The sequence below is a fragment of the Boleophthalmus pectinirostris genome, unplaced genomic scaffold (assembly GCF_026225935.1).
Source record: "Boleophthalmus pectinirostris isolate CB_2022bp ecotype Guang Dong unplaced genomic scaffold, ASM2622593v1 HiC_scaffold_21, whole genome shotgun sequence".
NCBI lineage: Eukaryota > Metazoa > Chordata > Actinopteri > Gobiiformes > Gobiidae > Boleophthalmus > Boleophthalmus pectinirostris.
The window spans coordinates 14,515,546-14,587,634 of NW_026571175.1; the positions used below are offsets into that span (position 1 = coordinate 14,515,546).

Here is a 72,089-nt window from a genome sequence, read left to right on the forward strand (position 1 = left end):
ATAAACTGTAACCACTCTAGAGCCACATCAATCCGTTTGACATTATTATGTGTTTAATGCAGTTTTGCGCAACTCTCACAGAAACAAAACTTAAAACCGCATTGCTAATTTTCATAAACTCAGCGTAGATAAAACTACAGCTCTTGTGCGCTGATGCAGTCAACTTCTGTTGGATTAAAAGACACGACTCAGTGGAATACAGGTTAGTGTGACCATATTTGCATTTGTCAAAACCAGAACACCGTACGGGGGTGAGAGGTGGGGACTCATCATCGACATTGCGCTACTCTCACCTGGCAAAGCTTTTTCCCACTGGACACTGAAACATATGTGCTGCTTTGTACACTGTGCACATGGACTCACACTTGTCCCGAACGCAACGGAAAACGTGGAATTTCTTGTACAAGTCATCGTTAAACACGCATTTGTGCTTCGGCACGTTGCAGGCTGACCAAATGTTTGTTTGCTCGCTCCTTCTGAGTGCAGAGAGCTACATGTACAGACCCCTGTTCGGTCACGCTACGCACAACAACCTACATTCGGTTTGTCGATTAAAATTAACGTAACCGATGAAATTCTTAATGATCAATTATTGATTAATCGATTATTCATGCCCATCCCTAATGTTGATATACTTTTTGAAATATTTCATCCAGTCCTTGTATTTGCAGAGGTCGCGGGTGCTAGGCTAGCGCATGTCAATGGCCATAGTTAGCCTGCCACTAAAAACAGTCTTACCTACTCCACAAAGCACCTGAAGCAAAACATTTATAATGCCAGACTATCGATGTAAATGTCTGTGTTGATAGAATAATGTTTAAAATAAAACTGACCTTGCATCGCATGAATCGTCGCATGTTGAGGGACTATTTTCTCATATATCAGTCCACCGCTGTCAAGCTTTCTATCAGGAAGTACAACTCACTGTTGCTGCTCAGATATAAATCCTTCAAATGCAAGGTTGGTTTTACTTCTAAAAATAATCTATCGACACAGACATTCACATCAACAGTCTGGCGTAATAAAAGATTTGCTTCAGGTGCTTTGTGGAGCGGTTAAGACTGTTTATAGTGACAGGCTAACTATGGCCTTTGACATACGCTAGCACCAGCGACCTCTGCACATACAAGGACTGGGTGGAATATTTTTTTTAAAAAGTGTCACCACATGTCTCCAACACTCTGGATAACTAGGAAATTAGGTCCTATGTCCAAAATTCCGAACTGTCCCTTTAATATGGCAAGTTCATGGAGCCATTTCCTTAACAAATAATGATAGGTTTAACATTTATAGATCATGATCTGGATCTTGCCAAAACAGTGAGTTATAAGTCACTGCCCTCCATCTGAAATTATGACATAATCATATTAAAAAATGTGAACCCAAACAATACAGTAATAATTTCTATTGTGGGAATTATATCTCAAAGATTAGCAATTAAAAATGAACATATTTTGTATGGCTATCACTGTCACTTGTTTTATCAGTGGCTCTTAATTTGTTCACAATTAAAGCTTAAATAGATAACAATCTGGTGTAATTGTGTAAAAGGCGATAGAGCGTCTTCACGGCGGACATTTTGGCTCATTACGGCACAAACACAGGTGCGGACTAATTGGTATAATGAATGGCGTAATGGCCTCGTCTCTTTAAGGTAAAGGAGAGGACCATCCGTTACACTGGTGCACACTGGGTCACCCTAATAGCCTCCAGGGGGCAATAAATAGAATGAAAGCAGAGTTAATGTTGGCAGTAACACCTGTGCTTTGTATACAAGACAAAATGTACACAAAAGAGTCATTTGAAGAGGCGTGCATCGCGTGGGTGATTTTTAATCTAAATGTGACCTGAGGGAATATATGATTGTTTTATACATACAGATGTTTGTGTCAACCTGCTATTTCATAAATCGGGTCAAAGTCTATACATGCACACAGAAAATTTTGATTGTGATTTCTGAAGATAGCTGAGAACAGTTACATCTGTGCGTAATCTCATTTCTTTCTGATTACTCACTTCTGCAGCTGGTGACAAGGAAAATTATGCAAAAAAGAACAAACTAATGAGAAAAAGACAAAATTAACTAATACAATGTTACTCAAATTAGTACTTAATAAAACTGATTCACTGACACGTGTCCGCAGGTGTTTTCGCTCAGATTTCTTTTGTGCATGTAAACACGTACCAAAGTCAGAGCTTGTTATTATCTATCCTTTCACTTTGGACAAAGAGGACACATTGTTTGCTAATTAAGATGACTATACATATTAATTAAAGCAAAGTCTTAAAGGTGTATTGTGTAACTTTTCTGGTGAAGGGTACGTCTACTGCTGTTCTCCATGGAGAGTTATTGCTTTATCTAAAATGTTTCATAGTATGGTATTAAACCTTTCTATTTTCATGGAGACCATACCAGATCAAGTTACAGGTCAGATCTGTGGAGAGGCAACCCTGTCTAAGAATTATTTTCTTTGATGTTAACGTTTCATTTTAATTTCAAATGTATTACTTGTTCATTCAAAATGTTCCTTGTTATGTTCTCTTTTGGTCACTGCCTCAATCAAGGTCCGGAAGAGGCGCTTCTGAACTCAGTAGCGTGTATCATTCCAGGAACCTGATCAATATTTCTGTGAATTATCCTGTAAAACAAGTTATCAATAAGTTAATATTTGACAGGATGTTAAGTATAAAGGCTGCCTACTCTGCTGTCATTTTAAGACGCTTGTGACTGTTTTCTGTAATCAACTCGAATCTAGTCCTGTACCTGCTTGAAATAAAGAGAACTAGTTGTGGACTTTTCCATCTCCTGGACTTCTTTCTTAGGACTCTTATAGGCTGCCTCCAAAAAAAACTGACACCTGCTTACTGTCAGAATGTTCATTTTTCCAAGTATTTTTGAGCTATAAAACTACCTGCAGTTTAATAAATGTAAGGTAGAGCTGTTTAATGTCATAGTGTGGAACTTTTCAGGCAGAGCAATGGCAAAGAAAAGCATGTGACAGACTCTCCACTACTCCAGCAGAAAACGTACATAGTGCATCTCTAGGTTTCATGAATTTAGATTTAATAATAATTAAATATATCTAACATTTATTTCACTGATAATAACAGTTGAATCATGTTATAGCCTACTCAAATCTACTTCAATTGCCAATTAGATTTTCTCTTGGCTACAAGTATAGAGTACCTACACACTCCTGCTGCGACTATATATCAAGTCTAGACACTTTACTTTGCCAACAATAGAGCCCACACATACAGGCACACACCCACACCACTATCGACAATCTGATAGTGGCATTATCGGAGCAGATCCACGAAGCGCACGGTAGGCGGCGTTTTAGTCCTCCCTATCTGAGCTCACTTCCGTCGGCGGGATTGTGCTGGCTGCTTTTCCAGTCTCTCACCGCTTTTGTTCTCCCACTTCCCTCCAGAGTGCGCAGCTGAACAGAGGAGCCCGACCGGTGCGGAGCGAGCGAGCAAACCAAGCAGAGAGCACAGAGCAGCGGACGCACCGTCGCACCACTGCCCGCTATCCACATGCAAAACGCCGCCTACAAAGAGGATACTCCGCGCTGCCTAGTTACATAACCGGACTACCTTTTTTAATTATTATTCTTGGGTTTTGTAAATCTTTTTTTGTTTTGTTGCAACGATCCATTTTAAAGTCAAAATGGAGAACGGCGACAAATACCTTCCCGAGCTGCTGGCAGAAAAGGACACTTTGGACATGTCGTTTACGCACTCCATGAAACTTTTAAATGCAGGTAAAGTGGGTTTGCGGGGTATTTGTTTTGTTTCTTTGCTTTGCGTCAGTGTAGCGTGGAGGTGCGTGGGGCTTTGCAGACCCACACCTCGCTCCAGCTCCATGTGTTTGCGGACGGGACGTGGGGTGTCCCATTAACCTCGTTGCTGGTGGTGTCGTGGAGGAGTGCGTTTGGTGCCAGCTCATTTGGATACTCCCTGCGCCAGGATGAGTAGAGAAGGGGCTGTAAGGTTTTGGCATTCTAGCACACAGCTCAAAGGTTTTCTGGGGGTCAAGTCACACTTCTCTGACATGTTAAACCAGCCAGAATTTGGCCCCCCATTCAAAAGGCTTCTGTTATTTAATTACGCACAGAGTCCCCTCTCTGCAACACCACTGTGGTTTCATGGGGTTACCAATTATGTGGCCAAGACGTTAGACGGTTAACAAAGAAAACGCGATCCCCTGTGTAAAGGTGACCAAATTCAGCAGTTGCTAAAGTTGCAAATAATTGGCCACATGTCCATGTAATTTGTATATTCAAACAAAATGAGAAGGTGACCAATATTGAGAGAAGATGGAATTATTTCAGTTGTGTGGATAATAAAACCTACCAGTTCCATTCTTTGCTCCTATAGATAATACACCATGGCTCCAATGGTTCCATCCTATTGTTTATTGGTCTTCTATGCAAATGTTTACAGTTTTATTTGCGTGAGACTTACAATGTCACCTGGGTACTAAAACCCAAATGGCAGCTATGGGGCTTTATAATCGTAGGCACTGGCCGTGAAGTGTCCTTGTTGTGAGTATAGCTCTGTTTTTAGCTTGTCCTAAAATTAATTGCTTTCTGTAACCATATCTTATGCTATCCTCCTCTTTGATTAGAGATTTTAGAAATGCAACCTCTCAAGCCAGATGGCAAATGACATGAAAATTTGTAGTCTATAAATTCAACTTTGACCATGCCTTTTTGTACCCAACTATGACCTTTTTAATGTTATCGTTTGAGTGAGTTTTCCTTGTGAAAAATAAATAATTTTTCATATATTCTTAACGGCGATAAGGTAAGGGTAATTATTCAAAAGAACCATGAAACCTGCAACTAGTATGGTACTTGTACAGTTCCCAGTGTTCCCTCCTCAGCTCTGCAGCTGGTGTATTGTGGGGTATCTGACATGTTTGCGCATCATCACACACACAGGAGTAGCCAAGGCCAGCTACTGACTGGATAGAGTTGTAGATGCTTTGTCACATGGGAAGGATCTCCTGCAAAAAAAAAAATAAAAAAATGCATTGCTGTTTTCTAAATTACAAGCTTAAACTAGGAATTTGTGGGTTTCTGCTTCCTTTTTCACATTTTTCATATATTTTGTTTTAAATAGTTTAAATCACCATGACAACGGTCCTAATTTTTCATCCTTCTGAAACCCATGGATAAATAAAAGAGGTTGTAAAGTAAGCAGCTCTCACAACATTATTGATTTATGTCAAGGTTATTTTATGCGTGTTTCTTTGTAATATGCCTGTGTTGAAGATGGACAAAGTTGGCAGTCAAGAAAAGGTGTATGCTTGTAATTTTTCTTTGTGCAGTTTTTACAACATCAGGTCTAAATTTTGAAATGATCTGTTATGGGTTATATCAAGATGCCCATCATTAACTCCTTTATTTCTTGTAAAGCAAATAAACACTCAATCCATCAGTCTAAATTGCATGTTCTTGTTCTCCTGCTGTTCTTGAACTTGGCACTGCAACATTGTAATTTCCCCATTGTGGGACAAATAAAGGATTATCTTATTGTAATAAATCCAACCTAATGATTCTGAAAAATGCTTAAGAAACATCTTTTATGATATCTTACATGTGCAGTTATCACTGAACAGAGGATTTTGGGTTGTGAAGAAATAGAAACCTCTGGGCTCATACTTGTTACATTGGTTTCACTAACTTGATTTTAGAACATTAGGACAGTCAAAATTGCCGATATATTCAATAACGAAACATACTTGTTTTTTTCCCAGGAATAATCATATGACCTTGTGTTTGTTTATCTGTTTTTAAAGGATGCAAAAACTCACATCCAAAATATCCATGTTTTAAATAATTTGCAAATTCACCACTTACTTTTCCAACATCCATGTAAAATATTTACCTTTTTTAAAAATCTTTTTGTGTCTAGAAATCGACAGAATCCAGAAAGGCGAGACCAAAAAGGACACAGAAACATACTTGGACCTCTTCACGACAAAAAACATCAAACTTAAAGAGCGTGTGCTCATACCGGTCAAACAGTACCCCAAGGTGAGTGGCCCCCCTCCCTCTTTCCTTCACTTTATATTCTGTACCTCCACTCCCCCCACCGTCGTAGTGAATCCCTCTTGATTTAATTTATCCTGCTGCTGAGTTTCAATTACACAAAGCCACAGGGTTACTTGGCAGTCTCAAATTACTCTTCAACATTGCACTGGTAATTACATCTAATATGGCAATGTTTTAAAATGTCACAAAGTGGATCAAAATGTTAATGTGGCAGTTCCAGTGATGGTTCCGTACATTTTTTTTTCCGAGTCGTTCAGGTTCATTTCCTTTATTTGCTTTGGCTAAATGGGGTTCTAACTGCCGGGGTGTTCTCCATATCGGTTAATCTATACCTGGCTCAGACATGTAGCTGTATTGATCGCGTACTCTGAAGTGGCAGCGGGTGCTAAACTAGTCACGTTGTATTTAAAGTTTAATGGTAGTTCTTATATAGGCTGTAATAACTAAAATGTGTTTCAACCTGCTGTCATTTGTCAACCGCTGGATTTGAGGCCATAAACGAGTATTTGCTGTAAAAACTGTAGAATTCAGTTCAGTTCAGAGTTTAGATTTCAATTCTCGAAATCTTATTGTATTTAATCACCACAGTATTAAACGCTACAGTGTTCTTAAAATTGTGTGTATGATCCTTGTACAAAATGTTGAACTCATTCTCTATAGAAGCCTGGTAAAACCTAAATGTGTTAAATTCTCTTATCACTTCTGCTTTTTTATTTGCTGCAGTAACATTTTGTACTGTACATTTTACATTTTAGGTCTTCATTTACAATAGTTAAAAATTATTCCCTCACGATTCCAACACACGTGATAGCTGAACTATTGCACATGTTATTGGCCGACTATTCTTTAAGAAACAAATTCATTTTAACAAGAGTGTCTTAGTGTACATGCACTTCAAAATCTGATTATAATCTGATGATCTGATTTCCAGACCTTTTTAAAATGATTTAAATGACACGCAAACTGCAAAATCTGATGTGAGTAATCAGAGAGATTATGATTAGAAGGAAATCAGATCATTTTGCTGTTAAATTTGCATGTAATTTTAATAGTCTTAAAAGTCCAAAAATCTGATCACATTTTGAGTGTGCATGTAACTGCAGCCAGTATTTCTTTGTTCACTGACTGTACAAACCTTTTGTGAGTAAATATGTCAGATGTATTGTATTTTCTTTCCTTTCTCTAAATGAGCTGACAGAAACTCATTTTGTAAAATATACCACAAAATACAAAATAACTTCAAAACAGCGGCCCACAGTATCAATACTGTATCAGCAAATTTAGTATTGCTATTCAGATATTTTCTCATACTCCTAATAAAAATGTATAAAATAACCAGTATCAATACCAGTAACTTCCAGTATTGCATTGATGTCAGCATTGTTGCATCTCATTTTCCTACCTGTTGTGAGTTGCTGCAGGTGCTCTGAGAATGTTTGGAGAATCTGCAGGAAATCACAAAGAACATGTAAAAGTAAAAGTAAAAGCTAGATAAAAATAGTTGGAGCTAGAAGCAAAATTTGAAGAACATTTGGCAAAAAGTCTAACACAATTACGTTATTAAAATTGGCAAGCTGTGAAACACAATTTATTAGACTTTGCGTGCGACAGAGGCAAAGCATGCTGTCTGCCTGCTGGATTCAGTTGTTTAGTTTGTAATCAGATTGCCCTCCCCAAATGACAAGTTTAATGAGTGTTGTTTAGATTCTAATATAAATTCTTCAGGGTTGTTCCATTCTGAATGACTGTGATAGAGTCATGTAATGTACCAAACCTCATCTGTGGAATAATTGCATTGTTATTAGTTTGGGAAAAGGGAGTTGCTTTTAGCTCTAATGAATGAACTAGTGGTCTCATTTTCTCAAAGTATGCAATCGCAGATATACAGAGATGAGATGTTACCTTTTACAGCCACTGTCAGTGAATTATGTGTAAAAAAAAATTGCCTTGTGCTATACAAATGCAATATGTGAATATCTATTTTAGATTTCTTAAGCTCCAGCTGACTCCCCTACACAAAATGTATCAATTTGAATGATGTGGTGATTCCTGGGGCTAGGCGATATGGCAGTTGTAATGTGATTTCTACCATGATTCAGTGCTTCTGTTTAATGCTGCTCACTGACACATTTCACTACCAACTTCTCCTCTGATTCAGTCTTTGTCCTGCTCAGATTGACTGACAAGTGGATGTAACTACACACTGGCAACTGTGATCTAAGCTAAGAAAATTGTCATATAGCCAGCCCCCAACTATAATTATTGTGGCTGTGACAAACTGCTCATAGAAAAACATACCTTATTTAGACCTAGGATTAAGCTGTCATTTGGATATCTATGTTATCTTAAAAAAAAACAAACATACAACTTTAGCATATATTTTATGAGTTTATTTTCTGCTTCTCTGTTTTCAGTTCAATTTTGTGGGCAAGATTCTGGGACCTCAGGGCAACACTATCAAACGGCTGCAGGAGGAGACTGGGGCGAAGATCTCGGTGCTGGGGAAAGGCTCGATGAGAGACAAAGCCAAGGTGTGTGCACCTGCTCAGAGGAGGCTGCAGTCACAGATCTGGCCCACCTCACAGGGATGGCAGCTCTGAGACCAGATGGTGGGGGCCCGCAGGATAGACATCAGCTTTAAGCCAAGGGCATCGGTGCACTGCACATCTGTTACAGGCACTTCTTTGAGGAGACACTGCTAAATGTATTATTGACGCATGCTAATGCCATTACAAAGCTATAAAAGCACAAAGTATCATTAGTCCCACCATAGAGAGAGTTAAACATTCGATAGGTCTATATATTTTTTGCAGCTGAGATAGGGATACTGCTGCATGAAAGTTGTAAGCTTTCTGTAGCCAAACAAAATTACCACCAACACTGTACAACAGAAGAAAGCATATTGAAGGAAAGGTTCTCTCAATATTTTGGAATATATTTAGTTTCAAACCAGTATTTATCCCATTCAAGTTCTTTTCTCTAGCAGTTCTTTGCTCTAGCAGTTATTGGCAAAATCACTGAGTCAAGAAAAGGGAAAAATTATTGCATTTTTGGCTTCTGCAAATATTGAACCGCACATCTTTTCACTCCTGTTTTTTTAAATCATCAGGAGGAAGACTTGAGAAATGGCGGAGAGCCCAAGTACGCCCACCTGTCTATGGAGCTGCATGTTTTTATCGAGGTCTTCGCCCCGGTACCAGATGCCTACCTGCGGATGGCACATGCAATGGAAGAAGTCAAGAAGTTCCTGTTCCCAGTAAGATCCCTACCTCATTGTATACTTTTGTCTTTTTGTAATGTTTATGTTTACTTTCTGAGTATTCTTTTAGAGTAAACACATTTGGCTTTCATCATGTTATTGGAGAGAAGTCGTTTGCATTCATATTAAAGGTTGTATGGAGTTTTTTTTGTTTTGTTTCTGTTTCAAATTGTTAATGAAAGTTCAAACATTATTAGCGTTATACAGATGCAGCAGCTTTATAATGATGACAAAAAAAAAAAAAAAAGAATGAAAATCTATCAACCGTGGATATGGTGCGGCCAGCTAAACATTAGTCAATAGATAGTGAGGCTACCTCATTATCTATTGGCTGTTACGTTGTCAATCAAACTCCTGATGTTTCTATCATAACTGATTTGGTATGCTGGGATTACCGTATGCCTCCACGCATTCCACATATGCAAGATGCTGTTTATTCAACCAACGTGGCAGTTCTTAGCGGCTTTTTCGAACTGTAGCTTCCTCGCAATTTGCACAAAGTTTGTTGCAATGGCAGACAAAAATTCACTATCAGTTAGCCACAAAAGAAAGTCAGGTTTTGAGGTTGCTGAAAAAAGAAGAGATGGGGAAAAGGAGCAAAGCCAAACATAGGTAATTCTTGGAGATTACTTGCAGCAATGGCGTGCACTGAAGTAGACGAAGGGTCTAAAGATGCGTTGGTCGCTAAATTACATCTGGACAGGAAACTTCAAAGGCAATTCAATCAGCAATTCTGAATGTGCACTGGCTGTAAACAAGCATGATTTCTGGAGTAAGGAGGAGGCGGGAGGAGGCTTTTCTAGTTAGCGAGGGCTGTGGAGGAGGGGGGGTGGTGTCACGCATGTGCAACATTTGAAAAAGGACAAACAGTCTCTGTATTTCTCTTTCCTTGGAAAATACTCTATACAACCTTTAAGTGAGTTTATCTCTGGTATTACTCAGTAGTCTTATTAAGGACTTACTGTACATTGGTTGTCAAAGACCTTGGGAGTTTTATATATATATATATATATATATATATATATATATATATATATATATATATATATATATATATATATATATATATATATATATATATATATATATATATATATATATAAGCATATGGCACTCCTCAGCACTGCATGATCACCTTCTAACATTCATCAATCAATTCTCTTAAGAAAATTTTATACATTTAATTGTATTTTGGACAGACATAAAGTTGGAAATTCAATCCAAGATATGAGCATTGCAAACATTCATACTGCACATGTCTTTGAGCAAGACACTTCATTTGGCTTGAGAAAGCACTACATAATCCAGACACTCCACTATAAGTGTATTTAAAAGACCTTTATTTACATGGCCAAGCCATGTTATGCTTCAACCAACAAAGGCTTTCATTGGAGCTTACATAAAATTGCTCTCATTTGGCTTCCCTGTCTAAATATATGAATATATTAGGAATATATTCTCATGATAGGTGTTGTTAACATAATTTAAAGAGAAAATAGTTTGGTGAAGACTAAGAGGTTTACACATATTTTAATATAGGTTGATAACGACTGGGATCAGCCAGTGGGTTTGGCAGATGTAGTCATAACTGAAAGTAAAGTGTAATAGGATTTCACTTCATGTTGGTGTTGTCTTACTATTAATTATTATGGTCAAAACAATCATTGCAATACATCCTAGACAACATAGCACAGTCTATATTTTAAGTCTATACATAACTTTTAGCTTTACCCTTTTGGCTGCTCTCATTGGTGACATCTGAACCCTCATCTCCATTTCTATCCACCTGACTCGGTACTAGTCCAAACAGTCGTGACCCTTTGCCCTTGTCTCCTCTTAAGCATATACAGTAGTGAGAGTATAGTAAGTGTTAACACAGCTGGAGGACATGCAGTGTGTATTTACCTTTCACACACAGTCCCTCTCAGTCTGAGCACGTACCGCAATCGGCTTAAGAGCAGAAATTGGGTCGCTTTCACTGTGTCAGCGCCATTCCACCTTGATCCCCCTGCCTCCCTGTCTGTCCATCACCGCCTCTTTACCTCCGAATCATCATTCACAGAGAGACAACAAGACGTATGGCTCCTCCCAGACAGATATGTGCAGAAATTCAGCCCACGCTTGCTGCTTTATTGGTTTTATGCTGAAGGATTCTTGATGGCTGGCCAGCTCTGTCTGCTGTCAGGTTTGTAGTGCACTAACAAAGGCTCAGGATAACACAGACTTAGGTGAGATTCTATACATTTTTAATTGGTGTGTAAGATTACTGTAGCGAAAGGGCTGGATCAGAGGTGACGTGAAGAGTGTGAGGCATACATGTAGAATTGTTACTCTGGGGCTGTGAAGAATTATACGAATTATTTTCAAGGTGTAGTCTTATGGTTTATGAAGACAGTAGCTATGTACAGTTTGTTAATGAAAATGGAAAGCTACATAAATAGTAACATGTTTTTGTGGAACATTAAATTTATCTCATTGATGAAGTTTAATAGGTATAAGCATTGTTTTTTTTGTTTTTTTTTAAATCTCAGAATAGTCATTATAAATTAATTGTGAATGGTAGTTCTTGCTGATATTGGAGTAACATGGTGGTGTGCTGGTGCGGTGGTTAGTGCTTCAGACTCGCAGCAAGAAGGTCCCAGGTTTGTTACCTGGACAGGATGGGGACTGTATTTATGGAGTTTATGTGTCTTGTGTAGGTTTCTGCTAGGTGCTCCCACTAAGTTTAATAAATAGACTTCCATTTTCCAAATTTCCATTTGTGAAATTCTTTAAATACGTATGATTTAAAGTTTTACGTTTAGTAAACACACAATGACAACATAAGTCTCTGGCGAGTTAAAACTAACTCTGCAGTGTAACAGTAAATAAAGCACCAGTGAATCTGTGCACCTGTTGGGCTGGTTCCATCTAAACCTAGATAAGCCAGCAGAACCAGCCAACTGATGAAGACCTTATGCCTAATACATAATCATAACAATCATCATGGGCGATACAGATGTTGTTTATTCTCTTGTCTTCGCTGTCATCAGACCATTATAAATTAACTTTACTGCTTCTTTATATGTGAATCCCACTATGGAAAAGCCCTGACCGGATTGCCCCTGAGACGTCCTCCTGTTCTTAATAACTCCAACCTGTCTTCCCTTTGGAGGCACATCATTTGTCAGCAAGCAGTCATTTGCAATAGACCCAATGTGTATTTCACCAACACAGAAATATGATTATTTCTAATGACTGCGTTTTATTTATCTTAAATATTCTGACACCTTTTGTTCTTCCCTTTATTCCTCTTATTTAATAACTCCAAATCCGACTGGATGATTAATCCACGCACCTTGACGACTAAAGACGTGTCAGATGTGCTTGTTAAATCGCACGCTGGTCCTGTGACACATCTGCCTTCCCCTGCGCGCATTCCTAATCAGTCAAATGGCTTGTGTTTGCCAGCCTTCGCTGCAGATAAATTGAAAGCTCTGGCTGCATATTCTAGTATCTAGCCATTTTCCTACCCACCATCATTAAAACTCTAGCCACCCCCCCACCCATATCCACGGAGCAGATTTATGAAAAAGGATTGATTGGGTCACGGAGCGGCAGAGGAAAGGCAGTACGATATGTGCCGTGGGGATTTGTGCTGCTCAGACTGCCAGCTCCTCCTAATCCAGCCCAACTTATTGTTTTTTGCGGATAAAATGAGGCACGCGCTGATGCGGTGGCACACGGACTTGTCAGGCAGAGTGGGGGGGAGCTCATTAACATTTGCAGTGTGTAAGAAGGCACAGGAAAAGACAGCCTCCCCCTACACATCCACTCCTCTGCTTTCTCTCAGTCGAGTAGAGTTTTTCTTACTCACTTATCGTGAAAGAGTTATATCTGATTTTTACTGTCTATATATATAACTAGGTAACTGAAAGGGCTCATATTCTGCTATTTTCTGATCTATGTTATAATGATGTCTTCTAAAACATTCCTGGAGTTGTGTTTTGTTTCATTCACACATGTTTAATGCACAAGCCCTGTATATTTATACTTAGTTGACTGATAGAAAATGCTCTGGTCCACCTTGTGAAGTCATGTGGTAATACAGGAAGTGCTCCACTGTGGTATTACACCTTGATTAGAATCATTTTCATAATTTCAGCCCTAGAATTTCCGATCTCTGATGAAGAAAAGGTAAAAAGTAGCTGTTAACCTGAAAAAAGTAGCTGTTATCTTGGGGGAAAAAAAAAAAAAAAAAAAGCTGTTAACTTGAATTTTGAGTATTTTGACACTACTTTGGAAGTGTAGATAGACTAATACTAGACGTATAATGCATAATGATTACTCAAACATGTGTGATTGAAACAAAACATAACATAATAACAAGGCTTAAAGCTCACAAGAATCTATATTACGTTGAAAATACAAAAACAGACAAACAAAAAAAAAACAAAAAAAAACTGGCATGCCTTTGGTGAACTTCATGTTTAGGGCAGACAGCAGAAATTGGTCTTGATTTCACCCTAAAAGCTGCATTTATAATATATCTGTGTTGGGGTAAAACAGATTTTATCAGAGCACTGTTAAAGTCATATCATAGCATCACAAAGGCAAAGAGGCAAAGGAGAAATTCAATTTGTCAACAGGACAAAACTACACAAAGGAAAAGAGCTCTGCCACTATCAGATACGTATACTTGAGTTATTTTGTATAGCCCTTTCCTTATACAGTAATAATATTTTTGCTATTGGCATTGTGTTGTTTCTGTTGTATCCCAAGTGACCAACTAGAACTATGAAGTATTTACCTTTTTAGCATCATTTTGACAATAGCCTTGCTGCTAATTTGTCATTAAAAATGCCTCTTTCCCAGTGTTGCCAGAAGAGAGCGTCAACTAATCCTAACATTCGAAAGGGAATTCAAGTAGAAAGTGCTTCATATATAAATGCATAAAAGAAGGCTTTAAAAGACAATTTTACAACTCTAACTGTCCAAAAGTCTTTTAAAGCTAGAATTAAGCATAGTGTTCCGAAGGTTGAAGGTAATATCCATAGCACCGGTGCTAACTACGGTAAAACTACCATCCCGAGTTGCACTTCAGAATGTCTTTGAAGACGCCAATATCCAATATATGAATGTATTAGGCCCTATCAATATCAGTTCTAAGTAAAAGCATGGTACTAGCAGTACTTTTCAACCCAATACTCACAACCTCTTCTCTCACCTCCGCTGCCCTCACGTCCTCATGTCATTTTTTTCTTAAACCTGTTCCCTGGCCATTAGGAGCCAGCTGGAGTTGGGAGCTGCTTGGTAATTGTGTCCCCTTCTTCTTTTCTCCTTTCTAGGTTCTCACTTTTTCTGTTATATACTGTGCTTTCTCACTCCACCCCCATGTCTTCACACACTGTCTTACTGTATGTGCGCAGGACATGATGGATGAAATCTGTCAGGAGCAGTTCATGGAGATGAGTTATCTGAACGGAGGCCAGGAGCACGGGGCCCGGGGCCGCGGGGGCATGCCAGTTAGGGGCCGTGGAGTGCCCCCTGGAGCAGCACACAGGTGAGCACGACTGACAGTCCAAGTGTGGATTTACTTCTGTTAATACAACTTATAGTGCAATGCATTTGCTTGAAAAAACAGTTGAGGAAAGTAAAATCAAAATGCAGTTATCAGATGAGAGAATCTTATTTTTATGCTACTGCATCAACCTAACATTTTGTTTAGTGTTCAGGTTTGCATTTAAGCTGAATATTCAATATTCAATCAATGAAAGTAATGGAAATATGGTTGAATAGAAAAACTGAGTGTACCAAGGACACCTCTAGCACTCTATTTGTGGTATCTGTGTGTGTTGTGTTGTGTGTTGTCATCTGTGACCAGCATCATCTTAGTGTGACTGAATTTGTCCTTCACTATTCAAAACAGTTTTCCAAGTTTCTCTTATCAAATATGGCCAAAACATATTTGATCAGATAAACTAGCATTGTAAACATCCAGTGTCTCTCTATTACAACACTGACTGTCAATAATAACTACATTTGAGACTGTCAGACTACATTGTCAGAAAGCACAAAGAAGAATTGGTGATTATTTATACTATAAAAAATGCTTGATTGGCTTTTTGTTGCTTTTTCATTTTTACAGTCGTAAATGACATTACAAGTTGCAGATGTTGAAGCATCATTTGAACGTTCTGTTCCAGGGGTCGGGGGATGCCTCCGCGGGGAGCAGCCAGAGGAGGAGTGAGCCGCGGTGGCCCCACCAGGGGAGGGGCAGGGCGAGGAGCACCTGCAGGGCGAGGGGGGCCTACCGCTGCACCTGCTAGAGGAGCAGCCGCACCCAGGGCCAGACCCCCCACCGCCGGACCCCCTCAAAGGATGGCACCTCCCCCTCACCAGCACACCACTGCAGCCGCCACTGACAGCTACGAGGATTATGTGAGTACTGCAGCGTAGAGCTTCAAGTGGAACTAAACACTAAATCCACTTTTTCCCTACTTAAACTTGTATACAGTTTTTTTAATAGCATTATCTCCTGTTCCAAGCCATTTTTGGTAACTTTAAGACAGACTATGTAAATTTGCAGTTTTCTAGTCACAAACGCCTAAATCAAAGTTTGTCCTTCCTCTAGTGGCCTGTGCAATTTCTAGCTGTTGGTAACATCACGAAAGACTGCCCTAATTGTAACCTGGAAAAGGACTTTGAAGTGTGGAGACCTATTAGACCAGAGGTGTCAAACTCATTTTGGTCCGGGGGCCGTATCCAACCGACTTTGATCCCAAAGGGGCTGGATCAAAAAACTCATGTCATATAAACCCCAAAAATAACAATAAGTTCAAATATTTGTGCAGAGAAACACAAATCTGTTACAGAAATCTTTTTTAATTGATGAACTCTTTCTTTTACAAAATATTATAATATTATGAACAACCTGAAACTTTAAGAAAAATAAAATTTCAACACAATGTTTTAACATGAACTTGTTTAATATTAACTTGTATAAATAGGAATAAGTAAATTTTTCTTGGAAAATCCTGCACTCAGCTCCACTTTTCTCATTTTGGACATTTTGTTGATGAGGGTGTCACGGCCAACAGTCAAAACGATCGTCCTTTAAGAGCGTTTGGAAAGAGACAAGTCTTCATTTGTGCTGCTCTGGTGGGAGGGGCCACGTACAGAGACGCTGAAGACGCTGCTGTGATAAACACCACAGAAAATTTACAATATTTTAATAGAAAATATAATTAAAATATTTTAGTAGAAAATCAGCCGAGGGCCACATTAAAGGTCTTGGAGGGCCAGATCTGGCCCCCGGGCCGCATGTTTGACACCTGTGTATTAGACCTTTTAGTTGGTGTTCTTTATACCCCTACACCCTTGCCCCTACTCCTCCCTCACTCACTCCTTCAATCCTCAAGGTACTTCCCAGTTTAGTATCTCTGTTTCAAATGTGCTTGTGAGTGGAGTTTAGGCATTAACCCACACAAAGGAGGTGGTATTATTCTAAATCTACTTTTTTGAGCTTTCTACCATGTTACAATGTTGTGTGGTGTGAAGTGGTTTTCTGAATCATTTGTGCATCATTTGATTTCGTGGGCTCTCTCCGCTCCCCATGCTCACACCACATGACCCCTTCCTACTCAGCACTCCCCTTGGAGAACAGCTAGCGGCAGAAAGACAGATTGTCAAAAAACTAAACTGAAACCAATTTAACACTGTTGTTTTTTGCCAAGTGTAACATTTTCAAACCAACAAAAGATAATGATGGTGATATGTAGAGATTGAGTGGTGTATTTTTTTTTTGTGGTCATGATGGTATGTATGTATTCGCGTTTAAGAAGATTGGTCTATCTAGAAGTGTAATACCCCGTCTTGTTGGTATAAAGTAGATTAGGCAAAATCATGCAAACTCTTTTTAAAGATCAGGTCTTTGCAGAACTGTTGTGATACGATGCATTTTGCTGTGAGCCCAACAACAAGTGGCTTTGGAGAATGACATGCATCAAATAGCCGTCAACACAGAATAAAGATTTTTCCTGCAGAAGACTTGTGGAAGTGTCTGCTTCAGCACAGCAGTAGTACTTTGGGGACACGGTAGCATTCATGATTCATGTCGACTCTCTCTCTAATCTCTGTTCCTGTGTTTGCCTCTCTCTCTTTCTTTCTCTCTGGCTTTCTCTCTCTCTCTTTTTCTTCCTCTCTCTCTGCAGGGCTATGATGAGAGCTACACAGAGACGGGCTACGAGTCATACGACAGCTATTACAGCCAGCCGCAGGCGTGAGTGATGCACCCACTTCACCTGCTCCACACAAGCTGCACGCATTACGTCTCTGCCGCTCCCAACTCGAAAATAGGATTTGAAATATGAAAGACTTATAGTGAGCTGTGGAGGAATGCAGAGCAGATAGACTCCTCCATGCTTTGAGGCTTGTGTTATTTAGCAGTAGCGTCAGGGACTGGGTGGGGGGGAGTCAGGCTTAGATCTCATTCATGCAGGCCAATTATCCTCCCCGCAGATATCACTGCACTGTTTCTGAAGATGAAAAGTGATGTATCTGATCATCTCTCCTCTTGTTTTTGACCAACAGAGATCCAGAGTACTACGACTACAGCCACGGCGAAACCACAGAGTCTTATGATTCTTATGGTAAGTGTAGTTCATATAGACCCTTTAAAGTGAAATAGCATTACACATTTTCATCATCAGATTGTCATCAGATCAAAATGCTAATAGATTTATTTAAAGTCGTTATATTAAAAAAAGAGTAACATTTTAGAATTTTCAGGGTAGAAATGTCAGTAAGATTTCTTTTCTAGAACAAAGGAAGGGGAAAAAATGTTTTGCTAGCCTCAAAATTGTATTGAGCTTCACAAAAATAATTAATTGTAGTTTAGATAAGAAAAACTATTGTGGGTGGTATTTGCCAAATCCCCCTTGGTTTTTCACTTTTTCTGATATTTTGAGACTAATCCCAAATTCTTCACACTATGTCCCACTTCTCTTTGATTTTGGAATCTAGAAAGTTTGTGTTTAAAAACATTTAAAATTACTATTCATCCCAAGACCCCAAAGAAAGTAGATTAAAAATGTATCAAAATATCTGGAATATTTCATTTCTGACTCTTTCATGTTTCTCTTGTGTGTCTCCAGGTCAGGATGGCTGGAACGGCACCCAGAGGACCACCCCGGGAAAGGCCCCTCCCCCTTCCAGAGGAGCCAAGGCACCCTACAGGGAGCACCCGTATCGGCAGTACTGAGGACCAGACCAGAATGCGTCACCCACTCCGGCTGTCTACACGGCAGCGCTCGCTTTAAGCAGCTCGACAAAAGTAATTGTCAGTTTTGTCTTTGGTTTGGTCTTTTCCTACTTTTGGACTTTTGAGAGCGAGACTATTGGGAACTCAACACTGGAACTGTTTTTTCTGAGATCTGACATTTGACCCCTCCCTGTACTCCATCGCTCCCCCTCCCACACCCATGAACCAACCAAAGCGGCTTCAAATGGGTAGAGGACCAGCTGGTGTCCTTTTCGTTAGTTACTAATTTGATTTTATTTTAATTTTTGCTGTTCTTACCTTTTCCCTTTTTAACCCTTTCCTCTGGCTTTTTTGCATTGTTGATCGTTCTTTTCTAACTGTTGGGAGTCATAATTTCTAGTGGAAGTAGATCTTGTAAAATGAAACAATTTAAAATGTTCTAATGTTAATACTAAGAAAATGTTGAGGGTCAGTTGCAGATTCCCACTTAGGCTACATTTCAAAATTCTGTTAATATAGCGTCTAATAAAATAACTATTAAACTTTAACTGTAAAATAAAACAAAACAAACCTTTAAATTGCATAAAGTATAACGGTTAATGTACATTCTTTATTGACAATGGCTTTCTTTAAATAGTTCTAAAACTAATTGATTTAGTTGTAGTCATCAATATTTGTTACTGTCTGTAGAGTTTTGAAATATAGCCCTAATAGACACTGTTGAGATGGACTGTCCTCATATCCTCAATTTGTTTCACCTGTAAAATATGTCAATCTTAACACAAATGTTTGTTAAAAGCACATTGCTCTGTCCTGCTAAACCTGATCAGGTCTTATTGGGATCTGATGATAAACTGCATGCACCAAACTCCACAAAGGATTGGGACAAAAATCTCCACATGGGTCTTCTCTTTCCACAGAGAAGGGATCCTGCAGCTCAGTCCAACTCTGTACATATTTAAAACATCCTAATTGTAATGATTCTGCCACTAGTATGTGTGCCCTCTCCATAAAATGCATTATGCTACATGTGTAAGCTTGCCTAAATAGGTGACTAAATCTGTCCAAAAATGTTTTGCAGCAGTTTGTCAATAAAGCTTAGTTTGTTTTTTATGAAACTTAACTTGCCTTATTTGTTTCATGTCCTAGTCAAACCTGAAAATCAACACTCAGATGTAGATGTTTTCCTTTGTTTCTCATTTAAAACCATTTTAAATCTAAATGAATGTATTGACGACTTTAAGCTTAAATGTCTTGAATGATCAAAAAACACAACTTATTCTTTCTGTCTCTTTCTATACTTTTAAAAAGGACGCAGAGGTAAGACCTCTAAAATAACCTGGATAGCTTCCTAATGTGTATAGCGTTCTAAATGCTGGGTATGTATAAGACTTTTTCAATCCTCTTACCTGTGGTCGTAATCGTAATGATAATTGCTTTTATAGCATCTGAAACTTAACTGAATTCAAACCACCATTCAGGTCTAGCCCTCATTGTCATGAATGACGCTGGCGATGGCTACTTTAGTACAGACTAATGGCAGTGCAATGGAGAGGATGGTTAGAACCTAGACAACTCCACTGTAAAGGTAACCTAACCCTAAATGTTTAATTTCGTAGTGTGTTGATCCATTGACATAAACTTATTGGTAAATGCAATCAATTTATTAAAATATTTTATCACAGTTATTACAATAAAACAACTCAAAAGTAAGACCAATGTAACTTCAATATCATAGTGAATTTTATGTACCAAAATAAATGTTTACTAACATAATATCCTAATAGAATAGTGTTAATGCAACTCTAGCTAAAATGTTCAAATCAACATTAATCTCTGCCGTACAGTTGAGCTGCTATTACTTTTAATTTGCCATCTCTGTGTAAAAGTTGCTTATAGTAATATTTCAAAAGGTTCTGCCTGGTCAGAGTTATCCAAAAGACAGCTTGAGTTGCATGAGCATATCTTCTCCTGTAGACTTTGCATGATTCCTGTCTCACATTTCTCTGGTGTGCACTGGTCAAGTATTGATTTGGTCTTTGTCCTCCTTTAGGCACAGTCTTGGTCCCTGCACTGGGAGACTGACAGTCTGCTGGACGGAGGAGGCTCTGACCACAGGTTGGTGTGTGTGTGTGTGTGCGCGCGTGTGTGTTTGTGTGCTTTCTCCTCTCTTCCTCCTGATTTGTGCCTGTTATGGCCCATTAGGTACAAAGTGTATATTGTTTCATTATGGCAACTCACTTTCCACTTCACAGAGCAGGCCTTCACCTCCAGGCACACATTAGTGGTTGTGTTAGACTTGCATATACTGTACATTTCTATCACAGAATGACTTCTTTTTTTTTACACACCAAAGCAAAGAAACTGAATAATAAAAAAAAAAAAGTTTTATTGCCATTGTCTGTGAACAACATTCACAAACTGAGAATATACTTTAGCTATATGGTCTAAAATAAACCTATGAATATAATGGTATAATATAAAATATGATTATTATTAGTATAAGGCATGCATATAACTAGACAGCACTTTTTCAGCGCTGCCACTGAAGATTATATCTAGGGTGGATGTCAAAGGTCTTTGATGTATCGTAAAAAATAAACCAAAGATGTACATGGTGTTTTTCACCAAAAAGCAGAAGCTGAGGTCCTATCTCTCTGTCATCTTGATTATTTGGACTAAGCCTAAGGGACATTGGCCAGTGAGCTCATCCACTGTACAAAGCATGCATCACTGCAGATAAATGGATATGATGGCTGATGCGAGTTATTAGTTGTAAAGTGAACTAGGCCCATATTGAGCTTCTTGGTCTTGTAGTGTAAGCCTAGCATTAGGGCATCTGTTTAAAGGAACTGTGTGTAGCCTGCAATTTTACTGTTTCTAAAATGTACTACAGTCATAACTGTACCTGGGAAGGGTTGCCAGCCCTAAACCTGCAGATAGAGGACACATACACATTTTTCTACGTGTATGGATTGACCATGCCTCATGTGAAAACTCAGAACCTCCAGAATTCACTCACTGACACGCACTATCACCAATTCATGATGAGGTGCTCAGCACTGAAACTGGCCACCCAGATGAGAAATTTGGTTGAAGCCCAAATTACCAAATTACAACATATATAAATGGCATTAAATAGTTATCAGAAAAATATCTATTTGATTTGAGCATGTTTCTCTTCTATCAAAGGACACATTTCAAATCAAAATCTTACTTTGGAGTACTGAGAAAGGTACTGTATGTTCTTTGTGCTTTTAAAATTTGGTTGTACTTTACTTTGATGCCAAGAAAGTAAAAGGATTTTAAACTCAGTATTTGAATGATTTAGACAGTTTTTTCTGATATTATGTTGCACATTGTTAGCTGTGCAGGGTTCAGTGCTTGTGCCTGTAAGTCTTTCTTTATTAATGACTTCAGGAGTCTCTAGCACCTGAGAATTAAATCTGCCTGCAAGAGAAAATCCCTTTTGATTAAAATTGACAAGAGGCAGCTAACAAAGTGTATTGGCGAGATTTATCCAATAACATGGCTTCCGTGCTCTGCTAAATGAACAAATAAACATGCTTGTACAGACTTTCAACTAGTTCTGTGTTTTAACAATGATGCTATTTTTAGACTTGAATCTACATTACTCTAAAATCTATCAGTTACTATTTCCCCCATATATTTTAAAAGAGGCAATTGGGAGATGTCTTATATAGCAAAATCATGAAGTTTTGGCTTGCCAGGCAACAGAAAACACACTTTGTATTTGGTGTACTAATAGTACTATATTATATATAATATTGGTCTTGCATTACATTTTTATTGTGATACGGCAATATCAGAATAAAAATCTTCTGTAACGCGTCTTTCAGTATCCTGAAAAGCACTATATGCATAAAATGCATAATTTAAAAAAATCTAATTGTGAATTTAGCCTGTGACAATATGTCATTTTGATGAGTTTTCAAATAGAAACTTTCCCTACTCACTCTTCTTCATTTATTTCATTTTAGAGACCACTTAACCAGAATAGTCCCACTGAGATTAGGTGGGGAGCCTATTGTAAATGTTTTTAGTGGTTGTAAAACCAGAACACCTGTGCAGGTACAGGGAGAAAATGCAAAATCCACACACAAAGGCCCAGCACTGTCCCAGAATCGAACCTAGGACCTTGCTGTGAGACGAGAGCTCTCACTGCTGCATCACTGTGCTGCCCTATTTAACCAGTGTGAACTCTCAAACAGTAGATGGCTTTAGTTTCCTCTTAGTGGCAAATAAAGATACAAACTGCATAAATCATAATAAAATTGAAGTTGTGATCTCAGACCAGGAAAATGTTTTATGCCATTTTATTGCATTTCGCCCACCTCTACCTTCAACCACTGTCAGTACTACTGAATCTTAGTAGATTAGAGCGAGTGTGAGCAGTGCAGAGTCCTAATATAAAATTCAGCTGCAGTGAACATTATCCCACTTCTAACCTGTCATTTGATTTCATTGATGGATATTTCTGTGAGATGCAAAATTTCTGCGTCAAGAGTAATTAACAGCCGTATGTGCTTATTCACCAAGACCACTGTGAACGTGTTAAAATGAAGCTTTTAAATAATTGTCGGGGTACAGTGGGATTAGTGGTGGATATTACAAAGCGTTGCCTGGCTTCTGTCCTGTCGTTGTGCTTTGACAGGCTGTGAATTGGTGTGTGGCTGCGCCTTGAGCAGCTCTCAAAACACTGTGTCAGTATGCTCCCAGGGAAAGTGACTAATAAGGATCCATAGCTCAGGGCCCGTGACAGCGGGAACAGCGCACACAGGCTTGGAATGGACCCAGCACAAGAGGTGTACGGGGATTTCTCATGTGGCGGCCATATCTTAAAGGCACCAGAGAGGCCTGTGAAAGTAATGGAGTGTCCGGAGGTAGAGGGGCATGAAGGGAAGAGAGGTGATGTGGGATAACTGTGGATATTGTAGTAGGATATTGAACCAAATTAGAATATGGCTCTGTTAAGTTTGATTCTCTGAGGAAATCTTATCCATGATTAGGACTCTACAACATCACAATCGAATCATCAAAATCACAATTTGAGTTGGCTATGCCAAATTGCAAAGACTGCATTTAGAATGTCTTTGGCAGAGAACTAAATACCCTTTGTTTTTATAGGAAAATCTTGTGCCTGTTTGGACTTCAGATGTTTTCCGAAATGCCTGGGGTTCTTATATTGATTTATTAGGTCATATTTCTGTCTTTTATCAAATGTTAATGCTCCTGGGGTTGTTTGCAAAATGCACTCTGAACAGAATCCTTCGTAATTACTTTTTTTTTTTTTTTTTAAACCAAATCAGGCTGTCCTATCCCCCCAAAAAAAAGATTTACGTTGGTTTGAAATACAACATTGCAGCCGTAGGTTAAATCTGACTGGATTCATCCACTTTATACAGTATAATGCATTACAATTACCAATCACAACATTGACAGTGCACTCTCTGAAATGGTGATAATCCAAAAAAATATAATTACATTTCTTTATAATGGGGAAAGCGAACCAAAAGTGATACAAGAATGCGCATTCAAAGAAAATTTTAATTGCTTGTTTTTTTGTTTTTTTGTTTAGTTGTTCACAAGCTCAAGAAAGGAGAATAACCAAATGATGATACCAAATATTATCACATAGACATACATTTATTGTTTATGTAGAAAGAACAATTAACTATTAGTGGCAGCAATTCATTCATAAACTAGAGTAGTAAGCAGGTTGTTTTTGGAAATGTGTAAATCCCTTTGTTTATCTTTCTAAACACTTCTATATTCAGTTGTGTGTTGACTGACAGCACTAAGGGTTCTGTCATCTCAAACTAAAGAAGGCACTCCTTGAGGGGGGCCACATGGAGTTAAATATTTAAGTGCTTTTGACAGCCAAGTCGTAGGGGTTTCTCCAGACTAAGATGTCAGTTATTACTTATTTTCTTTTATTTTGTTTCATACTCTATGCCTTACTGTGTGCCAGGAAACATGACTGGTTTAGTTTTCATTTATAATTGTTTCAATAATACTGTCAAATAATAATAATAAAACAGAAATACTGTGGACCTTGTGTACGTGAAACTACTGAATAATATTTTAGCTGTGAGGTCTAAAGCTTAATCCAGATGTCTGTGTATTAATTGCAGTTCACTTTTGAACTTCTAGAAAATGTAATTACACTTCAAATTGATTTACAAATGATGTTCTGAAGAATTAATTAAAACTGCTGTTGTCCAGCAGCCTCCTTCACACTTCATCCTGTTATGCATGGTTTGCCTAACACAGTAGCAAATGGAATTTATTATGAAGGACTAATCAGCAACCAAATTTCAATAAATGGTCATTTAAAAGTTTTGTATCGTTTGTTTAAAGTCATTACCAGCTTTATACTTCTTCATTACTCTGGTCTGAGCTAGACTGCTGGGATTCTGTGTCCAGCATCTCCATCAGATGCACTCATATTCACACAACCAATTTGTACTTTGGCCAAGTATTGAACTCTCAACCCTGCAGTTAGTGGGAAAACGTCTCTAGCCACTGCACTACTCCCCACCCTTTGATATCTAGATTTAAAGATGCACTATGTAACTTTTCTGGTGGATGGCCGGACCGCTACTTGGAGAGGTTTTTGCGTTGCCTGGAATGTTCCACAATTTGCCATCCAACTTATCATCATGGTGACAATCACGTGGCACCACAAGGCCAAGTTAACATCAGATCTGTGAAGTAGCAACCCTTCTCAGAGTAAGAATGCACATTTGTGAGTAAAAGAATAGACAGATGACGATGTATCTCTAATGGTCTAATGTTTAGGAGTTACCATGGTGACACAATGCACACATTAGTTTAATTTATTTATTTATTGAGACAGGGATAGTGCACAATATACATTAACCTTAACAGGAGAGATGCATTTGACCAGGATATAACACCAGTGCAGCAAATATAGCACCAAATACAGTCAAAAAAAGTTTTAAGATTGTCTGAAAACACAAGAAAAAACACAAAAAGCATCCAGGGTTATGTAGTTCCAGCTAAGTCAGTTCTTTCTTTGGTCAGATTGTGTTAAAACAAAGCTCAGATCAAAGGCCAACAAATCCTCAGTCAGAGCCGAGCCTACAGTTAGCATCACAACCCCCGGGAATGTGGATGATGACTGCAAAGTATCAACAGATGTGCACGCAGCCAACTTCCCACCAGAGAAGCTACACAGTGCACCTTTCTCCTAGGCTATTTGTTGAAACAGACACCCACTGTAATGTATTTGTTTTGTCTAGGATGAAGCCCTGAGAGGAGGACATGGTCAGACGGTGCTCCCAGCCTTGCATTCATCCAGACAGAACTGCCCAGGCCTGGCTGTGAGGGGGAGGATGGAGCTGAGCGGTAGGCCCTTTGCCATGTGCCACAGCTGACCAAGCCTGGGGAGATGAACTGGAGCTCTCTCTAACTCTCTCTCTCTCTGTGCCTCCTTTTGGACCACGGCAAAGACTGCAGCTGGTCACCAAAACCTCAAAATGAGACTCGTGCATTTCCTGGACTATTTTTCTACAATTTCTCCTCCTTTGTCAATATTGAATTACGCTGTTTTTATCCCTGTAATTATTTCCGAATGCCTCAGACACCCTCTTGAAGTTGTCGTTGATTGCACAGTGCTGTACAGTTTCCGAGAGAGTCCCTGCTCCAACAGATGTAATTGTCCTAGCCTAATTTGGCATAAAATGAGCACTCCTGTTATAGTAAGCTGTGAAATTGGTTTTAATTTGGTTTAACCCTTGAATTACAGCTTTGATTCTGCAACAAAACCTAATTGGAAGAGGTGGCGTTTCTGTTTACATTTATAGCATAGGCAAGTATTCTTTACCCTGTCTTTCTCCAAATTCATACAGCTCAAAATTGAATTCTTTTGTCCGAGGCTCCCTGCCAAAACTGCACTCCTGTTTAGTTGTTTTTTCCCCAATTGAGTCAGCTTCTTCCTAATGAGAAGTCATGGTTAACCTGATTTGTTTTGGGTGCTAAAAATAAATGATGCTTCCCGACTACACAGGCAGTAATAAAATGTTTATAGATGTCAGCAAAAATACATGCAATATTACTTGTCAAGGTTTAAAAATCTCTGAACAAATTATAATAGATCTACGAATTAGCTTACAGGGGCAATATGTATGTTTTTTTTGGTCCAAAACCTTCTATTCTCCATGGAGATGTTGTACAGGAATGTTCCACGCATGGCATAAAATCTAGCAATCTCCATGGAAAGTAATTGAACACTTGTAAATAAGGTAAGGTACATTTATACCAATCTTATAACATTCAAGGCAAAACAAAAAACTTGAGAAAGGCTGGTGATGGATATTCTAAACTGACCATTCCAGATGCACAGAGAAATCATTGAAGATCGGGCATCAGGTGTAAAAACATAAATAAATTGGCTTGTCTCTTAACTTTTGTCTTGAACAGAATTACATTTTTCCAAAATCATGAGCTCTCAGAATTCAAATCCAACCAAATCATTGCTGCCATGCAGGTAGAAATTTGACCAGAAATTTGAAATATTCTTTGACATTTTGAATATCTATCTACCTCCTCACCACAAACCAACGCATTACCCAACCCCCCTCCCTGCTCTGAATGGCCTCGGTGCCCCTGAGGACACGGGATGCTAATGCTATGAGCTGTTTGCATGATCTACTATGTCCCCTCACTACCAATGTGTCTCACCTTCATAACCACATAACCAGAGCTGGCCCCTCCACTGCTTGTATTGTAATTGAATCCGAGAGACACATACACCAGGAAAACCGGATAACTGGCATAATCCAATTTAACCAGATTTTTCAAAATGCGTGTAAACCCAGGAACTACGATTGAGGTGTTTTGAAACTAATCTCAAAGATCCCAAATGACTCATCTGGAGAAGCCATCTGGAGATACCTGCTGCACGTAACCGCGCAGTCCAATTCAGTTTTCACTTGACATCTACAGGTGAAAAAAAATCAAATAAACTTACCAATGGTAGATTTGAAGTGAAAATTACTCTGTATTGTACTGTGGAGTGCAAATAACATAAATGAGATGTCGCTTATCTATTTCTTTTTAAATTTAGTTGTTAATTTACTCGGATTTCACTCTGCATGTAAACATAGTCACAGTGAAAAAGCTACTGAGGCTGAAGGACATTATGTGCCAACTCTCATCCATCTATCCATCCATTTTGTCAGTGTTTATTCGATTCCCGTCCATGCCACTCTGTGCCATTACCACTGATTTCATTACAAGTTACATTTGGAGGTCAAAACTCCACTTTCGCGTATTAAAAACAAATTTCCTTGCTCCGATCCGCTGGTCAAAAGCTGCATTAGCTAAGTTGAAACCCCCATTTAGCTTATTGGAAAAGCCAGGAAGGACATTAGATATTAGGATAGCCACCATCATTTCCGAGGGAAGTGTCAACAGGGTATAACCAAAACACACCATTTTTCAGTCTTTATGTGCCATTATGTCGTGGATAATGATTTTTGGTGTCTTGGATAATCTAATGAAAGACAAGTGAAGGCGTGGAGGCCATCTCTTTTGTGTGAATCAATGGAGGTGTCTGGAGAAGAAGGCTAGAGGAGAAAGTAAATGTTGCTGTGAAATGATCAATAAAAGCAAAGTTGACTATGAGCAAAGCTGCCCATCGCTCATCTCTGTGTTTTTCCACCCAGACACTTTTGGTTGCTTTGTAGTTTTTCACTGAAGTTAAAGAGAATATTGAATAAAAAATAGACTTTGAAACCCCAAGATTAAGGGTGAAGAAAGTATATTTTATACATGAATAGGACAGCTTGTAGGCTATGTTGTTTTGTATTGTTTTTCGTGGTATTCAATTTGAATGGTATATGGTCACATTTTTGTATAGCGCTTTCCACCTTCGAGGCCCTCAAAGCGCTTTACATCAAGGAACCACTCACCTAAAAACACATGTTCCGTGTGCCAGTGTACGCAGATACTGGAGGTGGGTTAAGCGTCTTGCCACAATGACAGTATTCATCTGTGGGAGCTGGAATGGATCTGGATCAGATCCACTGGCCCACAGTTGAGAGAGCAGGATTCGAACCACCTCCCTTCGGATAAGTGGACAAACACTCCAATTAAGTTACTGTCACCAATTTCAACAGCTATAATAAAATATAAGCTATGCTGTAGATAATTTTAATATCATACTGTGGAACATTTAAAGCAAAGCCATAAATCCCCATATACACAGTGCTTGGAAGTTCTGTTGTTATGTCCTGATTCAAGACACACTACATACCTGTTAGTGGCGGTCAGAGGGGTTAATGGGGAGAAGATTGGCAGCCTCACTTCTGTCAGTCTGCCCCAGGTCAGCTGTAGCTACATTAGTATCTTACCGTCACTGAGTGTGGAGTGAATGAATAATACACTGCTTTGAGTGTCTTAAAAGCTGCTATATAAATCTAATGCATTATTATTTCAGCTTAAGAAACCTCATATTCACGATGCCAACTTGAAGACCCTGGTTTTAGCATATTGCATTCACATCACATTTACAGGAGAATAGAAGATGAGTTCCTGGCAGTGGTGAGAGGTGGGGGCTCTTGACGCCTGGATAAGAGTGGTGGATGTGTTAAAATGCTGTAGGTGGAGAGGCAGTGGGCAGACACGCAGAGCAGGACAGCTGCGCTGAGTCCTGTGATCCTGACAGTTTCGCACATCAGAGGAACATGTCGCGCCCCAACCTGCGAAGAGGACGGCGACAATCAGCCGCCCACTCACCCAGCTGCTGTGCTGGGGGGGAAGGACTGCGCTGGAGGGGGAGGGGCTGCGTTGGAGGGGGAGGGGCTGCGTTGGAGGGGGAGGGACTGTTCGCGAGGTCACTGCTGATGGATGACCTCCCAGACTGTCCTTGAGCACTCTGAAAGCTTTGTATATTGTTAGTATAAACATCATGAAATAAAATCTGGCTAAGGTATAATAATATCATAAAGTACATGGCAATATATGGTACAATGAGGCCAGGGCAATATTATTGGAGCATAAAGATATGAAAACACATTAGAGAGTAGTGACACTTTGTGGGGAGTCAAATCGCTCATGGGACCTACCTCCCCAATGGGGTCAAAAATCAGGACCATGATGTAAATCAATGAATTAAAGTTCAGATATGGGTTAAGATTAGGTCAAGATTAGGGTTTAGGAAGGTTAGGTTTTAATGAGATAAGAAACAGTCTTCACCAGGAAGTTAAATTAAGTTCATGTATGCTGTATAATGCATTATGTAATGTCCATGTAAGACATGTAAAACTAGTGTGTTTCAGATTTACTGTATACAGGTAGCAGTACAGCAGATGGTTGAAAAGTTTGCCATTGCCAGCTAACCAATAGGTTTGTAGTTTGATTGTTGCTTGAATGCACGTGTTTATCCTGGCAGAGACAGACAGCGGCCCAAACACTGGCGCCATCTAATATGTAACACACTCTCACTGATGGAACTGTGTTTTCCATTCTGTGCCTCCCTAACCACTTATAGTATTATGTAAGCACAGTAATGCAGACAAACTCTACTCTTCTACTATTCAACAGCTTTCATTCAAACTAAAGTTCTTCCTGGTTTAAAGGTGTTAAGGTTCTGTCTTTTCAAACAATATACTATTTGAATTGATAATCAATGTGGCCACAGTTTTCTTCACTCTAAAACCCACGGATAGGAGGAGACAATACATAAGTTAAACTTGTTCAAATCAGATGCACCTTTTACTGAAAACAATTGTTATGCTGATTTATTGCAAAAGCAGTGGACATGATGGCCAAGTTTGTTTATGTTTCAATATGGTGTTTGGTTCCTGTACCTGCAGTCAATCATTAATCAGTGCTACTACAGCCACGGCAACTCAGTGACTGTCTTCTTCCACATGAGGCATGGCCTGTCCATATACTGTGAATATCATAAAATGCCTGTATGTGTCCTCTGTCTGCAGGTTTACACCACATTTAATGTAATAAAGCCATTGATAGAAAAGAATAGAGCTCCAGCCAATCACATCAAGTAATGGCAATTGTTCAAATACTCATTAGCTTTACAGCACGCAACTTATGGAGTTTATTTTATTTTACGTTCCAGATTGATGCCAGTGCAATTTATATAAAAGTTAAAACAAGAGGACAATTTTGTTGACAGGGACAGTCAAATTGCCTTTTTAATTAACTTACATTTGGCACAATCTGCAAACATTGATTAAACAATCCATAGAGTATTTAAGTAGAAAACTGCATTGGCACAAAGTTGTATTGTCATTACAATCACTATTTGCCAGGAACTGCATCCTCAAAACATCCCATCCCAAAAGTGTACCCTATTAAATAATTTACTTTTATCAGTAACAACAACCACATTAGGTCAAAGTCCTCTGTACTGTCAAACATACACGTGAACAGAGCACAGGGAGACCTTGAAAACCCAGTGTTGGTATCCAGTATCCTTTTAACAATGTTTAGTTAATGAAGCAATGACAATAAAGTTTTGTTTGATCTGTTTTGGAAAATATCTCCCGGTAAGAGTTTTTGGAGTGTTGAAAAGGAGATGGAGAGGCTGAGGAGGCTGGTGGTTGTGCTGTGGAGATATGACGATAGGGGGAAGAAAGTGATAACTGATTAACAGCTTTGATTGATTTATAATTGGTTGAAAGCTGAACGCTGGCTGACAGTGGTGTAACTGATTCTTATTTGGACAGAGGACATAAAAATATCATGATTTTCTTGGAACCAGATAACAATTTTTCCACGATTCTGAACAGTTTGAGTTTTTTCTTCCTGTGATCGGTCATATCCACCTGTCACTCACTCATAGAGGCAGACGACTTTATTTATAGATAAAACAAAAAAGTTGTGGAAGCGTGCGGGAGAAAAGTGTCTGGCAGCTGTATTCAATAGACAAATAGTCAATAGTGAACCACAAACTGACCAAAATAGCAAAGATGAGATCACGATTACATTTTTATGACCATATCAAAACTACATACTCTCCAAAAAACAAACTAACTTATTAAACAGACTTCACTTAGACAGACTTGGAATCAAACCACAGCCTTTTTGCTGACACTGCTCACCACTCTGCCACCCCTGAATAGAATGCATGGAATTACAATGAACAATCCATGTCTGTAATCCTTTATGTAACAATGACACAAACATTTTTCACCACAGAATTATAACTACTCCCACAAGTACACCCATGTCATCTGTACAACTCGGCAGCTAATTTCCTTCAAACATTAATATCTGTACATAGATTGTTATTTTGGGTGTTCTATATGGTCTGGGGCCTGAACTAGCATTAATCATGATGAAGGCTGGATAAATTTAGCACTCACTGGGGATAAAAATAATTCAGCCGAGCTAAATCAAAGCTAGGCTGACACGTTCCTTTATCACTGCTAACTTGAGAACTGTACTTTATTATAGTCCCACATAGAGCAATCTAACTAGAACAGATCAATCTCTCCAAGAACTTTTATGTGTGATACTTAATACTGCTAGAGCTGGAGCAGTTAGAGTAATAGGAATAATCATGACTACTTTACTATTTAAATAATGGTAATCCTATTTTGATCTCAATGGTTTACTGGACTTTACAGACTAAACAAAATGTTGTTCTTCTGTATATCCTGAAGACTTCAGTCAACATATTTAAAATTAATTTCATTTTTTAATTAATTTCGTTAAAAACAAAAACTCAATTTACAATATAAAGAATCTTTTGACTAGTCGACTATATGAAAATACAATCACTGGCTAGTTCAGGCTGAAGAACATCTGTTGGCCTCACCATGTTTGTTTTGGTTCACTTGGTTCTTCACCTTTGCTTCCACTCAGACCTCACTGTTGCTCTGTCATTGGTCCACCAGCTGTTGGCTGAATTTGAACCTTGCAGCGGGAGTATCTCAAAATGGCTTCTCGTGATATTGCAAGAATACATTTTGGTGTGATGAATACACCGACATACACAAAGAAATTTATTTTCCCTCCAATTTGAAAAAGCGTTATGGATGCCATACATATGCAAATTAATACATAGATGTCAAGATCTGCAGTGCTATCAGTGCAATTCATATGAAGCTAAAGTAGTAGTTTCACCTTTGTCCACATGATGGAGGCACCTGTGAGCCACACCCAGGCTAGAAATGTTTGGACTTGGCCCTCCTGTTTCTGTGGCCTATTGTTCTTCTGTGTTGTTACCCATGCCTCTTTTGTTTTATTACAAATGTAAATAATTGTTTATGTTATGTCTGCCAAATTATGTATGAATCCTATTTGAATTACATAATTTTGAATTATGAGTATTACTGACAATATGAAACATGTCATGGACATGGGATGTTATGTTAATGTAATGTTAATAAATAACATTAAGTCAATCTGCTGAGGGTCTTTGGCTCCAGCTTGAACCTGTATATTCACTACAGTTTGTTATCACTAAGCAAAAACAATTCTTAACTCAAAGCTTAGTGGCACCATGTCAAGTTGGCAAGCATTAATTACTCACAGCAAGAGGTACCTTGGTTTTGTGAGAAAATGCATGCTGTTTTCAAAAGCAGCATAATATCCTGTTAATCATAATGCACAATGCATCCAACTAGGTATTGTTGACTAAGATTTGTCTTGCTCAAGGGCACAACAACATTATGGAGCCTCCAGTGATCTGACTGAACAATAAACTATATATATATATATATATATATATATATATATATATATATATATATATATATATATATATATATATATATATATATATATATATATATATATATATATATATAAACGAACATAGCTAGCCCACTAGCCACTGTGTTCCAAATATGAAGGGAATATGGGCACGCCTCTGACTCCATCGACTCCTCCAATTCACTTTGTATTGAAAAAATGTTGCCTCTCTCTCCATAACTGCTGCTGTCAGGCTCCTTATTTTGGTTTTAAAAGGTTTGTATTAACCTGCTCTACATGATAGTGGTGTTTTTACTTCACTATTTTGTCCATGAGTCATTTCTATTCCTAATGTGGAACTTGGCTCCAAATTTGCCCCTATAACTGCTACTCTGTGGCTTCATTTGGCTATGGGTGATGTCACACTCCCTTAGCCCACTTCTTTGAACCAGGTAACTTGGGTCCACCTGCTTGACATTGAAAGCAAGGCAATAATACCTCCCTGGGGACATGCAGGCAGCAGACCATCCACCAGAAAGTTACACATTGCAACTTTAATCCAAAACTGGGACTTTAAAACTATGTGATACCAATCCTTATTCTGTATATTTGCTTATCTTACAGTCTTTTTTCTTTAGCCCCTTTCAAAGATGATTAAGTGGGGCACAAAACTCCAGCATAAATGTTGTATTTGCATAGGGATTTGGTCCTGTGCTAAGACTTCAATGGCACGCCCCCCCTCCCTCCCCACCCATGTGCCTCGTAGTGCACACAAAGCCCCAGCCGTCACCACTGATGGCAATGCACAACGGGGGCTGGAGTGTAGACAAACTAGGCCAGCTATATAAAGTGGTTGAATCTTACTTTTCAAACCGGTTGCCATGGCACACGTACTTCATGTTGCAGTGTGGGATTTTTCTCTGCTACATATCACCTTAGTTATTAATGAAAGCCAGTGCGTGTTGAGCTAACTCCATCAGTTGCTATGCCAGAGACGGAGAGCTTTGCCTTTACATCTGCGAGTGGGAGGATATTGCCAGAAATGTCATACCTGTCGTGTTTCCCAAATACCATTCATCAAATCTCAAGATCGCATTTAAAGAGGAACAGCGCGGACTTGGAGTGTAGTTTACAATCTGAAAACCTCCTGACAGCCAGACCTTTTAGTAATCCCATTGATATTCAGGAGCCGCAGTGTGCCGGAGAGCTCCACACAGAACGCATTCATACATCAGACCGCTAACTAGAGATCAGGGAGAGTGCGTCTAGGACAGGGGGAGCTTAAAAGACAGGCAGATGGTGAGAGGCGTCTGCTTGTGTTTTTACAGGATACTTTGCACTTTAACTTGTCATCAGTAATAAGACTAGTACACTTTTTTGTTTTCATTAAAGAGCCCATATTGCACCATTTTCTGATCTAATGTTGTTTCCTCATCAAAAACATACCTGGAGTGGTGCCTGGAGTGGTGCTTTGTTTCATTTATTCACACATATTTAACACACAAACCCTGCATATTTAGGTTGAGTTCTTCTCTCAAACAGAAAACACTCTGCTCCACCTTGCAATGTCACATGGTAAGACAGGAAGTGCTCCACTGTGCTTTTAAACTTGAAAAACACAAAATGACATTACAAAATGGAACAGAGCTTTTTGAGCTTTGGACATGTAAACAGACTAATAATAAAAAGTTTGTAAAACATGTGTGAATGAAACAAAACACAACTCCATGTATGTTTTTGATGGCTTTAAGCTCACAAGAGTCAATTTTGTGTAAATATGGGACCTTTAAAGTTCAAAGTTAAATTATAGACAATTTCACAACATATTTCAGATCTTACTAAATCATGCCTAGATTTTAATTCTATTTCCTGGTTGAACATGGGCATATGACATGATAAAGAGGTAATTCCATAATGTTACCTGTTAACGGATTTACCACAAGTACTATGCCATTAAACCAAGTCCAAAACCATGAACATCTGTCATATGCTTTAAACCTAATGTTGTGTACAGATTGGACATTTGGGAAAGCTTGCTTGAAGAATAGTGTAAATCGTATGTTGCTAAGAGGAATACTCTAAAAGAGACTAAAAGTGTGTAATTTTTCTGAAAAGTTACACACTTTTGTCTCCATGGAGATGTGCCTAGACAGCAAAGTATAGCATCCAACTCATCTTCAAGCAGATGAGTTGGATACTATTTCAAGCAGAGAGCACCACCAGGCCAAGCTGCAGGTCAGTCTGTGCTCAGTCTCACAGTAGAATTCATGTTTTTCAAGGTAATTAAAAAAATGCCCATGAAATAAAGGCTATTTAGATGTAATGTCATGCTATTGTGGAACATTCCATGCAAAACATCTCTGGAGGCTTAGGAATGGTACACATTTGCCTTTAAAATGATAACACCCTTATTTGTCCCTCTCTCTGCTGTTTGCAACACAAATGAACAACGCAAAAATAAACAAATAAAGACCTGTAGCCTGATAGAGCCATGTATATGTTGTGAGCAGCATTTGACTGCAGAAGGTACCCGGAGATGGCTTATAGGCTTAAAACTGCGGAAGAGGATCTCCATGGGCAAAATGCAAACAGAGCCTCTTTCAGTACTCAGAGAAGAACATTTTTGACTTATGGGTCAATGAAAAGACCATAAATGAAGGAAAATACAATTCCAGGTGTGTTTTCCTTCATTCGTTCATGATTAAAAGCTAAAAAAAAAAAGAGTCAATTTTACATTATATGTGTCCTTTAAAGGTCCTATATTTCGCAAAGTGGAATGAAGTGTTTTCTGTTTGAGAAGAACAGAAAGAAACCTAAATATACAAGATTTGTGTGTTAAACACATGTGAATTAAATAAAACACAACTCCAGGTATGTTTGTGATGAGGAAACAACATGATATCAGCAACACAGAACAGAAAATAGTGTAATATGGGCCCTTTAAAATTTGTGGTATCTGCTTTTACATTCAGTGGACATTCATCTCCAGTGAATATATTATTGTTCTTATAATAACACATTTATAGGCCATCAGCTTTCTGTCTGTTTGACTGGCAAGTGCTTCTTGTTGCTATGCTCAGGAACCATTCCCTTTGTCCCTTATGGGCTGACCTGGTCTTGGCTGCCTCTAGCTCTAATGCATTTGTGGGCCCTGCTATAGCTGAAGTGTGTGCATCAGTCAGAGTGATTACAGCCCGATGGTATAATGGAGTCAAGATGATCTGCACTTGTTGTTAATTGAGGATGGAGCACATCTCTCTCAAGTGTAGGGAATATTAATAAGAGGATCCAGCGGAGGAGGTGAAGAGCCTGTGGAGACTGTTGAAAAGGCACGTTTAATGGTTGGCTACCGCAACACTTTGCCTTCACAATATTAACAGTGGTCAAGTGGAATAGTCTGTTTCTGTTTTGTTGTGGCCTCTAGTTCATGAATAATGGCACTTGCTTAAACGTTTTACATAATGCTAATTAATTTATAGAGTCCTCGTGAGACTTACAGTATAGACATGATAGCCTTTGAGCACAAAAATGAAGATTAAAAAATGTCTTTATTTGTCCCATCTTCAGGTCTTGAACTAGGCTTTGTCAGGCGTACCTGTGAAAATTCCACAAAGGCCCACCAATAATATCTATAATAGCAATAATGTCTACAATATCATACATTCAAAACATGTAATATAGACTAAGTAACACTTTGTATTAGACTGATGTCATATTCAGTGTTCTGTGTTCGGTGTTCACATACAAAGTGTGGGGTGCGGATATCCTTTGTTACATTCAGTGGTCTGTGATTTTACACATTAAAGGTGCACTGTGTAACATTTCTGCTTGGGGCATCCGCTACCTGCTTGTCTCCATGGATATGCTATTGTTTTGTCTGTAATGCCCTACTGTTTGGCATAAAACATAGGCTTTAATCTGTTATGCATTTGTCGAATCTTTGCTACAGAATACCTTGAAAAGTGTATTTTCACTGTGAGCAAGGTCGCTTCTTCACAGACTTGTAACTTTACTTGTATTAGCATAGATTAACAAGATCGTTTAATGCCATACTGTGGAAAACCTCATGAGAAAAAGACAATCAAGTGGCAGACCCTACAAGGTTGCACAGTGCACCTTTAAGGTTTGGTGTATCATTTTTATTGTGGTGATGCCTCATGACAAAGAACTTAAAAGGCTCCATTTTCTCCATTCCACTCATATAATAAAGTGTATTTTGAGGTCTCTAAAACACTGGTGAGCTGTCATTGAGCGATCTGACCCACCCAAACGTGCAGGATCTGTGAGTGGAGGTCTGATAGTCTATTCAAGAAAATAATAAAATACTGTATTATGCAAGTTATGAGCATAGCCCAACACTGATAACTCAACTAACAGCTAAACTGCACTTGGATGGATTTTTTGAGAACATTTTTCATTGATGTTTGAAGTTTTTTCAGACAAACTTAGACCTTGTGCAGCATATTTTACAGTTGAAACTTCACTTGTGCACAGCAAAAGTGTAAAGTTATCTCCTGTGTGAAATACATAGCTAACTTTCTGACTGCAGCCTCCTACACACCACAAACCAGCAATTTCATTTCTCTAATTCTTATCCTCCAATTGTCTGGAGAACTGGCTGTGAACAAAAATTCATTAAAAACGTCTCTTTTCTTATTTCTTCCTGCCTCTGCTTCAATGCTTTGCTCCACCGCTAATTCCGACTAGCTCATTGTCGCGTTATGTTTTTCCTTGTTAGCTTGCACGGGTCTCTCACCTCTCATTAGCATCTCCTCTGCAGACTGGAGGCACCTGTCCCGCGCTCCCTCTGCGGATATCTGAGCTCGGTTTAAATCAATTTCCATGTTAAATAGCTAGCTGGAAGGCGTGGGTGGTCCTGGTGGTGGGGTGGTAGGATGGATGGCGGTTGGGACATGGCAATGAAGCGTGGCTATGGCCCCTTCAGGCTGATCCACTGCTGCATGCTCCTGTCTACTCCCCTACCCTCCGCTCCTCTTCCTCCTCTTCCCTGGCCTTTTATCACTCCATTTTCCCCCATGGCTTTAAGTTTTCACAAGATTTTTGGCTCAATTTTTTCCGCGTTTGTGCCTTTTTGACTTGCGTTCTCCCAGGGCATGTTCTCCATTCAGATGAGAGCTAAAGGACTGTTGACAAGGTAATATGGGTGTTAGTGTGCTAGTATAGTAGGCTTGTCAAAAGTAAAGGAAATCAAATGCTAATCGATACTAAAACTAGTATCGAAACGGGAGCGTGCCTATGTTCCCACAGACCTATGTTCCCTCAACCTTATGTTTCCTCATTTCTAAGTTTTGTTTTTCCTTTTTCTTTCCAAAATTAGGCCCTATGTTCCCACATTTCCTTTATCATCAATTTGCATAAGATTTTATCCCCATTTATCTAAATTTGGTAGTCAATTACACCCAATTTATTATCCAGCAGCAACTGACTACAGATATAGATGTCATGGTGCAAAGGACCCTAGGTTGAAATGACTCTGAGGCTACGTTTATATGACGGTTTGAACAGAAGATGCAAAAGTCTTCTTTTTTCATTCCGCATTTAGACAAGCATTTTCGGGAGGAAGTCTGCATGTATACGGTGACGTAAAAGTTTGTGGAAATCAACTGTGTATACATGCCAAGCGGCTAGGTGGTGACGTATGTGATGTAAACATGTACGCGACGTGAGCAGAGTTTTGCGTCTTGGGCAGTGTAGACGGAAACGCTACGGCAGAGCGTATTCAACTTTTACACTTTGGAGGGTGGTTTCAGATTTTTTTGTTTTTAAGGCCCAAAAATGCCATTGCAGACTAAACAAAAGCCATCCATCCATCCATTTCGTCCGCTTATCCGGGGCCGGGTCGCGGGGGCAGCAGCCTAAGCAGGGACTCCCAGACTTCCTTCACCCCAGACACGTCCTCCAGCTCCTCCGGGGGGACCCCGAGGCGTTCCCAGGCCAGCCGAGAGACATAGTCCCTCCAGCGTGTCCTGGGTCTTCCCCGGGGCCTCCTCCCAGTGGGACATGCCCGGAACACCTCCCGAGGGAGGCGCCCAGGAGGCATCTGGAACAGATGCCCGAGCCACCTCAACTGGCTCCTCTCGACGTGGAGAAGCAGCGGCTCTACTCCGAGCTCCTCCCGTGTGACTGAGCTCCTCACCCTATCTCTAAGGGAGCGCCCAGCCACCCTGCGGAGGAAACCCATTTCAAGTGCTTGTATCCGCAATCTTGAAAAACAAAAGCCACTTCCGATAAAATATTTTGCCGTTTTTACCCACAAGCGTTATTGTGTAAACAGGCCTTGAATAATCCCTTAAAAAAAATTAATAAATAAAAATGACTTGAATTTGAGTTTCATTTTAAGAAACTCTAACAAATGAGGGAACAAAGCTATGGGAACATAGGGCAGACGCCTATCAAAACTACAGGGTCTTTTAAACAAGTATTGATATTAAAAAAAAAGTGACATCAACAGGCCAGAAATTAACCTTTGCTGAATAACTTTTCCGAACTGGTACAAAATACACTAGTATAGCTTTGAAATTGAGTTTGAGTTAGTTTCTTCTGTTGACTGTTATTGTACAATGTAGGTACTGGAAGGGTATTTTTATCCTATCCTCTCAATGTACATGCAGTGACAGAATGAGATGTTAATTACCATGTGCAGAAATAAGAAACTGGTTAGATTTGTGAGCATACAAACTCAGTAGAATTCATTTTGTTTAGCTCGCGGCTATGTGCTATGAATCTGAAATATTGTGGTTCAAAATGATGCATGAAAAGCGAAGAGTTTCTGTGTTAAATTTTATGATAAACCAACTTTTTTTCACTTACTCAAACAACATCCATACACGTTATTTTTATGTTACTGCAAAAGGATGTCGGTTGCACACCAAGCTGAATGAGTCATTTCAGGATCTTTTCCCTGATCCTGTCACAATGGCATGATAAAACTGTGTCTGAGCTCAATATAAACAATCTTATGTAGTTAAAGCCCCATCGCGTGACTTTGTCATCAAATAATAGATTAATATTATAGCACATTTTCTATTGCACTGAAAAACATAGACAACAATATGTGTCCTTACTCTGACTAGGCTTGAATCTCCACAAACCTGACTCTTACTTGGTCTAGAGGAGGACTGTCTTTGGTTGTCTTCATGATGATTCATTGAAGATCATGATAAAGCAAATTGTCCAAGATCTAATTTGGATTTACTCACGTATGAACATGTCATCGCCATCATACTGTCAATATAAAACCATTAAGCCGTGTAGCTTTATCTGAAGATCCTGGCCATGAAATACCTGTATCGTTGGAAGGCTGAAGTACTTATTGCAAATATCCAGTAAATGAAATTCCATGCCCCTTGTGGCCATTTGTCGCTCTATTAATCAGATTATCTTTCTGTTTGATGATTTTATGTGTTCCTGTGGTTACTTATTGACTGATCTGATTGACAGCCCACACAGCCTGCTGACTCAGACACGAAGCACACATAGTAGAAATTGCTTCATAGGCTGACTTAGTTATTGGAGTAGTGTGTGATTTGCATGCTAATGGATTTAAATAGATATGGCGAGGTTACTAGTGAGGTTATTAGTGCACTATGGAATCTTACTGCTTGTATCTATGGAGATGTTATTACTTTGCCCGGTACAGTAGGGCACTCATTTTATCTCCATGGAGACAAGCACCAGGCCAAGTTACGGGTCAGATCTGTAGAGCGGTGATCCGGCATATGATAAGAAAGAAGTTTTTGTAAGATATTTTAGAAGAATCAAAACACTTAACAATATGTGGGGAATGCTATTTAAAGGTGACCTATTGTGCTGGTGTCTGCTATACAGCTATAATCGTTGACACCCATGGATATCATATAATTTGAACATTTTAAATCTCAATATTCAACTAAACCAACTAAATAAAAGAAACATGTCCACTGACTTCCACGTTAGAAATACGCCATGCCCAGTGGGAGCTGACGTCACCATAACCGTCATCACAACAAAGCTGTCGACAACTCCTATAGGTAGCTGCCGATCACACTGAAAGTAAAACCTGATTATTAAAGGGACAGTTTTGGTTTTGGACATAGAACCTCATTTCCTAGTGAGCCAGAGTGTTGGAAACATGTGGAGACACTTTTTTAAATAGTCCATCCAGTCCTTGTATTTGCAGAGGTCGCTCGTGCTAGGCTCGCGTATGTCAACGGCCATAGTTATCCTGCCACTAAAAACAGTCTTATCCACCCCACAAAACACCCAAAGCAAAACAATTATTATGTCAGACTGTCGATGTAAATGTGCAATGTGTGTTGTTAGCATATCATTTTAACCATGTTAATTTACCATGCAATGTAGAATGTTGAGACATGTTGTTCGCCTGTTGGTTAAGATAAGAGAGTTAATGTTTGGACTGTGAAAAGATAACTAGGCAGCAGGTGCGTTTCTGACCTAGACAATATATACACCATTCCATGATAATATGTACCGCTACATGTGTTGGGTCAATATTGCTGTGTATGTTTTTGCTGAATGCGCTACATAGACAAGTTAATATTTGACAAGATCAAAATTCCGGACTGTTCTTTTAAAGATTGCTTGAATATGCACATATCACACAAATACAACACTGGGGGAGTAAATGGTGAGGGGAAACAACTATAATATGGTTAAAAGCTCAAAAAAGTTTATTTTGCAGTATAAATCTGCTTTAAATGCTAAATAGGTATGTTTAATGCCACACATCTCCACGGTAGCAAACCATCATCCCGTGCTACAGAAAAGTTACGCAGTGCACCTTTAATGATATTAATTGGCCATAATAGTAGAGACAAGATCGTATAAAATTGTGTTAAAACTTTTAGTGCAAAGTTTCCTAAAGATATCACTATCAACCGTGGCTCATATTTCAGCGGTGGCACATGTCAGAAGCAGTCTTCTTCTAAACCAACGCAAATCAAACCAAAATATCTGTCATTCATATATTTCCCTTGCAGACAGGAGGTAACATAGTCTTCTTTTCCACTAGTTGGGTGGAATGATCTCCTAAACCATTCAGCAAGGCATTCAATTGCAATTTGAACACGTCCACTGCAATATTTAATCCACATTCTTTGGGTCAGAGGTATAATGTATGATTTATGGCAGGTCAGAACAAACACTTGACCTTTCTGTGAAGAATGCTTTTTGCTTCAAACTCTTTAAAAGTTCAAACTGTCCCAAGGTTCTCGTGCCGGCTACTTCGGAATGCTCTCAGTGCAGTTTTGGATGCTGTGTTTTGATGATGTTAGCAGTTGCAGGAAGGCAACCTATTAGAAAAGCACAGTATTTATAGCAACACGCAATCACTTAAGAAGATTACTGAAATATGATTAAGTGCTCAAACATGATTTACACTACTTCTCCTTATGTGTAGAAAACCTTTTTATTTCTTGAAATTGACTTTAATATGAGAAGATAGTCTGCGTTCACAATTCAGACTTTAATGTGTCCTATAGTATTACGCAAAATTGTCTCTTGTGAGCTTTAATTTATGTTTTGATTTGTTTTTATTATGATTTTAATGTGTTTCTTATTCTGTAAAGCACTTTGAATTACTTTGTGTACGAATTGTGCTATACAAATAAACTTGCCTTGCCTTTAAGTCATGTTATAATGCTGTTGCCTCCTCAAAAAACATACCTGGAGTTGTGTTTTGTTTCATTCCCACATGTTTGAATAATCTTTATTATTAGGGTTTATGTATTAAACATGTGTGAATGAAACAAAAGGCAATTCCAGGTATGTTTGTGATAAGGAAACAACATTATAACAAAGACAACTGTAAATAGTGTAAAATGGCATGTACGTAGCACTTTTCTACCTCCAATGGGAAATCAAACTAAGTGCTTTACATCAAGGAGCCTACACTAATATGCACAGACACTGGGCTCTGTGTTGTGTCTGTTTCGCTCAAGGACACAACAGCGGATTTGATTGCTCTACCAACATTTCTTATTTCGTTAGTGCAACCTTCGGATCAGTAAAGACGGACATTCTACCAACGGAGCCACTGCCCCCGACCTGTGAACATATCCAGAGTTTCCAAGGAGACTGCAAGTCCATTGTGAGCTACTACTGTGCCCGAGTCATTTCACATGTGGATCGATGAAGTTTAGTACATGGCTTTGACCAAGAGTTCAGAGAGGACAAACTAAAGCCCAATCATTCCCTTCTTATCTAAGCACTTAAAGTTGTCTTAAGAGGGATTCGTGTATATTTGAGAAACTCTTCTTTTTACTGCATGCAAGCTGCCATTGCTCAAATTATTCCTGTTTTCCCCTCCAGCCGTACACATAGGACTCATTCACATCGCCTATAGCCATTTTGTTTCAAATTAAAATAAAATCCACTGCTTGCTAACAGGACTTTGTTGGGATGTTTACTGTGAGATAGTGTAAAGGGACAACCAGTGCCACATCTTCTATCTGGAAGTCAGTGTTTCTTTTATTAAGTCTTTTTAGATCAATAGTGATTTAAAGATACCATCTGTAAGTTGATTTGATTTTTTTTTTTTACCAGTAGTAAGCAGTTGTGAAATCTGCTGTAAGATGTAGTTTTTAAGTTAAAAATTTACTTTTTGTTTAGTAGAGATAGGTAATCCCAGGGTTGAAACTATCCAAATGATTCTAATGAAGGTGTTTGGAGTTCAAAAACACAGTGAAGGACTTCCAGTGTTACAACATGACATCACTAAGTGGAACAGAGTAAAGAACTAAACTGAAATATGCAGGGTTTGTGTGTTAAACATGAGTGAATGAAACAAAACACAACCCAAGATAACTTTCAAATGAGGATACAACATTATAAAATAGATCAGAATATAACATAATATGGGCCCTTTAACTATTCCATCTCAACCACTGGGCTGCACCTTGTTATCACTCTACTTGAAAATTCAAACTTGTTGCCAGATAACAACTTCTTTTCGCATACGTCATACACCAGCTGTATTCTATCTGCACCTCCTAAATTACACTTCCACTATATAAAGCCATCCCTCTCCAGTCATCAGTAGATTAATGTGGGACTAGCGGGGACCAGGGGCTGGGGTTAGCTGTAGCGCATATCTAATTTGCAGTGCGCTCCATCATGCTGTGTGATGATGTAGCATTAATCTGCGGGACTAACAGCTGTGTTTGTGTGTGTGTGCGTAGACTGACAGAGCCTCATCCCAGCCTGTGTAAGGAATAGGCCCTAAAGCTTTTGGGGCTTTTGTCATCACCAATAATTATAGGCCAGATTCATATGCACGATTGAAATGAGCAGATAACAGCCTAAAGTGTCTGATGTCTGTGTGTGACAGTGTGGTGTAACTAGAGATGGTCATGTCAACTTTACAAGATATGAGGAGACATTTATTAGACAGGACCAACCACACTCTAACCACAATGTATTCATTTTTCAGAATGGTCTAATTTTACTGGCATAATTCTTGTCTCCATCAGGTATGTCTTACATTTAATAATCTCAAATAAAATTGCGGTGTAAAATGGAAAGTTGTGTCTCATAAGGGTGTAAAAGTATAAAAATATAAAGTAATTTTCTCCGTGTTCCTAAATTTCTAATATATATATGAAGTCACGTAACCCCTTTCAGCTCTAACTTTTCTAGAAATTTTAATAGATTCTATCACCGTTACGTGCACCAGCACTTCTTTTGTACAAAAAGATCTCATGTGTAAAGATGGGAGGCTTTTTTCCCCTTAAACACATTGATTAGGAATATTTTGGAAATATCAGAACATCTTAACCTTGCATGGCAAGGTTGCAATATTTGTTCACGAACTTACAAGAATTCAACTTGGCCTCCGCTGGTGCGATAGGGCCCACAAGGTGATTTTAGCAACAATCACAGAGCAGCATTGAATTTTGTGTAGAAGCCAAAGGCGAACGTCCAAAACAAACATGGCAACGCCTACAGATGTACTTCAGCCGGCTTTAGTGTCAATGCAAACTATTTTGTTTGTAAAAAACGTGCAGAAGGCAAGTGGAAATTGGAAATAGACATTTATGTCCGCTTTGTCCAAAGCGGACATAAATGTCTATTTCCAGTCTCTGGGATGAGAACCATCCCAGATTTATAATGTGTAGAACTCTGTTCAGAGTGACACACATCCATCTGGTGTGAGTCAGGTTATGAACTTTTACCAATGTGAAGATTGAAGTAGACAGTTTTTGTGGCAGTTGACATTTAAAATGTTACTTTTTTCTTGTAGAGGGTACACCACCAGCTTTGTTATTACTTTGTCCAGAATGTTCTGCAGAATGCAATAAACTTACCTATCTCTATAGACCCAAGCAGGTTACACCATTAGGGAAACTGATGTTCTTCCACTGGACTTTATTTTTGCATACAGATGTAATGAAATAATGCTACATATATACTATGTTAACGTCCTATACCTGTTCTAAAAGGTTTCATTTATTCAAAGCAATAACACTGTAATAGAGATCAGAAGAGTTGTGCATTAGTTACACACAGTAGATTTTGTTTAAGTATTTAAGTCTTTTAATGGACCAAGGACACAACATAGCTTTGTTCATTCAGTGCTTTGTTTATTCCAACATTCCTGCCTCATTACCTGCAATAACCCCATAGCAAGACAGGGAGGTGTATTTCTAACTACACTTGATCATTTCTCTGCATGCATTCTTATCTGATGAGATTACAGATTAATTACACCTCTTTAATCCCCCTACGCCCTCAACAAGCCTGATTGCGGATACGATTCCCTCTCTCTTGTATTCAAAAACAGGCCTTATAAACAACAGCACCTGGAACATGGCGTCTGCGTAAGATTGATAATTACCACTGCTGGGAGTTGTCCTCGGGGATGCCTTCTCTGTCACTTGATCCTGAAGTATGCTGTGTTTGTTCAACTTGCATCCTCACAGGGAGAATTCATTATAGTCGTCTGCGTGGAGCTCGTATCGGTGCATGGCTCTTCCCTGATGCTTCCACAAGGCAATGGATTTGAAATAAATTAATATGTGCAAACCAAGCAGAAATAGTAATGTCGGGAATTTCAATCAAACGTTGGCAGTTTTTGATCTAGAGATGGTTTGATGAGTGGCTTGCAAATGTTACATAAAGCGGTATGGGGAGACAGTGAAATGAAACAAAAATGCGATTGATGGTTTTAAATGGGCTTTGAATCATAACAGATATCCCTTTTCTATTTTCTTAATGCTTAAAGGTGCACTCTCTAACTTTTCCAGTGGAGGGTCCGCCACCTGCCTGTCTCCATAGAGATATTACTGTTTCCTTGATTATTCCATAGTATGATAAAATACTTGGTAATCACAATGGAGACAGGTTAATGGTCAGATCTATGGAGAAGCAGCCTGAAGAAGCATGTACATGGTAAGAATGAATGTTTTTAAGGTATTTTTGAGATATAAAACCCCTTTAACGCCCTACTGTGAAACATTCCAGGCAAATAAATAACATCTCCATGGAGACAAGCAGGTAGCGAACCCTCCACCGTACAAGTTACACAGTGCACCTTCAAAGTGGAACTAAACTCTCAACTTTTTTGCTACTAAACTGTTTTAAAAACATTGTCTACTGTTCCTATTAATTTCTTTGCTATTTAAACTAGGTAAATTTACAACTTTGTGAAAAAAAATGTTAAAAGTGAGTGCGCTGCTTCCAGTGACCACTGTAATTTCAAGTACTATGTGACATCACACGTGACTGCCCTGACAATAAGCCAGGTGTTTCAAATAACAAACACCGGGCGGAGGTTGAAGGGTGGGCACCAGTTAGACCAGTCACCATGTTCTTCATATCCCCAGGCCCCACTCTTTCTCTCACTCTCTTTACTAGTCCTCCAGCCTTTCCCCAAGCTAGCAGCTCTATTTAAGTGTTTGTGTTTAGTCCCATTTTACATGACATAAAACTCAACTTGTATGAGATTTAGCCACGTTACAATGGTCTCATCACTAGTTTACTCAGAGTAGTTGTATTTCAACTGATTCATGCATGTTTGAGTAATCCTCTATTGTTGTGCATTTGAGACTTGAGTGCTTAAAAATTTCTGTTTTCACCAAGCCCCTATAAACCCCACTTCCTTATTCTAACTTGCATTTATTCAGAACATTTAAACGTCTGGTCAATGAAAAGTCACTGTTTGTTAGGGACAAATTCTACTATGAAGAGACAGGGCGTATCAATTCTGCATTTTTAACAGGATGTCAATAGACTCATTTGTACTACGAAGCTGTTTTAGGACAGTTTTATTGTTTACAATGAACAAAATGTAAAACAATGGCCTACTTTTGTTACAGTTTATTTTGAAGTACTAGCAAAAATGCATAATATTTCTCCCTTAAATGGCATAATTAAATCATACATACTTACATGAATGAGGAAGAAGTTTTTTGCAGAGCAGAATTCCGCTAGAGTGTAAAAAAAAATACATATACATGTAAATATATTTGCATAAAAATACCACTCAGTTTGAATATTTCTTGCTTTTAAAAGTGTGATAATTTGGAGAAGGTTAAAACACCAAAGTCACACAGTTGGAGAAAAGCAGTCTGGGGTAGATTGGGGAGTTCTTGTGGAGGTCAGAATTACAGTGGAGCAGAGAATGTGGCTGTGAACACTTCAGAGCCAGAGCTGCATGGGCAAGGAGAAGTACTATTCTAAATTTAGAGATAGCATATGACTTTGGTAAACTTGAATAAAACTCACAATTACACAGCACAATTCGGCCTTTAAAACAATATAATGTGCCTCTATAGTGTCAAAAGTGTAAGTTCATTTCAGTGAAGAAATAAAAACTACCATGTTTTCATATTTTTCTTCATTTTTTACCTCCCTTCTCTTAATTTTCAAATAGCAATGCATTCTCTAGCACCTTCATCCATTGTATGAATACACCTTTTTCACAAGAGCTGGAAGTGCCACGATGTAGGGTAAAGGTGACTCGTGTTAATGCTTTATGGCAAAATATCCGTGGAAATGTCTCACGTATTTTTCACCAGCTTCATAAATCTGCCCCATCACCAAATCTTCAACCAACAAGGTCGACAATGTGAGTTTAAATGCTAGATATGTAACCGATTTTTAATTTTGTAGAATCAGTCTTAGTTAACAATTTACTTATTAATGAATTACTTATTATTTATGTTTTGATCATGATCGTAATGTTAGTTTTTGCTCAGTCATTGTTAGCCTTTATGTTTTCATCTTTCTTACCTTGATAGTTGTGAATAAATTCTTCATGGACAGAATATGTCCTTTGTCGACCTTGTTGGTTGAAGATTTGCTGATGGGGCAGATTTATGAAGCTGGTGGGAAATACTCGAGACATTTCCATAGATATTTTGCCATAGAAAAGAATGAACATAAGTGACGTTTACCATCCATTGTGAAAAAGGTCCATTCCAGATTGTTTTTTCCATAGTCCCTCCTCTTCCCGTCAGAACCCTCCCACTCTAGAAAACACTGACCAATCAAGTCAGCTTTCCTTCTTTTAGTCAGAATGTTTAGATTTGGTTTTGATGGATCTGCACACACTGCTATCCTATATGGATTTCTCAGTAAAATATTTAAATGCACTGTAGCTGATTTTTACTCCCCTAAATACATGAAAAAGAACTATTAGGGGGCACTGATCTGATACTGGTATGTGAGCATGGGGGCGCTTCTGACTTCATCGACTTCCAATTGACTTTACATTGAAAAAATGTCATCCCTTTCTTTGTAACTGCCGCTGTGAGCCTTGTCATTTTTGGTCTTAAAATGTTCATATTAACCCGTTCTACATTGTCCTTCTTGTCCTATTAAACCTAACTCTGCTCCAATTTATCCTCGTGAGCTTCATTGGCCTGGAGCTGAATGTTCTGGATGACGTCACACTCACTTAGCCTCTTTTTTTTTTTTTTTTTTACATCTATGGCAACATAATTTAAATAGCTCAGTTGACATAATGTAACTAGCAATCTAACACATTGCCTCAAAGCTTACTGAGATAATCGTATACAGTTGGTTGATCTTTCCCGTTGCCACCATTGTTCCCCTCTTGCAGCTTAATCTTGGCTGAGGCGTTCTTCATTGTCGGCGTTGTCAGCTTAAATATGTCGCTGGGCGTGGCGGTGGAAATTCCTCATGAAAAGACAGTCCCATGTTACCTCTGCTGCTGAAGGAGATAAGCAAAACGACCCATGTTGTGTCACTACAGCTTCGCCAAAGACGTAGAGAAAAGAGGACTCAGTCAATGTGGGGAGAAGGCTGCATTCAAAACATTACACAATTTAATGTCATCATTTCACATGGAGGGCAGGAGCCAATATAACTGTGGAAATCTGCAAATGTTGTACCTTATCATTTTTGTCTTAGAAATGGTTCTGCAAATTTGCCGTATTAATTGTGGATTGAATGTGAGCTATGTATATTTTGTGTCACCTGCTTGACATGGAGATGTTGTTGCTTTACATGGAATGTTCCACTAGCCTGATTCATCAGCCAGTTTCACTTTGTGGAAACTGTCTGACCTCACAGCATTAGGATTCGTTCGCTCGACGGTAGGCGGGTACTTTTTTTTAAGCCAATTGCTGCTAATTAGTCTTGAATGTGCCGCTAATGGGGCTAACTGGTATATTAAGCTTTTCCCAAATCCCGTAGAAAGAAGGGCAATAACGTCTTTCCCCTTGATAAAAATCACCAAACATTCTCTTTCACTTTAAATCCTCGATCTTGGGAATTGTTGCCAACACAGAATGTATGACTCCATCTACATCCATCTCGACGGCTTTGTTTACTGTTGTCTTCGCTGATTGGCTGAATTTCACACAAAGTTCATATTTTGTAATAAAACTCCTTTAGTCCAATAAGTAGAAGATAGAAAAGTGGAACCTTACTGTGGAATATTCAAGGCAAAACAATGATCTCCAGGTCAACATGCACTTTTTAATGGGAGCAGTATATTTCACAGAGAAGACACTGAACTTCATGGCAGTTTTTGTTTCATGGTTAGGTCCACTAATTACAATGATATATTATTATTATTATTATTATTATTATAAACCTATTATAAACATCTGCATTCTGATAGATAAATGGCAAATTCTACCATCATTAACTTCTGACCTGCCCAGCAGCTCAATGTTATTTTTTGTTGATGATACGTGAACACAACCTATTAAAAAGTAATGACTATACGCACTAACTACTTGACCTGCTTGTGTATTGACTGCCTTTTCCAGACCTGTCAACCCAAATTGAGTCACATCTGCACCCCGCTTGCACTTCAAGACACAGGGACCCAGTTGGCGATGCTAGCAGCTGTTGAGTGGTGAGTTGAAATGCATTAAGTTACAATGGTGACTGGTGGGGGTCACTTGGGACTTCATTAGGCCCGATTCACAGTGATATGAGGGGGAAAATGCTTAAATGAGGCTACACTCCAATCCATGTGATCCTTGGTGCTTACAATGACATTAGGCTTCAGCAACAGATTGCAGACTTCTTAAAGGAGATATATTATGCAAAATCAACTTTAATGAGCTCAACCATACTATAACAGCACTCTCTGATCATTAGCTTATGCATATTTTGTATTTTGATTGCTTCATGCATGTTTGAGTAATCCTGTATTGTTCTATATTTGAGATTTGAATGCTCAGAATTGTAAATGGTCAGTTTTATATAGCACTTTTCCACCTTCAAGGCACTCAAATCACTTTATATCAAGGACCCACTCCACCCATTCACACACACACTGGAGGCGAGGTGGGTTGCCCAAGGATACAACAACAGTATTCATCTGTGGAATCTGGAATCGCACCGCCAACCTGTGGGTCAGTGGGTGTGACCGCTCTACCAGTTTTGATTATGTTGAAAATGGGATTAGAACCTTCAGCCTTTGGAACAACAGAAAATTACATTTTTCTCCCACCTCCTATCCCAGCCTAGCCTGATGGATCAGCCGGTTTCACTTCATGGAAACCATCTGACCTCGCAGCATTAGGATTTGTTCATTCAACAGTAGGCGGGCACTTTTTTATTTAACTAATCGCTGCAATTTGGTCGTGACGTATGTATTGCGCCAAATGGAAGGACAATAGTGTCTTTCCCCTTGATAAAATTCACCAAACATTCTCTTTGTTCTGGCTTTAAATGCTCGATCTTGGGAATCATTGCCAACACAGAATGCATGGCTTTGTCTACATCCATCTCCACTGCTTTGTTTACTGTTGTGCTGTACCACAAAAAGGGACCCAGTCATGGCTTCACAGCTTTTCGCTGATTGGCCGGTGTGCGGTCTACAACTTCCGGGGTTCTTGCAAACCCTCTAGTGTATTCCAATTCCTGACCTAGTCGCTGGAGAGAAATGAAATTGAGTGGAGGCACTAGGTGGTGCCAGTCTGGCTAATCCCAACCCACATATCTGTACTTTCTAAAATTGCACACTGGCACTTTTCAAAAATAAATGACAATCTGCTAGCTACAGTTAAATTCAGTATGGTTTCAAACTTTGCGTAATTTTCTTTTCTGTCTTTTTCAAATACATTCATTCATTTCTCGTTTCCAGCCAGGATTTGTTAATAGAAGGTGTCTATCCCATGAGGGCCTATCTGGATCTCAATACTGGATCTATCCATTCAGTAAAAACCTGATACTCCTCCTATACTATAGAACTGTATAGATTTGTTAACAAACCATGAAATGTGTTTCCGATAGGTTAGAGGTCAACTTTACTTCTGAAACATGATATTTTAACTATGTCTTGGGGGAAATTACAGTTGGCAGGGATATTTATGTGATCTTTTGAAGTACTAATTAGGATTTGAGAGTGAAAGGTCAAGATAAGAATGCCAATATGAAGTCAATACACTAACCCTCAATTTCACTGTATATGAATTGTGTGTTGGTTATGTGGCAGAAACTACTACAACAGTGAAAAAAATAATCAGATGTATTGCTTTTAAAGGTCCTATATTACACAAAACTGACTCTTAAGTTTTAAGCCATGTTATAATGTTGTTATCACCTCAAAAAACATACCTGGAGTTTTTGGGTTTTTTTTCATTCACACATGGTCTGTTCTAGCCTGCTTCATAAGCCGTTTTTTCTTTGTTTCACTTCAAACCGTCTGACCTCACAACCTTACATTTCGTTTGCTCGACTGTAGGCGGGTACTTTTTATCATTTAACCAATCAATGCTATTTGGTCGTGACATATGTAATGCGCCGCTAACTGGGCTAACTGGTATATTAAGCTTTTCCCAAATCCTGTAGGAGGAAGGGTAATAATGTCTTTCCCCTTGATGAAATTCACCAAACATTCGCTTTATTCCGGCTTTAAATCGTCTATCTCGAGAATTGTTGACAACGCTGAATCTATCACTCTTCGCTGATCGGCTGGTGCCCGAACTTGCACTTCCGGGGTTTTTGCGAACGGTCTGTTGTATCTTGATTCTTGACTAGTTGCTGGAGAGAAATGAAATTGAGCAGAGGCACTAGGTGGCGCCAGCCTGGCTAGGTCTGTTCTACCTTGTGATGTGATGTGATTAACAGAAAGAAAAAAACTCTCTTAAAACATAACTTTTTTTTTCTCTGTATCAGTAACTAAATTATGACATATCATAATATTCAAACAGAAATATTTTAAGGTACAATCAGATTTTTTGCTTTAGATAAAAGGATGCTGGCTGTATTGTGGCATGTGCTCTTTCTGCTGCTGTGATGACCTGGCCCCAAGCTACACAAACTGATAAGAGTGCTATTGTAGTGTGCACTATGCAAGAAGAAAGAGAAGATATAAATAGACCCAACAGAAGACTCATGCAGGCACAAATATATCTGCAAGTAAGACAGGCAACATACCATAAAGGATGACAAAATGCATAAAGGTTTGATGTTGCGATGAACAAATACATTTTTATATATGATCTAAAAAAATACTGAGCTCTATGAATCAAACTACTACCACTACTGGAGGAGCTCACTCTTTTTATTGTAAAATTGTGAATTGTAAAAATGACAGTACACAGGTAGCGTGGTGCACAGGTATGCATAGTGTGGCCAATTGGAGTAGTCAAATTTCTGAACATTTTATAGTTTTGGTGTTAAAGCAGACCTAAAATACAAAATAAATTATAAATAATAATTATGCAAAAAATCATTCACCCAAAGTTGTATTTGGAGTGACACCATATTGAAGATCCATCCCCATTTTCATGTTCTTCATCAAGGCTCGCTAGTGTGAACTGCAGCTATCCATGGCATGTGCCGACTTTGATGGATATTCATTTTAGATGAATACGGTGACTTAAAATGTGCAAATTATAACATAATGATCCATGGGTGCCATAGATTATAGCTATATAGTAGTCACAAGCACAAAGGGTTTTCTTTAAGTTTTCTTTGGTTTTGTGATGAGTTATTATTACCAATGAATTAGATAAATGGATTGGGATGGGGCACTGGGCCTTAGATTGGAAAGCAATAAGTTCAAAGACTGGACCAAGGAGGCAACTGAAACAGGTCACCCTTCTTCAAGAACCATGAGCGTCAGAAAAGAACACAGGAAAGAACAGCACATATGTAACCGGGTGATTAGACTCTGGCTACGTTCAGACTGCAGGGCTTAATGCTCAATTCCTTTTTTTTGTGAAATCTGATGTTTTTGTGAGGTCGTTCACATTTCCAATTAAATGCGACTTGTCTGTGACTTCAGTGTGAACGGTAAACGGCCCGAAAGTGTCCCGCATGCGCACTGGAGGACACGATGACGTCAACCCCATGCGTCAACCGCAGCGAGCGTGCTCTGTGTTTACGGAAGTTGTCCAAATATGGTCGCGAGCATTGAGCACCTGGCGATTTTACAGTTCCGGTTTCCGCCTGCTTCAGCGCAGAATAGACGTTTGTCGCTTGTTAATGACGTAGGTCGGATGGATGCGCTTTGGCCGTTCAGACTGAAGTCGCATGTGAAAAGATCGGATATGTATCAGATTCAGGACCACATATCCAAGTGGCCTGGGTCGCATTTGAAAAATTCGGATCTGTGTCGTTCAGACTGTCATTAAAAGATCGGATACAGGTCACATAGAAGCCAAAAAATCGGATTTGGGTCACTTCAGGCTGCAGTCTGAACGCAGCCTTTGTTGTCCTACTGTGTTGCGTCCGTGAGTACGTCCACCTTTGCATCGCTGCGCGTGGCTCCTGGCGTCACTGATTGCGCGATTAGAAAAGGCTGCGCACGCCGTGGTGTGGCAGTCGGGGATTTCGGTGGCTTTTGAAGGCAGCGTGTGTAAGTACCGGAGGAGTTGTTTTAATATTTCTTATAGAATTTGCTTTAATGCGATATGTCTGACTGCATTTTAAAGGTTGTCTGGAGTAGGCGGTGGTGCCGGCGGCCGCTCGTAGCGCGCTCCGAGCCCCATGTAGAGTGCCCCCCTCCCCCTTCTAAATTTGCGGTAAATTCTCTTTTGTTGTATATCTGGGGTGGTGGTCGCTAATGGTCTACTTGAAGCTAATTTATTTTTTTCCTGTGTAACAGATTGCCACTGCTGCATTATTCTTGCTCTTTATTCTTTATCTTATTCTTAGTGTTGGTTTTAACTGAATATTGATTAACAGTAGCCGAGGTCTTGGAGGGAAGTGCAATATTTGGTCAGGGGGTCAGTGCAATGCAAGGTTAGGTCTCAGGGTTGGCACAAGTCACTTTGGCCCAAATAGGCCTCCTTAGCATGAGCACTTTCACCAGCTTGAATTTTATGCCCTTTATTGTAACGAAGTCTACCTCAGATACCTTGGCACACGCACTTTAAATATTATTACATTATCCAGGTTTACAGCGCACCAGCACTTTAACTTATTGTAAATGTAGGGTTCAACTAATGTTTGTTTTTTTGGTATTAACGTTTGGTCTGGATTATTAATTTGATTTGTTGTGTTTTAGTTTGGGGTGGGGTTGAGTCCTACATTTATGACAATTGAGTGGTGTATCAAGAAGGGAATCAGAAAATGAAATATTTTTTTAAATGTTTAGAAGATTAAATAAAGAGGTGTAACTTTTATACCACATTGCCCTTGTCCTTTTTTATGCCAGAATGGATTCTGTGAGTAAATAAGGGTTCTCGGTCGCAACATTACACATATATAACATGTCACCACCAACCTTGGTGACAATTCTGGCTTGCAGCTTTGCAACCAAAACATGTCCACAAGGTACCGGTAAATACATCTCGTTCTGTATTGTCTTTAAAAAATAACATAATAAAATTTATTATTTTCATGTTAATATTTATCTTCTAACATTAAATTGTATTTTTATTTTTTTACTGTAAGTCATTTCAACATTAAAAAGTCAGGCAAAACTTGAACAGAACTGAAATGCTTGCTTGACAGCACTTGGCAACATTTTTAATATTTTGCATGCCCTATCAACTGTACAGCAGCATGTTCATTTGTTCATTTTTGCCTCCATCCAGACTTTCATAATCACCACCTGTATAACTGGCAGCAAAGACGATGAAAGAGATCGATTAAAAAGTAGAAGTAGGACAGGAACTAATAGACAGAAGAAGACTGAAGTTTGAGCTGACGAGTGCATTGACACATAATAAAATTCAGTCTTCCTCACTCACACCTCTCTACTTTATCCCAGTTCTGGTCCTGACCATATTTTCCTCAGCCTCCAAAGCCTGCCTGGTGTTATGTATGTAGAATAAGCTAAATCTTTATGTGGCGTTTTGTGTTGAATAATTTATGAAGCCAGTTTGAAAAGTTTTTGTTTTCAAGTAAGTCCCTTATGCAAAGAAAGTTGTACATTTCCATAGTGAGTATAATAAAATGTATGGGTTTTAAAGAGGAACTATTGTGCTTGAGTCTGCTATATAGTTAAAATCTACAAAACCTCTGGATTATTATGTTATAATTTACACATTTTAAATCACAATATTCATCTAAAAGGACTCTATTCATCCAAAAAAAAACAAGTCTGCTGACTTCCGTGTTAAAAAACAGTGTTGCCCAATAGGAACTGATGCCACTAATGAAACTACTGCACATTATATCAGGTTTGAGAAGTTGCAGTGTATTGGGCATGTGGAAGCATGTGTGACTTGTAGATTGATGCTTGTATGTGGGCTCATACTGCTAATCAGAGTATTTGAATAAAAGCCCAGGAGAAATCACACGATTACTCAAACAGGTATGACACACAGTATAAAACCTCTTCAGGCATGTCTTTGATGAGGAAACAATGTTATAAAATAATAGAAATTTCCAAAAATTGCATTTTGCATAATACCTCCTCTTTACGTCAGGTATAGTTTATCATCCCACACAAGGGAAATTTGACTTGGCTGAAAACTAAACACTGTAGTTCTTTCTAAATAGAATGGTATGAATGATGAGTGAGTTGGTTCTCAGAGAGAATGAGTGGAGTAAGACACATTTGAATATGTAAATGCACTCATATTGGAATGAAGTTATATTTTTGTATTATAATTTAGAGTAGAAAAGCCCAACCAGGGACCGGAGTTGAACATTATAACTGGCTATATACACTCTTTGTTGTAACCATATCAGATTGCATTGCCCCTGTCAAAAATGATACACATAATAAAGACAAATTTCATGTTACACAAGAGCTGTGCTCTGTCTGCATATTTAGTTAAACAAACAAGCTAAAAAAAATACCATAAATTCTTCATTAGACCTGTACTATTGAAAAAGCAGTGCAACCGATCATGTTGCAATGTTTGTTTTCTGTCCCTTCCAGCACAGAAGACAGATGAGCAGCACAACCTCACCTCATGCATGGATTAACAGGCCTGTCTAACTCAAGCTATGTTCCATCCTAGAGGCTATAGACCAGTGTTAGGACCAAATACAATAGCCGGGACAGCATGTAGTACATCATATGGACTGGGCCCTGGCTTGATCAATGACACTTAATTGACCTCCTTGTATACTCAATTACAATGGCTAAAGGTAAACAAAGATGGAGAATGGAAGAGGAGAGGAACCCGCGGGCTCTGGGGCTATACATCTCCAAAGATAGCAGCAATGAATTTCATGCACAACTGAACCAAAAGGAGCAAAAGTCGATACGAGCTGCAGGTTGGACATAGGGCACCTGTATTGATCACTGGCCTTTTGGCTTTTATAATTCACAATGACCGCGGTTCATTCTCCACAGCGCTATCAGGTCTACAGAGAGTAAGATCCAATCCAATGATAAGAAAGAAAAGGTTCAATGTGTTTTCAGCAAGAGATCTGCCTTTTGTTTTAACCAGCAACAAGGGACTGTCTAATGTTCCAAAATAACTATGGCATTTATAATGATAGCACTGTATAGTCTTAAACATCAAATCAATTGACATTTACTGTACTTTCTGTCCAGAAGGGCTGGCCAATTGATACACAGTTCAACATACACTGACATATTCAGTTGTGCAAAGAAATGGAGCTCAACAGTGACTATACAGCCCTTGGTTCTGGAAGTAAATTTCTCATTAATTTTTTTCCACCACCACCAAAAAAAAAAACCAAAAAAAAAAACGTATATTAAAAGTTTAAAATCATGCTCAAGCATAATCCAGTATGTGAATATTTTTTTTCCTAAAACTTAAAAAGCACAAAGTAGCTGAATCATGCATTTTAAATGTGCATTTTTGGACTTCATTTTTGGACTGTTATGGATATTAGGCACCATGCAGCTGATTAATCCTGAGAAAGCTTTCAATCTTATAATATACATTTTTTTGGAACTTTGAATGTTTCATTTTTTGAGAAGTCTATGGGAAAAATGAATGGAAATATTTACTGTCACTGTTAGGCTCTATTTGACATGCACCTCTCCAGTGCAATAGCCTGCAAGAACAACTTTTTTTCTCAAGTAGATTATGAAATGGAAATAAAAAAGATAACAGGTACAATTATCCCTATCCTTAATATGCTGAACTAAATGCTTATTATTTCATGATACAAATCTTGTGAAGGAAGTGCCACAAGGACCACACTTAGAGCCCTTGAACATTTTTCTTTACTGCTTTACAGATGATTATAAGAAAAAATGAAATGCCCATTCACGCAGTGTCCACAAAAGTTCACTACAAAGAACTACAAGCATTTTGAATCTACTGCATTATTAATTCCTTGACATGATTTAACAATTATTACATCATTGAGCTGGTAATATAAAACCCAATTACTTATGTGCAGTGTTAATTTGCACCTTACAGAAGCAATTACCATTCAGTTCCTGTACTTGCTGTGGTGAGCCTCCATCTATAGTAAGTAACCAGAACAAAAGCAAGGTGGAGGCAACAGGTGGAGGTGCCTATTTAATTCAGCTCCTATTGCCATTACGGTCAACAGCATCGTGACGAACCACTTTCAGCATCATTACACTCGCTAATGGAACCGTGTGTAACAAATCCTCCCTAAACTCAAAACTTGCTTTTCTACTCTGTATAAAAATGATCTCTTTCCCACTGCACCTGTCACACCACTCAGCTCTGTTCTACATATAGACACTTTATGGCTCAAAAACAGTAATTATTAATGTTACACATGGTATTATAGGCCCTCGCAACACCTTATGACTGTAGGGTACATGCCACTGCAAAGATCTTTCCTCTCGTCCCCGCCTACATGACTCCTCCCTCTAAAACCAGCTTATATATATATGTGTGTTACTCCATTCATTCCAATGAGATCATTTATGACGGATTGAGGTACAGTATGTCTTCATTATGTAAGTATGTCACTTTTCTGGAGGTGACATCACCTGCATGATTTCATGGAAATAGAAATTTGAAACCATACATAACCAAAATATTTTCCATGGTGATGAAAATACATCACCAGATATAACATAACGCCATACTGTGGAAGATTATTAGCTTGATGCATCAGCCGGTTTCACTTCGTGGAAACCATCTGACCTCACAGCATTAGGATTGGTTCACTCGACGGTAGGTAGGTACTTTTTTATTGAACCAACTGCTGTTATTTGGTGGTGATGTATGTAATGCACCAAATCCCGTAGGAATAAGGGAATAACATCTTTCCCCTTGTTAAAGTTCACCAAACATTCTCTTTGTTCCGGCTTTAAATCCTTGATTTTAGAAATCATTGTCAACATAGAATGTATGGCTTTGTCTACATCCATCTGGACTGCTTTGTTTACTGTTGTGCTGTACCACAAAAAGGGACCCAGTCATGACTTCACAGCTCTTCCCTGATTGGCCGCTTCGGTCTACAACCTCTGGGGTTCTTGCAAACCGTCTAGTGTATTCCAATTCCTGACCTAGTCACTGGAGAGAAATTCAATTGAGCAGAGGCCAGCCTGGCCATAGCAACAACATGCCCTCCCTCCTTCCGGCCAAATGCGAGTCAGGTTTGTGAAGATGCAGTCCCACTCAGAGTAAGGATGAATGTTTTTATATGTTTTTCAGTGCAATAAACACAACCAAAATGGGAAAAATCAAAAACATGCTTTGTTACATACTTTGGCTTTAATGTAAAGCAGTGTGTCTTTTAAAATTTTTCCTAATGTAGTTAAATACCCAACAAATCATAATGCTAAAAATTTATAGGCTATCATAACATGTTTTGATGCCCACACCCACCTTTCCCATTGGTATGCAGTATCTGTATTTTATCTTGGCCATAGACAGCATATATACTTGTCTAATCCAGGGTTAATGCCAACACTTAGCACTCTTATCCACTGGCTATCCCGTCTGGCTCTGCTCTCTTTGTCAAACGCCTACCTGCTGTGATTTCTCTCCAGCTCCTGTCTATAACCCACTTCCTCCTTATTTTCATTCGCACCAGTGCCTCCACCCCGTGCTTATGATCCCGAGTTCAATAGCGCACATTAGATCTCAACAGAACGCCTGCAGGTACGACTTAAGTGCAGGGTTTATCTAAAGAGTCTCCTCCGTGGCCTCTTTGGCTGCGAGCACTTCTATAGGATGTAAAAATATGAGGAGATCCCCAGGCACAGAACTCTACACACTACACAGATGCAGGCAGTGGATTTTCATAATGTTTCATTGATTCTCCAACTTTCTGCGTATAGCTGGTCCTTATAGCAGGTAATTGGGGTTTATCAAATTCACCTCGATATTTATTCTATGGCGCCAAAACAAAACACTGCATGTTGGGACCTGAGCTCAGTTTCTCCTATGTGAGACTTTTAGGTAACAATTTTGATGACAGAATGCAAAGTCAAAGTTACTTAAACACTTTTTTGTAACTATTATTATTGTTATATTGTGAACATCCTTGAGGCATACTGACAATGTACTTTTGTTGTATTCATTAGTAATTACACTGTACATTTGTTGTTCACATGTTACAAAATACATGTTGATAATGCTGTAAATGCACTTTAAAAATAATAATGCATAAGTCTTATATTGTGCTTTTCCATATGCTCAAAGTCACTTCACCATTTTTTGCATCATTCATTCCTTACTTCTTTGTTTTAAGGTGGTTGTAGCCGCAGCTGGCCTGGGGTAGACTGGCAGAAGAGGGGCTGCCTCATTGATCCCTTCAACCACCACCAGCCCTCACGCGTACACCAGATTCAGGCTAGGCAATGTAGGTGAAGTGTCTTGCCTAAGGACATGCTACGTTTTTGCTAACCCACTTTGGCACCTAGCATTTCCAGAGGTCTCCTATCCAATACTAACCAAGCTCATACCTGCTTAACTTCTGAGATCAGAGGAGATCAGGCTTGACAAGAAGGTACTGAACTACAAAGTTAGCCCCAGACAAGTCTGAAATCGGACCTAATCTCTTAAGAGCAGATGTGGGTGGACTTTAGTTCCTGCTGCCCACTTAATACTCAGGTTAACAGCCTGAGCTCAGGTGCTACTCCCTGCTGCTCTTTCTTACATAATCTTAGAAAACCCATCTGTAAAACATTTAGCCTACTGTATTTTTTAGATCCCATTAGTTGCTTGGATGTTGTACTTTTGATACTAGAAAGATACACGTATATTTGTGAGAGGGTGAGATATTAAACCTGCAGTAATTTTATATTTAAGCACAACAGCCTAAGTGAAATGTTTCTGACATTCTGCACCGATAGCTTGTCCAGCCAACACCAATTACACAATGGGCAAGTCTGCTGAAGTGTCTTTCCCAAGGATATATGAGAAACTCAGGCTTGGCTCTGCACCTCCAATTACTGTCATGTTTTAGAAAATCCAATTTATTGTTCAGCACTTTTAGAAATATTCACCCCATTTTTCACAAGATAATATGGTTAATAGCAGACCTGTATGTAGAGGTGGGTACTCAGTTACATTTAATAGAGTAACTTAAGAAATTGTAGTTTTGAGAGTACTTTAGCAATGTTTATACACGCACACATGCACACACACGCATGCACCCACACCTACACACACACCCCTGCACACAGACACAACCACACACCTACACACACACACACACACACACACACACACACACACACACACACACACGTTACGTAATATTACTCTTACTTGAGTAAACATTTTGGTTACTCTTCCCACTCCCCTCGTTTGTGCCCTGTATCGACTCAGTCTGACTATTACAGTCTGGAACAGATCTGGACTGGTGCAAAAGCTGCTCATTCACACAAGGCTTTCTATAATGCTCAGTCTGACGGATGCCCTCCCATGTACTCGCTCAGTGACCCCGCATGAGCGCGCAGCCCTCTCCTCATTCACTTCTTGCACTGGCCCAATCTGACATTGATCTAGTTACCAGATTAAATAAAACCGTTGGTAGAAAGTACTCTGAAAGTTGCTGGATCCTGTTCTGGCTTGTTCCAGCTCAAATGAGACCCAGCTCTTGAGTAATTCCTTGGACCACTACTTTGTATTTTTACTTGAGTAGAAATTATTTTGGAGTTTGAATTTTTGGGTATTCTGCTCACCTCTGCTTGTATGCAGTGCCTCTGCTTGTATGCAGTGCCTCTACTTGTATGCAGTGCCTCTGCTTGTATGCAGTGCCTCTACTTGTATGCAGTGCCTCTGCTTGTATGCAGTGCAGTTTAGTATCTGTCAACAACAGAAGTATAAGCTCTAGTGTAAAAGTCCTCATAACTGGTGCACCATAGGATCTGGATCTCCTCTCCACCCTGGAGAATAGGTGGTATAATGGAGTATTGATGTCACTGGGAAGCGGGCGCGAAAAGGCCGATAATTAGATTTGGTTCTCACTCTCTGTGTGCTGCTCAGATATACAGCGGCTCTAATGAGGGCGCGTCTCTCACCAATAATTACCTCTGTGTTTCCAAAAAAAGCCCTCTCAGCATGGCAAACGGCTAACTGTGCTAGCTTGACCCTGGCGCGGCCTGGCATTAGCTGGTCACATAATTAGGTGCCATTAGATGATCAAATGTGTCATGGTGTGCAATTTGTAAGAGGCTGCTAATAAACTTCGCTAATGCATCTATTGGATCTGTTCAGAGCTGTCCTGCTTGGTGTTTCAGGAACAATAATGTATTTTAAGGGGTACCTATAGTTAGAGACCGATAGTAGCAAAGTTGAATCATCTTAAAGTTGGTGATTCATCCTGATATTGCTTGCATAGTCTTGTGCAGTGGCAAAAAAACTCTAGCTTGTCAAATGAAAAATGTGCTTGGCATAAAATGATCAGTACATCCAGTTCCAACCCTGGATTTTCAAGGGAATATGTTTAAGTGAGTTTTTTTTTTTTTCTCCAGTACAGATTTATTGTTAAAGTTGCAATGCGTAACTTTTCTGGTGGAAGATCCATCACCTGCTTGTCTCCATGGAGAAGTTATTGCTTTGCCTAGAATGTTCCATAGTCTGGCATTTCACATATTTTTCTCTACGGAGACAACCATCAACCCAAGTCACAATAACAATGTTTTTTAAACAATACAAACACCTGCAATGGAATACATATAAGACAAGTAAGATAAGTTTAGATAAGTTTAATGATAATAATAATAATACTGCGGAATATTTCAGGTAAGAAAATAACCTTTCCATTGAGATAAAATGGTAGTGGACCCCACATCTGAAAAGTCATGCAGTGCACCTTTAAAGAAGCACTCAAGAGTCATTTTTTGTGTGAGAACCAAGAAGCTGTTTGCATGCTAGTTTTTGATAACTTCATCATGATGGCAAAATGCTGCTTTGGCCTCTGAAAGTTGTGACAAGGGCTTTCAAACTCATCGTGGTGAATAATTAGGTGGGGGAACCAATGTGTTAAGAAAGTAAGGAATAACTACTCTTCTTCTTTTTCAAATACATTTTGTTTAGTTTTTAATTTATCTATGTTTAAAGGGCCCATATTATGCTGTTTTGTGATCTATGTTGTTTCCTCATCAAAAACATACCTGGAGTTGTGTTTTGTTTCATTCACACATGTTTAAAGCACAAAACTACATATTTTGGCTGTGTTCTTCTCTCAAACAGAAAACTTTGTTCCACCTTCTGATGTCATGTGGTAATACAGGAAGTGTTGCACTGTGTTTTTAAATCTCATACACCTTCACTACAGTAGAATCATTTGGATAATTTCACCCCTGATATGTCCAATCTCAACTAAAGTAAAGGTAAACGGCAGCTGTTAACTTGAAAACTACTGCTTCATGACATCACAGGGTGGACTAGAGCATTTTGAGCTTTGGGGAGACAGACTAATAAAAAAGAATTACTCAAACGTGTGAATGTAACAAAACACTGAGGAGGTAACAACATTATAACAAGGCTTGAAGCTCACAAGAATGAATTTTGCGAAGTATAGGACCTTTAATGTAGATATCAGTGTGAATGTAAATATTTCTTGGCCGGACAAGCATGCTGCGGAGTCTAGTATTTCAATCCATACTATTGCAGCACTATTTTGGATTCATGTGCCATATATTTCAGTTTAAAAGAGAAGGAAGACAATAGATAAAGATTGAAGCATTTGAATTGAGAATAATAAATGGTGTAATTAACACTTGTACCAGTGTCTATGTAAACTCTGCATGTCCAGTATTTGACTGTGATCTGTAGAACCTGTTGTTTGCACCATCTGCTGCAACCCAATCATTGACAATACAAATAATGGCTTAGATTTAAATAGCACTTTCCATGCCAAGCTCCTCAAAGTGCTTTACAACTGAGTCGATTGTTCATTCACAGTCTGAGATGCTGCCTTATGGTGGACACTAAGCTTATCTTAATGTCAGACTGGATGACAGCATCAGTTTCCATGTTATTAGATCAATGTTTACAAGATTTTTATTTGTCCCAATATATTTCACTGCATAAAGTCTTCTTGTGTTTTCTCAGCTGTGAGAGTGAGAAAATGTTTCACTTGATGAGAACACAGCAGTGGACCAGAGAATTAAAACACTGAAGCTGTAAAAGGTGCCAACTTGACATTTATTCTTCTATAAAGGCCAGACAGATGGTGGTGGATTTTAAAGGGCCTGTGTACAATTTTTCCCACATGTATTTGGGCAAAATGTGTCTTGCCCTAAAACAGATTAATTCTATAAGCACCGTGAGGTCAACATAAGATGTGCACTGTCTGCATCTAATTATAATCAGGAAGCGCGTTAGAATGCTAGTTGTTGTTAGCTATGTTAACACAGCTAAATTACCTTCAGCTAACCTTCATTGCAGTGAATCATCAGGATACTTAGAATGCATAAGGTAAGTGAGTAGTTACTTTGAACCACTGCAAACTTTTTAAATGAACTAGTCCTGTTTTTCACTTTTTCAAGACAGAAAAGTCACGTACAGTCACTGTGCACTGCTGGCAAAGGACCCCAAAACTCACCCAGGCATTTGTGTGTACTATTGTTTAGGAAAATGCAAAAACTGTGCCATTTGAAAAAAGTACTCCAAAGCTTGCAGTTTACTCTTAGTATAGTAATATTTCCAAAAGTTAAATCTATTTTACTGCTATTAAAATATGATTCCATCCCTTCCTGATAAAATCCACTATACATTATTGTCATTGTTAATATCACTAGAAGATGGCAGCAAAAAAAAAAAAATCAGTTTCTGACAATTTTTCAAAATAGAGGTATCTGTATTTGCAATTGAACTCTTCATATATAAAAGAAGAGAAATAAATGACTCAAAAGACTTATGCATAAGCTTCAAACTATTGTCCATTACTTGTGAAGTGGTACAACGTTTGAGTGTGAAGTAGCTAAACTACACTAATGCATACAATATGAGAGAGCTGGAAGTAGAAAGGAGTTTTTTTTTTTTTTTTTTTTTTTTTCCTGTTCTAAAGCTTATATATTATTATGATATATATCTGCTATACCTAAAGAAGACATAGAAGACATAGTATATAGTATGACAACTACCATAAATCTTTTAAATGGAAAGTAAATTTGCTATTGTGTCCCCAATGCACTGAGGTTTGAATGCATGAAGTGTGTTGTATGTATTGTTTTTTTTTTTTCTTTTATTACCTCCACCAAGGAGGTTATGTTTTTGCCGGCGTTTGTCTGTTTGTTTGTTGTTTGTTTGTTTGTCTGTTAGCAACATAACTCAAAAAGTTATGGACCGATTTTGATGAAATTTTCAGGATTTGTTGAAAATGTGAAAAGGAAGAAGTGATTTCATTTTGGGGTGATCCGAAAGAAATCATGGATTCTAGATCACTTTGAAATTTTAGTTAACATTGTGATAAATGGGGCCAAAAATTTTGTTTCTCAATATCTCGGTTAATTATTGACCAAACCCCATGAAATTTGACTCAGGGATGGACAATGGGATCCTGTTTCATATTCCAAAGGCTGATCCGGATCTGATCCAGAAGACCGATTTTTTCGCAATTTATATACAAAATGGGGGTAGTCCTTGGAGTACGGAGGTCTGCGCTCTCTGAGTGCTTTTCTAGTTATTTATGGATTGTGCACGACCAGAGATGTGCAAACTGAACTGAACTTTGAGATTAATAAAGTTGATTGACTGATGATTTTTTACAGGTATTTTGAAACTGTAACCCACATGATTTAACATTAAAAGTAAAACTGTTCCACCTCCTTTCATTGGCAACTTTTTCATAACAGATTAAAAAAAACCATTTGTTTGTATAGCAGTGGGCGGGAATAGGTCGTAGGTGAAAACAGAAAAAGTACTCAAACTTCAAATGCCAGACGTTACAGGACTTGTCACAACTCAAAGTAAGATTATGAAGAGGGAAAATCCTTTACAATACAGTTAGAAGCTCATAAAAGTCTATTTTACATAATATGTCCCCTTCACTATTACTTTTACACTCATAAAAGGAGACAAGAGAAAAGGTATGCAGCTTAAGTATTTCATGGAGGTATTTCTTTTTTGCACTTAGCTTTTCCTTCCAGTCAGCCATGGCCATCCTTGACATCCTCTCCATCATTTCTTCATCTCAAACACTTAATTGCATACTTTCACGGTAACTCTTATGTAGCTTCAACCTCCACAACAGAAGACACTTGAATCAAAGATGCCAGACTTTCCTCTCACCTCACTCCACATCAAGGTCTCACTACATGCTAATTTTCTCTGATTGGATAACAGCCAAAGACACCTACAGTTTGCCTTTTCATTTGACAGCACTGTGACCCTGTAGATATCCCTGGTGCATGTCCACACACACGAACACACACAAACACACAGACACACTGCTGCAAATCGCCAGGCCAGCCCTTTTCTCCATTACCCTCCCGGGAGACCTCATTCACACAACTTTGAAATGATTTTGATCTCAACCAGGATGCACTGAACCAGCAAAAGCTCTCTTCACATTTGGCTCTCCTGGTAATCACGGACACACACACACACACACATTTGAGCATCCACACACACATTCGCTCATGGAAGGTCATCCCATTCCTTCTGCTTGACATGGCTGCCTGTGATCCACGGTGTTTTCGCTCTCTCCACACCTGGTTGGATCTCAGGATTGGTTCAGATGGGAGGCACAGTGCAGTGTGGTATGGCATATGGAGTCATGGGGTGTGTTGGGAAAATAAAGGCGCAGGTGGTATACATTGAGTGATATTGTGGCCTGTAAGTCATGATTCTAAAGTAAAGTAAGTTCAAGCTTCTGCTGGTCGGCCATTTTTCTTGTTGTTGCTGTTGTTGTTGTGGAAAGTAGTGGTTTGCTTGGAGTAGTGAATGAAACAAAACACAACTATAGATATGTTTTTGAAATCTTGTATAAAAAAGTCAGCTTCTGAATTCTCAATTTAGACTTTTATCACCAGCTCTGCAAAACTATTATTTTGTATTTTCTTTCCAGAATAAAAAAAATGTTATTATATTTAACTGTTTAAAAATACATTATTCAGACTTTGGTTGGCCTTGCTAGACTCATTCATATTTCAACAGATGGTCAAGAATCTGACCCCTTGCATTTTTCAAGTTAAAAGTGGCAGAGGATTGGTCATCTCCTTGTCTTTACGCCTGGAATGTTCCACAGTATGGCTTTTAAAGGAGCAGTTCGGAATTTTGGACATATGGCCTCGTTTTGCCCAGAGTGTTGGAGACATGTGAAGACACTTTTTAAAATATTCCATCCAGTCTTTGTATTTGCAGAGGTTGCTGGTGCTGGGCTAGTGCATGTCAGTGGCCATAGTTAGCCTGTCACTAAGAACAGTCTTACCCACTCCACAAAGCACCTGAAGCAAAACAATTATAACGCCAGACTGTTGATGTAAATATCTGTGTTGATAGAATAATTCTAGAAGTAAAACCAACCTTGCATTTGAAGGATTTATGTTTGAGCAGCGAGTTGTACTTCCCGACAGAAAGTTTGGCAGTGGCGGACTGATATATGAGAAAATAGTCCCTCAACATTTGACAATTTATTCAAAGGTTTATGTAAGGTTAGTTATATTTCAAACATTATTCTATCAACATAGACATTCACATCGACAGTCTGGTGTAATAATTTATTTGCTCCGGGTGCTTTGTGGAGTGGGTAAGACTGTTTTTAGTGGCAGGCTAACTATGGCCATTGACATGCACTAGCCTAGCACCAGCAACCTCTGCAAATACAAGGACTGGATGGAATATTTAAAAAAGTATCTCCACACGTCTCCAACAGTCTGGCTCACTAGGAAATGTCCAAAATTCCTGACTTTCCCTTCAATATATACACCTCTAGGCCAAGCTACAGGACAGAATGTGTGTTTTTCAGGTTATACTTGAGCAATACAGACACCAGTAATTGAATGAATGCAATACATGGGATTCTGTGGAACAACCAAGGCAAAGCAATCACATCTCCATGGAGACAAGCTGGTCGCAGACACCTAACCTGAAGTTACTTAGTGCAGCAGAGTAATCCATCCTGGTTGGTAATGAATAATTATTTAACATCGGGGAAAACACTGTGTCTGTGTCCAATCTGGTACAAACAAAGATGATAAAGAAGGACTTAAAGGGCTCATAGTATACTATTTTCCGATTTATGTTATAATGTTGTTTCCTCATCACAAACATACCTGGAGTAATGTTTTGTTTCATTCACACAAATTTAACACACAAACCCTGCATATTTAGGCCTAGTTCAGAAAACACTAGGTTCCACTTTGTCATGTGATAATACAGGAAGTGCTCCACTGTAGGTCATAGTAGGTCCATAGTAGGTGTTGACTTGAAAACAACAGCTTCATGACTTTTTGAGCTTTGGAGATGTAAACAGACTCATAATAAAAGGTTACTCATGTGAATGACAACATGTGAAAGAAACAAAACACAACTCCAGGTATGTTTTTGAAGAGGTAACAAGATTAGAACATGGCTAAAAGCTCACAAGAGTAAATTTTGTGTAATATAGGACCTTTAATGGTCAGATGGCAACAAGAACAAGATGTATAGAGAAGGATCCAAGTCTCAGCACTGTAATGGCACTAAACAAGTTGTCCCATATAGCATTGAGAAAATCCAGTTTATGATCTCTATATAGCTGTACTGGCAAATAAAAGGCATGCTATTTCTCAGAACGCTTCTAATCTTTCCGCTCACCACGAACACTAAACATAACAGACGGCAAAATATTCCAGAAATACATTTGGAAAATTGTTTTGAAATTTCCATTCATCACCCACATTTCCTGCCATTACCCAGCGGGCGAGACATAGCATTTGGCCCATTCTGCGCGTCATTTGTGCTTTGTGTCATCCCGGACTGATGGTGGCAGTACAGTAATAAAGCGCCTCTACACCTCATTGCCTCATAAATCCTAATACTTTCCCTTGCCGTGCTTACTTACTGCGTCTGCACTAGTTCATTTGGCTGCCGACCCATTTGTTTAGCAATGTCCCAAAGCAGCGCCGCATTGCCACCGGGAGCCATTTGCAAAGCGCCCTTACAGTATTACAAGCTGGGGTTTGCTATAATTTCCATCAACGCAAATCAAATGTAGCTTTAGCTGGCCCGCGATCAGATCTCGTTGGGTAGATCTGTTTAATATTGTGCTGTGTGTGGTAGTGCATCTGCGAAGTGGAAGAGGCGACCGGGGCCTAGGGGACTTGTTTGGAACCTTTTTGATCATTGTAAATTGCAGTTTTGGCTCATTTTGTGAACCGTGAACCTTAGTGAGTGGTGATTGAGCAACAGGAGTGAGTGAATCAGAGGCTCCTCAGGGACAGGCTCAGATCCCCCTCTGTGATATTTTCAGACTTTCAGCTTGTCTACCCGTCTCAAATCAGACTTTTGTTGTGATGACTCATGTTGGATTCAGTTAAAAAGTTAGAGTAGAATTTTCATGTTAAAAGTTTTAGCAAATATACTTGTAAAACATTTTTGTTGATTTAACAATTGGAGCATATAAATTATTTTCTTTAATGTTAATGTTTGTCAAATGAATGAAAACCACATAGAAATCAATACTAAAATGTATTTCAAGGCTAGATACTCAGTTGAGCAAGTGAAAAGAATCTCATACATTAGGTCATCAAAGTAAACATAACAGACAGCCAGTCAAAGCCACGCCCCTTTGACTGGCCCTCCAGCCCCTCTGCCCCCATCACTGACCCTATGAGGCAATCCTCAAAAGCCATCATGGCCTATTTTTTTTATTGCTTTTTGGCAAATAATAACACGTGTACATCTTGTATTTTGTAAATTTTTTCCAATAAAAAACAAGCGCAATCAGAGATAGCAACCTGGTCCCCAATGAGGCATCATGGGGGCAGTTCATCACCACAGAAGTCAGCTTATGAGGAGCCCAGCCCATATCCCGGTTATGTGTGTGCCCACTTGTGTGATGATTGGGTGAATATTTTAGCCCGCAGATGGTTCAGAAACTGCCCAAATTGCCTATCCTTTATAATGGATATTTTGCGGCATCAGGCATGGGGGTTTGACCCAAGTACCAAATTTGGTGACAGTCGGTCCATAAATGGCAGAATTATCGTGGGTGGACAGACACACAGACACACAGGGTGAATACAAAACCTGCTCATCCCAGGTAATAATTATATTTATATGAAGTATTTATATTTATATTAAATAATTACATTTGCCTCCGAATGTTTGTCACTTGTCAAGCTCAAGATGAAAAAGTGAAGGTACTATAGTTCACATAAAGACAGCAAAATGGCTGGTAGTACAAAAAGTTGACAGAGAGTGCAGCGTTTTCAAAACAGTGGACGACTGATTATTTTTTTGTTCAGTGTAAGGACCGTGCAGTTTGTCTGATATGAAAAGAAAGTGTGGCGGTTTTCAAAGAATATAATCTGTGTCGTCAGGCTCATACAATTCTGTTGGGCCGGGGTCCCATCACAGTCAGGAGCGATAATGTGGCCCCCAGAGAAAAAAGTTTGGTGACCCCTGCATTAGATGTTTCCTGGAATTATCTCAAGCTTCTTCAGAACTCGTTTAAGACCACATGGTAGTGTTGTGACATGTGCTATTATTTAGTGATGAAAATTACATTCTACTTCAATATCATGAAAAAAAAAAAATCCTCTGACATAATACATTATATCATAATTAGACTGGCTTTAGAGTCCATGTAAACATGACTGATCATTCCGTAGGTGGTGCAATACTTATTATCCATGCCTATGCAATGACATATACAATTTCGTTTTATTCATTTCAAGTATTTTTTTTTCATAAAATTCCTCCTAGGCAGAACACTGATTGAAATAAACAATTTAAACACATTGTTAAGGAAAAATGGCTTTAGTTTTTAAGCCATTTTGTCTGAACTATTATTTTTATTTGTTTCATTTAATGTTTTGCCATGGGGTAAAGACATGAATTCACTCTATTAGCTCTTGGAACTGGTAATTTGCTTTCATCCTTGTTGTCAGTTTTTGTGTTGCATCCAATAGTGTTGCACGATTTGAATGCACTGAAAATGAATGAAAAGCAATTTGAGCTGGCTACCATTTTAACCTGAAAACCAGTTCCTCTTTTCTGCACCACAAGGTTGGTCTGCGATACTCAGTGTTTAATTAAAATAGCTTCAGAAAAAGACCAATAAGTTTGAATTCTCCCTTTTCTACCTCTATTATAAAGGTGTTTTCTTTCTTCTGTGAGACTAGGTGGCACTGAGGCGTTGTGTAGCAGCCCTGCTTTGTGACTCATACCAGTGAATGATGAGGTGTTGACAACGCAGGCAAAGGAATAACACGCTAGATTTGCCCTCGAAATGTGGGGTGGCCATTTTGCATAGACAGGGAGGTGAAAGACCACAATTCAGTCTGTTCTGAATAGTGAACAAAGGATTGCCACACATAATACAGTTTTGCATTATAATTGGATACAAAGGTTTAATATTATGTGCCCATTTTTTATACCACTGGATTCAA

At 38.9% G+C, this 72,089-nt stretch overlaps 1 protein-coding gene across 3 annotated transcripts; it reads left to right on the plus strand.

Annotated features, from left to right (window-relative positions):
- The first annotated feature begins 3,298 nt into the window (after window positions 1-3,298).
- khdrbs1b (KH domain containing, RNA binding, signal transduction associated 1b) lies at window positions 3,299-27,319 on the plus strand. Of its 3 annotated transcripts, XR_008632722.1 has the most exons (11): window positions 3,404-3,767; window positions 5,926-6,047; window positions 8,480-8,596; window positions 9,175-9,321; window positions 14,733-14,866; window positions 15,510-15,744; window positions 17,517-17,584; window positions 17,896-17,954; window positions 18,459-18,637; window positions 20,619-20,683; window positions 25,852-27,319. XR_008632722.1 is itself a non-coding variant. In XM_055157349.1 (10 exons), exons 2-10 carry the CDS (start codon window positions 3,674-3,676, stop codon window positions 18,563-18,565), a joined length of 1,083 nt encoding a protein of 360 aa, XP_055013324.1. In that variant the 5' UTR covers window positions 3,299-3,328; window positions 3,435-3,673; the 3' UTR covers window positions 18,566-19,596. The 3 variants fall into 3 exon arrangements, 2 of the variants coding, with proteins under 2 accessions (XP_055013324.1, XP_020788489.1); XM_055157349.1 differs by lacking the exons at window positions 20,619-20,683; window positions 25,852-27,319 and adding an exon at window positions 3,299-3,328 and having other exon boundaries at window positions 3,435-3,767; window positions 18,459-19,596; XM_020932830.2 differs by lacking the exons at window positions 20,619-20,683; window positions 25,852-27,319 and having other exon boundaries at window positions 18,459-19,596.
- Window positions 27,320-72,089: the final 44,770 nt, after the last annotated feature.

Excerpts from the sequence above, each read along its gene's own strand:
- khdrbs1b (XM_055157349.1), top strand. The coding sequence starts at position 3,674 with ATGGAGAACGGCGACAAATACCTTCCCGAGCTGCTGGCAGAAAAGGAC. Across the intron at positions 8,597-9,174 it reads CGATGAGAGACAAAGCCAAG|GAGGAAGACTTGAGAAATGG; the intron begins GTGTGTGCACCT and ends TTAAATCATCAG. Across the intron at positions 17,585-17,895 it reads TATTACAGCCAGCCGCAGGC|AGATCCAGAGTACTACGACT; the intron begins GTGAGTGATGCA and ends TTTGACCAACAG.